Below are 72,089 nucleotides of genomic sequence, written 5' to 3'. Positions count from 1 at the left end.
AAATCAATGACAGTGAACCACTCAGCATCATATGCAATCTGAAACATTATCACAGCTGGATCTTGCACCACGGGCAACATTTGACAACAATCTCATTTATTTTTCTCAAATCCTGGACAATCCGAACTTTCCCACAGGGCTTTTGCAAACCCATTATCAGTGAATTACATGGGCTGCTTAATACTTTCTTCAAAACCCCTTCCTTTACAAAGTCTACAATTATCTGGGCGACCTTCATAAGGACATCTTGCGGCATGTGGTACTGCGGAAGTTGAGGAAAAACTGCATTCAGCTTTACATTAACTTTAACTGGCTCAACTCCCTTTATCAGACCTAATTATTTTCCTGTCAAATCCCACACTTTCTCCTTAAGCGTTCCCAGCATATCAGGATGAAGCTCCTTCACTGTGAACATCAGGAAAAATTAAATCAGAGGGTACTCCTCATTTGTAGTTCCATCTTCTATCACTGGGGCTTGGTCATCTTCATCACCACTATTCATCTGAATCTCAATTCCATCATTTGAGCAAGTAATCGAAAATTTTGTTTTACACAGCAAGTCTCTTTCCATTAGGGATACTGGACTTGAATCGCAGACTACGAATTTGTGCAATCCCTGAAAGTTGCCAACTTTAATCTGAACTGCTTCTGTAATGGGTTAGTCAAATACTGATTCGCTACTCCTACAATCTGAACTATTTTACGTAAACGGGGCAAGTTTGGAACTTCTCCACTTCTCACTGTAGAGTGTGTAGCTCCTGTGTCAACCAAGAATGAAACTCTGTGACCCATAACCTTTCCCTTCACATAGGGACCTCTCTGATCTACTTCTAAGGAAGTTGCAAGCACACATGGCTCCTCATCTGAACTGTCGCTCATCCAATCATTATTTATTCCATTCTCACTGTGTAATGGGAATTGGGGCACTGTGTTATTACTTTGGTTAAGCCTCTGACCCGTGACCTGTTGAGAAAGTATCATCTGTTGCTGTTCCATTGGGGCTTGACATATTTGAATTTGCTGTCTAGGTACCGTGGGAACCTACTGTTGCATTGGCTGCAACTGTGTCATCTGTACACGTGACATTTGCACCTGCTGCATGGGTTGAAAATTCTGCACTTGATCCACATTATTTTGAAAATTTGGATTAAGACCTCTCACTCTCAGCCCTCTCATGTTCTTGGATGAATTTACGTCATTACTTTTCTTAACGATACCTTCCTGCACCATCATCGGACATTCCCGTTTCCAATGTCAAATGGCTCGGCAAATGTGACACGGCAATAGTTTCTTCATTCCCTGCACATCATTCTGAACCAACACAGTACCTGGATCTGGACTGCGATTCACATTACCTCCACGACCTCTACCTCTCATATGGGGCTGAAACATCATAATTCTCTGCTGCTGCTGTGGCAACTGTTGTGGAAAATTCCCTTGCATTCCCATTTGACCAGCTTTAATCTGCATCACCATCGCCTTCTCTTTCAGCTTTCTCTGCTTCAACTCAATCTCGTCACTGCAGTACTTTGCGTACTGCAACACCTCATCAATTGGCTTTGCTTACCAGAAAATCAAATGACTCTTGATCATCTGGCTAGTTTCAGGTCTCAACCCTTCCATAAGTCTGAACACAAAATGAATCATGTCTTTCGCCTCAATTGTCTCTGTACCACTATAATATTTGAAAGCCTGCAACAATCTATCATAATACACATGTATTGAATCCTTTGCTTCCTGAGCTGTCCTGTCAATCCTCTGCCAATTAATATTCTTGGGCGAAATTCTTGTTTTCAAAAGCTCAATCACCTTATAGAAATATTTCATTACCTCAGGAGACGGTGCACCTGTATTTTTGTCTCTCTCTGGTTCACTTGTTGGCCAATCTACATTCCTCTTACACTCTATCCACAGATAAGCTGGAACCACTATCTCCAGTAATGTGCTCAAGTCCTCCCACAGGCACTTCACAAGTTTCACAAACCTGTCTGTCTGCTGATACCACTCTACTGGCTTCTCTTTCAATTTTGGATAATCATTTGTAAATGATAGAATGTCACCTCTGCTCCAAAGGACGTGAATAAAATTCCCCCCCTGGAATCTCTCTCATTGGTAAAATTGTGACTGGATCTTGGCCTTGCTGGACATTTGCAGTCAGCTCCATGGAATCCCTTTTTCTTTTGTCTCTTTTCTTTACCCATCTGCCTTCCCACTTGTCTAATGCTCCACCAGTCTGGGCACTTTGAAGCAATTCCTTAAGGTGTGCCTTCATTCCAGCAGATCTCATGTGTTCAAAATCTTTACTCTCAAAGTCTAATCTGTAACTCCTTTTCAAATGATTCATTTTCTCTATTTCTACACTGTACGTCTCTGCCAGGTCTGCTAGTTCCTGATGTACATTGCTCATTTCCCTCGTAATCTTCGGGCACAAATATCTCAACTCTGCCTCTGTGTTGAATTCTAACCTGCTCACACCCATAGTTCCCTCAATGAGTTCACCCGCTTCCATGCTTAGCCTAGCATAATTCAATCACTCCTCTCCCTTAGGAGCACTCTGCGGGGTATTCAACTTGTCTAACCATTCAGTCAACTGCAGAGCTGTCAAACCTTGCAACAAAATGTCACTCGCTTGGACTGGTGGCACCTGGTTTTGCAATTGCATTCGGGGTCTGCAGTGTCAACAATTTCAAACTCTGGCTAACATTTGACCCTCCAATAGTATCTGGAAGTGCTACAAATGGACTGAGGTCTAACAATAAACATGATCTGTCAAAAGTCTGTCCCAAAGGAGAGACTACCCGAGCAATTTTCATTATGTCCTCCCCTCATAATATTCTGGGACATGGCACCCTGCTCAACTACAGTGGCTTTCTTCTGTACAATAAGGGAACGGATGGACCAACAGTAGTAGGTAGCGATATAGCATCTGGGGTTGGTCGGGCACTTACGCTCTGTGGGACAGTAACTCCCATGTTCTGATTCATCATTGAAGACATATTTGACTGTGTCCCTGTTAATGGAGTAAATCTTGGCATTACCTGCTGCTGCACTATGGGGTAGTAAAAGTGGAGTTTGTTCAGTCTGAAACAATATCGGTCTCAGGTAAACCTGTTCCCTAGACACCATTACATTTGAAGTTGTGTCCATAATGGGCACATCAGGGTAAATTCTCTGAACCAGTGGTGGTCGCACCTGATTTTGCACTACAGGAGTAGTAGGTACCTTAAGACCACTCTGCATCGCATTCTGTGTGAGGCTAGCATTAACATGCATCAGGCTCATTGTCCTATTAACCTGTGTCAGGGCTCTCGGATCAGCACTGGTACTCGGAACACTCTCATGTGCTGCATATGGTGGTGGATGATTTCTCAATAACCTTAAAATAAACTCATCATCATCCGATTCTTCCTCCATTGTTGAAAACTTACTAGTCTCCTTACTCTCGGACGGATTTCTAGTAGCTTTCCTTCCTTCCTTCTCATTGTCCTGCGTAATTGCCAGAAACAGCTTAATTTTGAGCAAAGTTTCCATTCTCCAAACTCTCTGATCACCGTCCCACCTAGCCTCTGTTAGAGTCTTTTTTTCCTTTTTTATCCTCCTCTCAAATTTCTGTTGCTGTCTGGCTACTAGCTCCCAAATACCTAATGCCTCAAGCTGTGCTGGACTCGGAAGGGGCTTCGATTCATATTGCACCATCCTTAAATGCTCTAGAACCCTCAAATTGAACATCCAATTTGAAGGAAATGCTAAGTTTCCATCCTTTTCTGTCACTTTTCACCTCTACTTTAGCCAAAGACATGGCGCGAAACCCTTCTCTTCCATTACTGGAAGCTGGTGTACCTTCTTGCGGTGTAGCCTTGCCTATAACCATTGTAATATACGTATCTCCCCTTAAAGCACTATTTAAAGCTTTGAAAAATTTCATTTTTTGACCTTTTTGTTATTCAAAATCAAATCAGGAAGTGACTTTTAATCCCAGAATTCCCTTCACCTACTTTCTCAACCAATTGCCTCTTATGGATGGCTGCCAATCTGTGCACGACCCTTCTCACTAACCAACCTATCCCAGCGCGGTTCCAAAGACATCACACTCAGACATACTGTGACTGACAAAGTCTTGCAACTTGTCCTCCCAAACTTTGATTCACACAAAACTAATGCAAAAATTGCAAGCAATAATCAAAAACCCAAAAACCAAATCTGCTGATTTACTACAGGAAAGGTAACACAATCCCTTCAGTAACTTTGTGAATTTTCAATGATGGCTCTTCCTGCACTTACAGCTACTCCTTCTTTCTCAGTCTCCCAGATTTGCAAACAAAATTCAACCCAAAAATGTTACTCTCAACTGATCAGTGGGTGTGTCCTGGTGCACATAGGACTCACCAAATCTCAGCCAAATTTTCTTTTACTCCCTTTAACTCACACTCTGACTTGTTGATCACGCCCGCTCGACCTACTAAACCAGACAAATTACAACATAAACCCAAGTGTCTCATACACTTTTCAATATACCTCGGACACAATTGTTGAGCGCAAAGTGCCACACACATGTGAATTTTGACCACCTCCCTACTCTCACACTGTGGAGTATGCACACTCTTTCTACAACTTAATTTGGAGTACGCAAACTCCCTAAACCCTCACAAACCTCACAGTTCACCTTTGATTTGCATAAGCTGTGCAAGCGCAACCTACCTCATTCACACTGTCACTAGAATGCCGAGAACATCCTCAGACAAACATTAGCAAGATCCGAGATTCTGGGAAAGTCAATTCTGGACTTAGGGGGACATTTTCTCTCCAATTAGCATCATTGAAAAATAAAATCCAAATCTCAGTAATAATGAACTCTCAAAGGACCAAATCATCAAGCTATCAACATCTCTGGGTAAACTCTTAGGGAGACGAACCATCAGTCTCTGCTATCTTGTCTGTACCAGACGTCTATAGTGAGCTCCTTAGGAGACAAACCTTTACCTCTGTCACTATTTCTGGACATCTATGATGGGCTCTTAAGGAGACTAACCATTACCTCTGCTACCATCACTGTTAGTGCATCTGACAAGTTGGGCAGTCCTCCTAGTGATCCAGACGGGTGTGTTGCAACCTCACCCCCCTAATGGTCTGCATCCTTGCTGTAACTTACCCAGAGCTTGATGGGCAGTTGAGGGCCCAAAACCAGCATCAAGGTGGTAAGCTATTATCTGTAGCTATTGTTGTCTAACCTTTTTCATTTCCAGCAATGTTGTATGGCATCAACATTAAGGTTGACACATCCAAAGCCCACGAGGAGTTCTGGAGGTGTACGTTAGTCAGACAGTGTTTGATGCTGTGTGCTGTGTATTTGTTTGTGCATACGTTTGCCAATGGATTCCTCATCACAAGTCAAGTACTGTTGTGAGCAGACACATGGCTGTGTGCATAAAAATGAGGTACCTGCATTTTCTCAATGTCACAAGGGATAATTACACCAAACATGCCCCATGTCATGATTGGGTCAGGTGGGATACTCCATAAAAAGTGTGAATAGGTAATGTAGGTCCCATTACTAGTGACTATGTTAAACTGCACTATTATGATGCAGTTGATAGATCAGACTTTTTCATTGCTAAGTTTGTGCAATGACAATATGAGAATGTGCATCTGCAACCAAACGGACTGGAATTCTGTGTACAGTCACATCATTCGTCATCTGAAACATGTTTGAAACCAGTTTGTCCAGCAAACTTCTAGCCGGGCCATGTGGAGAGTAGCAAGCTGACCTGAGCCCTTCATCCTTTACAAATGTGCATGTAAACCAGTCTGTGTCAAACAATGTGAATTTGTATGCCGAACTGTATTAATTGCAACAGACAGGAATGTGTCCATATTGGTGAGAGAGTCACACGTCCCACACACAACATTTTTGTGGCCTTTGGTCTGTCCAGTGGAGAACTAAATGATAGAGAACAATGTGATAGTTAAAGGGGCATTTGCAGATGGAAGGTTTCATTACATAGATGTTGTAGTGTCCCATCTTGGGGACTCAATTTCCAGCCCAAAAACCTGACCCTTTGGGAAATGTAAATACAATTAGCTCTTTACTGCAGTGCTTCAGAGAAGCCTCAAGGCCTATGTGCTTACTCATTCTGTCAAAACCCTTTTCCATGAAGGGACCTACAAGTGTATAAGTGACAAATGCATACATGATATGTGATCTGGCACGGGGGATTACTTAACTTTACGCACACATTGTGTTGAACATGTATGTTGAATTGTATTTGCACAGATCCCCTCAAACTGTTGTATCTGTGTTTATGGCATCATCTGAACAAGGTGAAGGTACAGTGGCCATGTAGGCGGGGAGGAAGCAGGCCACTGGGAATTGGGTGTGGACACCACCGAGAGACCCAGTAGCATGGAGGGTGAGGGGAGTGCCAAAGAGGCCATGATTGACTCAAAATCTTCTACGGAGGCCTCCAACAAAGAGCAGTCTCTAGTGGTGGTGGGCCTTGGAGCAACTGTGACACCTGCGTCGTCGTCTGCCACCCACAATCCAAGCTCCACCCTCCCTTTTGTTACCCCATAGTGGGCTATAGCCACCCACTGAAAGGGGTGGTGTCACCTTTGCCACAGGCACCCCTGCCCTGGTGTCCCAGGCTGCGCTCAATCAGGAGGCTGTTGATCTATTAGGGACTATCCATGTAGGCCTGACCACACTTCTGAATACCATCCAGGGGCTGGCTGACCAGAGCACCCAGATTCTGGTTTATCTTGATGGAATTCACGGTGCTCTGTCTGGCCTACAGCGGTCATTCCAGGGTCTGATCTACACTTTGTGTGCAGCCTCCCACTCACCCCAACCTTGTGCCCAGACCTCCACCTCTTCCTCATCTGAAATCCCTCGACCCACCCAAATCCAAAGCACACTTAAACATTTGCGCGCACCCACTACAATAACTACAAGCAGCACATCCTCACACCAGCACAGCAAAAAACACAGATACACACATACAGATACCACACACCCAACAACCACCAACACAAACATACCCACAGGCATCACATCCACCACAACACAAACACACTCACCCACCACCAACACATTAACAAACACAACACCCACCACTACACCAACACCTACTCACACCACAAGCTCACCCCAGTCAGTGCACCCAACACCACACCAATACACACACAGACCACAAGCACATCCCCAGTCAGCACACCCACCACTACACCAACACCCACACACACCACAAGCACATCCCCACACAGGACACCTACCACCACACATACATGCACCAGCACACACACACAAAAACCACACCAACACACACCATGTCCACTACACACACATCCACATACTGAACCCAATTACCCACACTCATCCACCCAACAAAAATCTAAACATACAGCACATACACCAGACCCTCAGGCTGTCACACCTTAAACACACACATGCACAACCGACACAGCCACTCCCTCTACCTCCTAACCCAAACATTCAGAAGACCACCCTACTAATTTTCCTAAAGAGGAACTACTTTTTTGCCTGTCCCTGACCCTATCCAAATCCTAAAGCACCACTCTCAAATATTATTCCAGCCCATCAACCCACCTCCAAAACCACCTCTTCCACCTCCAAAACCACCTCATGAACCCCAAAACCACCTCTTCCACATCCCACCACACCCCTTCCAAACGTAAAATACCCCTCACAAACCCCAAACCACCTTTCCTAAACTCAAGGCCACCCACCCAGTGAGATCATTGAGGTACCTGCTCTCTGCTCCATCGATGCACCTTTCAGAGGAGGTTTATTTTGGCAATGAAATTGAGAGGCAAGTTGCTGGGGGCATGCACCCACACTCTGGACAACAGGCCTAATGCCTTTTTTTTTATTATGCACTGCTTTCTATTTTATTTTGAGAACATCATTGTCCTGGCCTTCTTTGATTAAAGTTACTAATTGTTTGCTGCAAATGTCATTTCTGCTAATGTGTTTGCCATGCACTTACTCTGATATGTGACCGTGACCTGCACAGTTTGTGGATTGTAGTAAATTTTAAAAAAATGCATACATGAGAGTTATACATTTGTGATCAACATATTCATTTTGGTGCAAGCATTCATGTTGTTACTGGATACTTGCACCAAATGTATATGTGTTTCTGTTTTTGTGAGTGGGGAATGCATGCATATGTGTTTGTTTTGACATGATGTATCTATGATATGCACATAAGCATTACACTGAGTACCTGGCACTTTACAGTTAAGAGAAATCTAATGGTTGTGATATATTGCACACACCAAGGCGACATGTGACCTTCACAATCCTCTACCATGTTTGCAGTTTAGTGGTAAGATTGGTAGTATATTCTGTGTATCCCCATCTGTAGCAAATTGTAATATAGTATCCACTGCCATGAAGGCAGTTCATACCTGATTGGGGTGTGCTACTCATATTTTGAGGCCTGTTGTGATCCATTTTCACACTGTGTTTTTCATTAGCTGCTTTAGCCTGTTTCAGTTTCTTCTCTTACTTTTGTGCCCATTTGATATCAAATCTGTCTAACATTCCATTTGCACACATTTTATTAAATCTAGAAGATGAATTACTGAAGGACAAATGTTCTCGATTGCCACATGAATTAATTGCACTTGAAAAGTTCTATGTAGTGGTATGCTTTTTGAAATATCAACCTCATATTTATTTGCTAATTCATTTAATCAGGCATGAACTGTTGCAGATTTCCTTGTAATGTATTTCCATACATAGATCAGTTATTTTTATTGGTTCTGCTCTATGTGATCCAAAGCCTAACAGCCTTTGATTGTTTCTTCCAATTCAACTTTCAATTGAGGCACAATTAAATATCTCTCCTTTAAAGGAGCAGAAGTAACATCCAGACTTAAACTAGTACTTGTCCTTTCTGCATCTTTGGCTTTAATACAATTTCTGGCAGCCTCTTCAAAGGAGGATATAGACCCCTTTCCCAATTACATTTGCCTAGTACTGTTTGAGTTGTGAAAACAAATTACCTTCCTCCTCCTAATGCTTGAACAGTCTGGGCTGATGTCCATATCACAATCACAATCTGTGAATTCTGTGAAGTCTGGATAATCCATTTACTGGAGATCCCCAGTTGGTTGCTGGACCACTGTCATCAGAGTAATCTGTGCAGGTACTGTTTGTGGAGTAACTAATCCAGTAACCTGTCCTTCTGTAACCACATTAATTGGGCTATTTGCTTGAGTTATCGTTTGAGCTACACTCATTTGTGCTGGAACCATGACAGCTGCTTGCTGTGATACAGACTGTGTAATAACAGGCTGGGCAACAATTGGCTGAGTTATCACTGGAAATTGTATAATTAGCTGAGTTAATACTGGTTGTATACTTACAGGATGTATAGTTTGAATTTGATTGGCAATTTGTGTAACACCTAAATCAACGGGACCTGTAGATATAGTCTCATTGTTTACCAACTGAGCTCCAGTATTAGACATAGGTCTCACATATGGTGTTGGAGGAGTAGCCAATAATTCTTCTAATAAAGCATTTGTCTCAGTATCTACTTTATGCTTTTTCCTTACAGGTTTTTCTATATCTTTAACCTTTGAATTTTCTTTTTTTCTGTAAGTACTGGACACAATCTAGGGCCAGATGTAGCAAAGTGTTTGCGAGTCGCAAACGGCGAAAAACGCCGTTTGCGAGTCGCAAAAGCCTCACCGGAATGCAGAAATGCATTTTGCGAGTCGGATCCGACTCGCAAAATGCATTTCCGACTCGCAAATAGGAAGGGGTGTTCCCTTCCTATTTGCGACTCGCAATGCTATGCAAATGGACTCGCAGTTACCATCCACTTGAAGTGGATGGTAACCCAGTCGCAAACGGGAAGTGGTCCCCATGGGACCCCTTCCCCTTTGTGACTGGACATGAAAATATTTTTCCGAGAAGGCAGTGGTCCAAGGGACCACTACCTGCCCTGAAAAAATCCAAAACAAAAGGTTTTGGTTTATTTTTCAAAGTGCAGCTCGTTTTCCTTTAAGGAAAATGGGCTACACTTTGAAAAAAAAAGACTGCTTTATTTAAAAGCAGTCACGGACATGGTGGTCTGCTGTCTCCCGCAGGCCACCATCCCCGTGAGTGCCCAGACTCGCTATGGGGTCGCAAATTGCGACCCACCTCATTATTAATATTAATGAGGTGGGTCTTTGCGACCCCATAGCGAGTCGCAGAAGGTGTCTGAGACACCTTTCTGCATTGCAAATTGCGAGTTGCAATTTGCGAGTCGCTCGGACTCGCAAATTGCAAGTCGCAATTTTCTGTGTTCCTACATCTGGCCCCTAGTACCTTCCATGGTATCCTTCCTCCAAACTTGTGCTCTTTGATCACATACCACATCTGCATAATTTCTCATTGCTCCTTTTGTTCGTCTTTGGAATCTTTCACTATCATTCTTTCATGCTACTTTTTTCCATGCACTAAGCACCTCAAACTGTGTAGGTATAGGCGGTGGCTTTATTTCATGTAATGCTTGCCATAATCTGTCTATTATCCCTAAATTAAATGTTCCCCATCTAGGAAAACTCTATGATCCATATTTTTCAGTGATCTTGCACGTTTGACAAAGCCAAACACATGTGTACAACCCTTCTTCAATCATCATTTGACAAGCAGATGTATCCTCAGGAAGTGCTTCTTCACCTTCCCTAAATTGGACTAATATATAACTTCTCATTAGACCCCGTAGAGTTTTGAAAAACCTCAGTACTTTTAACTTAATTCACTAGGATCAAAAAACTAAATCACAGCGATTTTTTGTTTTGAATCGGCTCTGTACATATCAGAACACAGAACCCCTTTGTCAAATCACACTACAGTTCAGAAACACATTTGCTTCTCTTGCTGAGATTCAATCAATCAAAACATGACATTACACCAACTGAGCAATACCAGCACAACACAATATAACGTCACAGCTTGCTCCTTGCAATGATCCACCCTCCTCTGCAATTTTTCCTTTCCAACGACAAATAAGACAAACCTAATATCTAAAATAGCACAAAAGACATCAAGCTTTGTCTGCTTCTGCTGAAGAAAATCAAAAGTATAATTTAACCACCGGAATAAGATTTTTATCCTGTCAGATTCACAACCAAAATTAAATTACCACTTACAATGATGAGTTCTCGACCTGCAGGAAAACATGTAATCTGACCTGTGTCATCTTTACGAATAAAGTTTCAGAACACCAATTAATATCACAACAATATAAATATGTCTCTATCTTCATGTAAAGTTGACGACGTCTCACAACTTGTACTTCTCATGGCATACAAGAATACTTTATTTTCTCTGTATCTATCCCTGGATCTTAGACTACTTCTTAGTCTGATACCTCTTTAACAAGGCACATACAACACAAATCATAACAATTTCAATTCAATTCAGCATAAGTAATTTCAATAAAATTCACAAATCACCATATATATTTCTCCAACTGCAATTGACAACTGTTTCAGAAGCTGAACCTCATCAGTCTTTGCATTAATGCACTTGATCTTTTTACCTAACTTTTAGAATCTTGTTAACTATTTGCAGCTTATTTCCCTAACTACTTGAACCTTAGCTCTCCCACCAAATGTTTGCGGGAGCGTGCAGAGGTCTAATTAAATTAAGATACTTCTCACTTCCTGGACCTCAAAGATTACCTTGGGTGTGGGTTTAGGTGTATGTAAGCAGCAATTTCTCAATGACATCAATTCAAGAATAAACATGCATAATTTACCTTAGTTCAGATTCAATAACGAGAGTTGACGTTAGATTAAAAATTGTATTCTTCTCATAGTTTTGGGCGGTCATTATGAACATGGCGGTAAAGACCGCCAACCGCAAACATTCCCACACCACCACTCCCTGCCAGGACCCTGTCGGCGGGAATCACGGCCCACCCCACCCCACCAGCGCCAAGCACACCCACATCCCGCCCTCCAAATAAAGATGCAAAAATCACCTCAGCGGACAGTGGAGGCTGGACGACCATTGGCGGCTGTGACCGCCACGGGCGGCAAGTGGGCCCAACAGCAACCACTCCACACATTGGCTAGGCTTAGCATCCACACACCTGACACACATCCAGAACACCATAAAACACCCCCAGACACACCCCACAATCCCTTGCAACGAAACCAGGACCAGAAGACGGAGAGCACCAGAGCCAGACAGCGAACACCAGCAGACAGGACACGAATAGCGTCCCACAGAGGAGCACCCAAACACCGTCCCTTGCCTCGACGCCATCCACCACCCTCACCATGTCCCCCCAAAAAAATCCACGCTTCACCGAAAGGGAGCTAAGGACAATGGTGGACGAGATCCTAAAAGTGGAGCCACAAATATTCGGCTCCGAGGTGCAGCACACACCCATCGCCCGGAAAATGGAGCTGTGGCAGACCATCGTCAACAGGGTGAATGCAGTGGGACACCATCCACGCACCAGGGATGACATCCGCAAGAGATGGAACGACCTGCGGGGGAAGGTCAGGGCCTTGGCATCCAGGCACCACATAGCAGTGCAGAAGACTGGGGGAGGGACGCCACCAACACCACCCGACTACACCAACTGGGAGCAGAAGGTACTCACCATCTTGCACCCAGAGGGACTCACTGGACTCACTGGAGAAATGGACTCGGGTAAGTCATCTATATTTACCCCATATACACCATACCTGTAATGCATGCACCACCCCAACCCACCCACACCCACCTAGACCCACACCCCTCCCAGACATTACCCACCACATCCACCACCCTGCATCACCCACAACTCACTACCAGGCCACATCACTCCCGCTGTGCACAGCCACCCACCCCTTCACGTTCCCACAATGGAATAATAACCCCCACCACAATATAACGCCACCACTGCCACTAGATGCTATGTCCACCTCACAAAGGCAGCCCTGAAGGCCACTGAAAGGCACACCAGCACTACATTGTACAGTACTGCCCACCTCAGACCCTCCTGCATATGGAACAAACAATTCTATGTCCCCCAACAGGCACCACCACCCATGCAACCCTAATGGAGGGGACAAGGAGTGCCACAGCATTCCAGGGGGACAGAGGCACATCACAGGACACTGGTGAAGGATCCCTGAACACTGATGGGCAGGCAGGCCCTTCACACAGCCCTGGATGCTCACCATGCAGCAGCGCCACCCAGGAAAACACTGTCACCCCTAACACCCAGTCAAGATCAGCAGGCCAGGGGAGGCGTGCCCACACCAGTGGACCCAGGGCACAAAACAGGTGGAACACAGCAACAGAGGCCACAGTCTCCCACCTACAACATGCAGGAAGACGAGGGCCCCAGTACTAGTGGCACGTCCAGACCTGCACAGGGGTCACAGGCACAGGGGGCCAGGGCAAGGTCAAGTGCCCCAGTGGGTCAGGGGGTAGGGCACCGGATAGATGCAGCAGCCCAGGACGTCATTGCAGAGGTATTGGGGGCATGCCAACATACCTAAGACAGGTTGGCACAGATTGTTACCACCCTGGAGCAAAGTCAGAGGATGCAGCTGGAACACCACCAACAGACCATGGAGCAGTGGAAAGAACACAATGCCACAATGGCCACCATTGCTGGAGCACTGCTGCAGTTGGTCAACAAACCCTCAGACACCCACACCGGACAAGAGGCCCCCACAACAGCCCTGGACAACCAGCAACAGTTGTCCCAAGCAGCTGAAACTGCACAGGAAAAACCCTCCCAGGAATCACAAGGGCCAACCATATCACCCCAAGTAGCTCCACAGCAGGCGCCCAAACGTAGCCTCAGGCCAAGATATGGCACTGGAAACCCAGCAAAGAACAAGCCCCCTACCAACAATTGACACTGCTGCTACTGCCAAGCAACCAACACACCCATTCACAAACTGCACTTAGCTGAGGGCTAAATGATGAACAGAACTACAAATAGGACCCACCTATGAAATGAAACAGGCCTGCCACCAAGTCGGTTTTGAGGACAACCAACCATAATGACTTCCATCACTGTACATAGCACATTTCACTGTATTCCACCAATAAACAACATATCTCACCTGTAACACTGTCCCCTGTCTTCAATGTTGAACAAAGTGGAGTAATGATGCAACAGGCAGGGATAAACTTTATTGTCAAATTGTGCATGCTGCTGGTACAGTGTGTTTCTAAAAAGTCAAGAAGAGAATGCTTATGTTGTCTGTCTGTACCATGCTGAAAAGGTCCACGACTCGCATATCATGACCAATTCCCCCTAGCTGACATGGCACACTTACAGTATCAGTCACTAACCACATATACAGGGTGAAGTCCCAGACAGTAATAGAAGTAGAGATGTATCAGTTGGTTTCTGGAATTTACATCTTCCCCTTCCTCATCCTCACCATCACTCTCCTCACCTCTCTGATGTAACAGATCAGGACCTATAGCACCCTCCACCTCCAAAAGGTGGATTGAATGTCTCACTGCCACGTTTGTGCAGCATGCCACCACTATCCTACACACCTTATCAGGCCCATAGGCCAGGGAACCCCCAGAGATATGTAGGCACCAAAATCTAGCCTTCAGGAGACCTATAGTATGCTCTATCACCCTCCTAGTACGTCCATGGGCCTCATTGTATTTCCTCTCTGCATCCATCCTGGGATTCCTCACTGGTGTCAGGAGCCAACACAAGTTTGGATAGCCAGAATCACGTAGAGAAATGGTCAATACAGAGTCGTCATTGGAATGTTCTTAGTCTGACAGGCTGTTTTTCAGCAATGTGTCAGTTAGTGACAGGCACACTTACCTATGATCCACCCTCTGTCCTCTTGGAGTTGTTCCATCTTTTGTGGCACACTACTGTTCCTAAAAACAAATGAATCATGGACTGAACCAGGAAACATGGCATTCCCATGGGATATGTACTGGTCTGCTGTACATACCAATTGGATGTTCATGGAGTGAAAGTTCTACCTGTTTCTGTACACCTGTTCACTCACTCTTGGGGGATGATTGGTATGTGGGTTCCATTGATGGCACCAATAACATGGGGAATGTTTGCAAAGACATAGAAGTCTGACTTGATGGCAGGGAGCTCAGCACTTTGGGGGAATCACACATAGGATTGCAGATGTTGTACAAATGCATTTAGAAATCTTGCAAGTACCTGGCTGAACATTGGCTGTGAGAAACCAGCACCCTTGCCCACTGTCACTTGAAAGGAGCCCGTGGCCAGGAAATGGAGTGCGGAGAGCACCTGCACCTCAGTTGGAATGGCATGCTGATTACGATTTCTGGGAGTCAGTGCAGGATCCAGTAATGCACATAGGTCCTGAATAGTTGCACGTGTGAGTCTGTAAGTGATAATGATCTGACGCTCCACCATGGTCCCCATAGCCACAAGTGGTCTGTACACAGAAGGTGCCCTTCCTCGCCACAAGGGTCTGTACCTGTGAGGGGTAAGAACAAGGAGTCATCTGCATACATACACAGGCATATTTGCTAAACACGTTCACTGCATTCTTCATAGTAGTGTCTGTACAATAACTGCAACCTGACAAATGTACATTGTCACCACTGAGAGGGAACGGAGTAAATCATGTGTGATAATGTACTCTATGGATAGAGACATATGTGAATCATATGGCTAGTAGGCCCAGCATTGTGACTAAATTGAATTCCAAGATGTGTAGGTGATGGCAAAAGTCTGCCCACTGCAGTTCTGCCCCTTCGTTGTGGAAGTGACCTAAGACCGCTAGCGGTTGACGTCACAGAGTTTGGCGGTGTTTACCGCTGTTCGCACACTCATTGGATAACATGGATGCCAATGGGGAATCTTGACGTAACATGAGCGCCGCCGGCGGTGACAGTGGATTCCGCTGCGGAACTTTCGCGCGTTTGTCATTGTGTGCTCACTTGACTCCCTGATCTTGTGCGGACAAGTACTCCACTCCGTGTACTGCTGTGGCCTGCCTCTGGCTATGGATGTTCCACGTGGTGCAGGGGAAAGGGCCCCGGCCTTCACCGAGGAAAAACTGGAGAAACTGGTGGGAGGGGTCCTGCCCCTGTACGGCAGAATTTACGGCCGGCCAGAGGTACAGGTGAGTCCAGGTTTGGGGGGGACTGTGTGTGTAATGGATGGAGATGATTGCTCTGATGTGTTTTCCTGTGAGCCAGGATGGGGCTCGGTGCATGGAATGCTGCGTGCCACTGTCCTGCAAGTCTGGGAGTACTGTCTGTCCTATGTCTAACAATCAGCCAGCTATTGCCATCGTGCAGGTGCCTGACCTCTGTGTTTCTTCTCTGTGTATCCCTACTAGGTCAGCGCCCACCAGAAGAGGGCACATTGGCATGCCATCGCCAAGGAGGTACAGACCCTGGGGGTCTACAACTGGCGGAGCACCCACTGTCAGAAGAGGTGGGAGGACCTGCGGCGCTGGGCGCGGAAGATCAGCGAGGCCCAGCTGGGGAAGTCCTCCCAACGTGGTAGGGGTGCCCATCGGGCACTGCCCCCTTAATGCGAAGGATCCTGGCGGTGGCGTACCCAGACCTGGATGGGCGCTTGAAGGCTGCACAGCAGTCACAAGAGGGTGAGTACTCACAGCCCATACTTCAGCCTGGAAGGATGAGTGTGTGTGCGATAGGGTCATGGGGCTTAGAGCAGGGTTTTGACTGGTGTTCAGCTACTGTCTGCTCCCCAAAGGGTGTAGGGGTGTCCCTGTCTGGTTTCACCTACCTCAGCTTCAATGCAATGACAGGATATGGGTGTAGGTCAATATACTACTCAGTAGTCAGGGCCATGGTCACGGGCCTAGTGCACGGTGCTGCCTGTTGGGTGTGTCTGCTGGGTAGGTGTATGTCTGGCCATTGTGTATCAGCATTCAGCTACTTACAAGTGTCTCTCCTGTTTTGTCTCCCCATCCCTGTTCTCTTTTGTGTGTTTGGTACAGCATCAATATCAGGCGAGGGAGCTGAGGCACCGGCTAGTGGGGAGACAGCGGCCCATGGATCCTCGGAGGCAGAGACAACAGACGCCCAGGGGACCAGTGGTTGGGAGGGCGAGGGGACTTCCACAGTGGAGGCTACTACCACCGGTGGTAATGATTCTGAAACCTCCTCCGATGGGGGTCCTCTGGCGGTGGCAGACACTAGTGGACAAATCACGACCGTGACATCTTCCACCAGCACCCATACCATCAGTGCCATCCCTTCTGCTCCCCACTGAGTTGGCTGTGCCCCCCCACCCAGAAAGGAGGGCGTCTCCTTCGCCCCAGGCACCTCCTCCTCTGCCCCAGTCAGCCCTGCTGCCCTCACAGAGGAGGCTATTCACCTCCTGAGAACCATATCTGTACTCTGTAGGGCAGACAACCATTGTCAATGCCATCCAGGGGCTAGCATCAGAGGTGCAGCAGACTAATGCCTATCTGGATGGCATTCACGGTGCTGTGTCTGCCCTACAGAGATCGTTTTAGGCTCTGGCCTCCTCTTGGACGGCAGCCAGTTTCCCTGGCCATTCCGTCCCCCCTGCAACCTCCTCTACTCCTTCCAGCACCCCACTCCCTTCACCCATCCAAGGCACACATTCAGACATGCAGTCAAGCACTTCAACACACAAAAAACACACTTCCAAACACAAGCACCACACCTCCCACCACAAGCATTCACACAGCCAACATACACCTGCACACACAACAACGTCCACTTCCCCCAGTGTGCCCGCCTCTTCCGCCTTCCTGTCTGTCCCCTCTACATGCACACTCTCATGCACTGCACCGTCACTCACTGTTACTGCTCCTCTTCCTGCACTCACCACGATAGCAGACAGCCATACATGCACCCCATACACCACACTTGCACTCACCACCTCCACTGTAGTTAACACATGCAGCACACTCACCCAACTTGCAGACACCCACCCAACATACATCCACACTAGCTGTCTGTCTTCTCCCACTGTGTCCACCCCCCTACCTCCCAAAACACTCAAACGCACCAAGACACCCACCCATCAGACATCCACCACACCACAGCATACTGAGCAGTCACTGGCACCCACTACACGCACACCTACACCCCATACATCAACTCCCTCTGCCTCCATTCCCACGCCCTCATCCACACCCACCCCAATTGCTCCCAAGAAACTTTTCCTCTCCTGTGTAGACCTGTTCAAACCCACTGGCCCACCCTGTCTTGTACCGAAACGTGCCCACCTCCATGCCCTTTCCGCTCCTTCCACATCGCATCCCACCCCGGTCCAGCCTTCCCATTCCTGTGCCCCTTCTCCACTTAAGAAGAAGGCCTGCTCTGAGCCTAGGGCATCCAGCTCCGCCCGTGCCAAACAGCCCCCACCTCCTTCTAAGGAGAAGCCCACCCCCTCCAACCTCCTCACGCAAGTCAAAATCCCACCCCGTCATAAATCCCCACCCCGCCCCTATTCCGTGAGGTGCCTGGATCACCCTATGGTGCCCTGTAGAGTGGAGCACCCAGCACTTGTGGGAGTCAGGTGTGGCCAGTTGTGGCCAAGGAAAATTGACTTTTTATGGACTGGCCATTGGCCCTGTTTTCATCATTTCGCTCAGTGAGCTTCATAATAAAGTTTCGGTGTGGCCTGTGTTTGGGCTGCACACATTTCCACCCTGGTGTTTGTTTATGTAATTTATGGCTGTGGTGCTATTGTATGTCCTATGGCCAAGTTGCAGTGGCCTTCGGTCAGGTACGTCCCTCTTGGTGTGGGGTGTCTGTCTATTGCTGCTGGGTAGGGTTGGGGGGGCTTTGTGGGGTGGGTGGAGTGGGTGGGTATGTAACTTTGCCCTTTCCTCCCTTGTTTTGTAGGTTGCGGTACTTACCGTTGTTGTCTTCGTCGGCGGTCTCGGTTGTGTAGATATATGGCAAGGAGCAAGGCTGGCATGATCTGCAGCTCTCTGTCCATAGCTGCCGCTGCACGTTTTGTTGAGCTCCAGTGAGTGTTTCCTTCTATTTGTTTCATTTCCGTCTGGCTTTGTGTGGCGGTGGTTCCCGCCCCGGAACTGGCGGCAGAATTGTGGTTCATAATTTGATGGGCGGGTTGGGCCTTTCCAACGGCCTGTGGGCGGCCTCTGCCATCGTCAGCGGGAATCCTTTCTTGGCAGTGGGTGGTGCGCGGGATGCGTGAGTTTCGTTTGGTTCATTATTTGGCAGTACGGACTGCTCCTCTGTTGGCAGTGTCTGCCGTCACAGCCGGCGGTGCGGAACGGACCGCCATGTTCATAATGAGGGCCTTAGTCTTTATTAAACAGTCAATATTACAGAACATTGCATGAAGCAGGTCCCAAAATCTATCCCCATTCTAATATTTTAAACCCATACATTTTTTCTCAGTAATATAGCAAAAAAAGTTATCAACACTCATAAAGAATACTGTAGCAGAAATTGTCTAGGCAGAAAGCAATTGGATATATCTAGAGCTCAATTTGTCTACGCCTGAAAGTGAGAGAAAGAGAGTTCTGTCTCGGGTCTCATCTAGTATTTGCATGAGCCATTCATCAAATCCAAATCAATCCTGTACTTTCCCTGGGATCGCTTTTATACATGGAAATGAGCATGTACAGGCTTTCAATTCATTGTCTCAAACTTTAGCTCATGACGAATCAGTTTTTGAGCACGCTTGTGAATAATTTTTCTTCAGCTTGAGATAACAGACAAATAATGCTTCATGTTCGAAGTTTATCTTATTGTTTCTTCTCATGTCTGCTAAGGATACATCCTAATACTTTCCTGATCACTTGACTTTCTAGACAACAAGACGCTTGAATGAATTTATAATGCATTCCAAGTTCATCACTTCCCTTCCCATACATTTCCACACTATAAGCTTATTCATAAAGAAGCATGTTTTGTTAATTTAGGAAAGTTCAACATTCCAATAGCAGATCCATTCAATAGAAAAGAAGCAAAATATGTAGCTTTCATTATTTTAGCAAGAAATAAATGCCATGCAGTGGCCTCGTTTTGGTTACAACAGAAACATTTCTTTTCAGTTGAAGCAAGCTGGAATTTGTTAACGTTAGTGGTTCAAGTGAGTCAAGCCATACATGGGTCATGCAAAGTTAAGAATTAAATAGTGTTTAGTTTTAAATGCAACTTCTTGTTCGTCCTAGTTGTCACTCAATAATTTATTGATCAGTTATATCTAACTATAATAACTCACTCTATCAGACCAAGGATGAAAATCATGCAAGCATTAACCAATAATTACATACTTTGCAAATAGATTACACAAAAATAATAGTACTTAAAAACACATCAAATTAAGTTATGCCAGTAGTCTCCTGATAAATAAACCACCTAAATAAAATGTGACTCTACACTAAAATCTATTGAGGTAAGAAATTTGATCCCCAACATGAGGACAATAACCTACATAGTTTAAAGCAAAACATCACAACTCAGCGGGGGCAAAGGTAATAGGTAATACTATGAAACAACAGAATATGTTTGGCTAGGTTTTTTATGCTACTTATTATCTAATGCTAAAATCTAGGACAATGAATGAAACCATGTAGGCCTAAAATTGAACTGAGAATATTTTTAAAGTGGTATTATCATTAAGATGTCTACTTGGCGGCATCCCTCGCTTTACCAGGAATCACCGCCCCCACAGGTGAGACACTTACGCACCTGCAAGAAATAGTCAATTAATTTGTATCCTTCTACCGACATCTATATACCCTGGAGTTGACAAACAGCCCGCCCAAATTGAGACCATTCTTGCCAACATTGATTTACCTTCCCTCTCTGACGAGGGCCGCAGCCTTTTGGACGGAGAAATCAGCAGGTTGGAAATTGCAAAAGTCATCTCTGACCTCCCCTCCCATAAATCACCCAGGAAACATGGATTCCCCGTGGAATTTTACAAGTGGGTGAGAGAGGAGATGATTGATGTCCTACATGAGGCACTGGACGAGGCCTGCCGGACGGGCTCTCTGGGTGCGATATCCAACAGTGCTACAATAGCGGTCATACCAAAATCAGGACGGGATCCCCTACTCTGCATCAGCTACCAGCCAATATCTCTCCTGATCGGTGACATTAAGATATTAGCCAGAATCCTAGCGAACCGCTTGCGAAAAGTCATACCATCCCTAATACACCATACTCAGGTGGGGTTTGTACCAGGCCCACCTCCAGGAATCACCTATGCACCATCTGCCATACTCTATGGGAATCTAGGACCACGCCGGAGGCTGCACTAGCCCTATCTCTAGGCGCTGAGAAGGCATTTGATCGCATAAAATGGCCATACCTATTTACGACTCTGGAAAAATTCAGTTTAGGAGATGAGTTAATCTCCAAAGTCCGCCTGCTCTATGACCACCCCGCGACGCAGGTTAACTTTTCGGACCCCTTTCCCATCTGGAGAGGGACCCGGCAGGAATGTCCCCTTTCGCCCCTCTTATTCCTATTGGTGATGGTGCCACTAGCAGCCGCCATCCGTCACTCTCCTTTGATAGCAGGTCCCCCTCTGCCGGGAGAAATCTCCAAAACGTACGTATACGCTGATGACGTCCTCCTAACCATAACTGACCTGGAGCGCTCCCTACCAGCTCTATTGGAGATTATTGAGGGATTTGCACCCCTTTCTGGTTCCCGGGTAAACTGGGACAAAAGTGAAGCTCTCCCCCTCTCACATGTGACAACGAAATCTGCACTTCTTGGCTTCACCATTCCGATGGACCCCGAATGGACCCCGAAACGTCTCAAATATCTGGGAGTACTAGTCAATCGAGGTCTGGACTGTATGATGGCGGACAATCTCGGCCCCCTCATTGCACGAATTAAGCTTGACTTCGAGAAATGGGCCCACCTGGGCCTTTCCATGTGGGCATGTACAGGAGGTGAGAATGGTCTCGGTACCACGCTTCACCTACGTTCTGGGTCTGCTACCCCTTCAAGTACCTCTCTCAACACTACGGCCAAATGACACAGCAATCAGAGACTTCTTGTGGGCCTCTACACGCCCACGACTGGCGTCAGCTAAACTAATAGCGTGCCGCTCTCACTGGGAAATGGGACTTCCCTCGGTGGAGCACTACGGCCTAGCCCTACACTTGTCACAACTTGCCAGCATGCTGTCTGGATCCCCGGAGCCGCCGCAATGGGTGTCTGTAGAGAAAACGCTGCTTTCCCATTGCGGAGGACTTGGCGGGCTCTACTGTAATGGTCTCCCGTCTTCCAGCAAAGCAAATCTGATTTCAAAGGCGCCGCATGCACCTTGGCGTGGGGCCCATCACCTACTTGGGATACAACCTTTCTTGCACGCCCAGGCCCCCTTATGGAACAATGACAGTTTGCGGATAGGGAGAGCGGGTCTCAACTGGCCACAATGGAGCAGAGCTGGTGATGACAACCTAGCTCAAGTCCTGGAGAACGGAGCACCCAAACCATTCGCTAAGCCGCAGGAGGAATTCAACCTCCTCCTACAGCAAGAATGGAGATACCTGCAACTCAAACACTGTCTACAACAGAATGCTGACACTGCCCACTGGTGCCTTCAGACTTTGCGCATGGTAGCTTATCTAAAGACATGGGGGAGACACAAAGGTGTCATGGCAGGCCTATACAAGGTCATTACGCGTCACCTATAGTTGCAACCTCTCCTGGAAAAGCTACGCCTACAATGGCAAGCCCTCCTGCAGCGGACCTTTGACACAGAAGACTGGATAGACATCTTGGATGCTCTGTACGGGGCCCCCGCGAAGCTTGATTAAAATTCTGTCTCTTCAAGAAAATCCATGCCTGGTATTGGACCCTTCTGAAATTACACAGAACTGGGCTTCTTCCACACGTGAACTGCTGGCACTGCCCAGAGACCCACTGCGACTTACTTCATATACTAAGTGGCTGCCTGTCGGTGCAGCCCTTATGGAACGCTGTGGGACTCACCCTAGCTGAATCCGTACCGCTTCAAACACCGCTCTCCCCCTCTCTTATCATAATGCATGATATGGATTCCCTCCCGGCTCTGTCAAGACCGCAACGAAGACTGATGCACACGCCACTAGTAACTGCAAAAATCGGTATCCTCCGCCACTGGAGATCAGTAGTTTCTCCAACCCCGGAGGAATAGATTGTTGCAATGAGCTGCACAGGAAAGAGTCATCTATTACCTACAGGATCAGGCTGCCCTATTTAATCAGGTGTGGACTCCCTTGCTTGCAGAAACACCATCATAACTGGCCCGTCATTACCCACTCTTGTTTCATGCCCATCCCCGTCCTTGTTTTCACTATCTCCTTAGTAAAAACCCAAGCCATCTTCCCCCCTTCTCCCCGCACACCTTTCATACACATGCTACCACCCCACATCTCCCGCACTCTGCCCTCACCCTGTCCTCCCCTATCCCCTCGCCTTACCCCCTCCCCTTACTCCACCCTCCAGACGGTAGAACTAACTATAGCTGTCACCCTAGGGACCCCGCTAACAGTTACGTAACATCTCCACCATGTCCTCACCATCCCTCCCCACCCTAAGTGACTTCTTCTGTTTTTCCTACACTAGCTCCTCTCTCCTCTTTCACCTTTCCTCCTCCCTCTCTTCTCTCAACACAAAGGGCTGCTCTGCTTTGTAGCCCGTAAAGACCTTAGTATCTATTGCCCAGGTAGTGATGCAGAGTGAACATATTATCACGTTGTCCTTCATGATATTTCATAGTACAGTACCTGACCTAAGGACTGCTCCTCCCAAACGCGTCTCCCCTATTAATCGCTTCACGTCTTACCCTCCCTCTCACCAGATGGACCGATCGATTACTGCTCCCCACCTTCCTCTTTGGCAATGCCAGCCATACGGTATAATCAAATGCAGACTCTGCAGAAATCCTCTGATGACAACGGTCAACCCTCGCTCTTCACTCCCTCCCGTACACGGTACCCTTAACCCTGGACCTCAACAAGCCACAGCTGCAATGCAGATGGTAGCTCCTACCTACATATTGACAACAGACTTGTTGAAGTGACTCCAGACATCCCGACCTTAGGCGCGAGGTGAAGAAACCCGCAGGGGCATAATAGGCACATGCAACACGATTACTCCAGGTCTCTGCCAATAACAGAGCGACACGTCACATCAAGCATCACAACACTATGCAGCCTACGTCTCAGCTTTAACTTCCTCCCACCCTTACGGCTGCCCCTCCCTCCCCATTTCTTACCCGCCATGGCCCTTTTACAATGTTTAGACTTGTCGTTGACCGTACTTAGCCTACTCTACTACCCATGCAATACAGTTTGTGTTATTTCCAAAATGCACAGGGACTTGATTCCCTTTCTTCTCTGTATCATTACATACTGTTAATAAAAAAATTCAAAGGAAAAAAGATGTCTGCTTGGAAACTCATTTCTGATTATTATACCAAATATAGCATATGTTACAAGATACTCCAACTTTAAGGGTGTGTAAATTAAGGAAGTCATCTGCAAAGTTTGGAAACTCCACTCTTCATGAAAGTGGGTAAAGCTTCTCTACTTTGACGTGAAGAAAATAATCCTTTTGTCCCTGAAGCGAGAAAGAATGTATTAGCTGCAATAAGTTATTTCCTAACTTTCTTTGCTAGAACCCAAGGCTACCCTTAGCACTGAGCGATAGTGAGGAAGTGATGTAGCACCCTACATTTCCCACCCACTAGAAGTGTCACCAGAATAAGTGTGATTTCTAATGGGTGGGGAAAGCTGCTGCCCAGCGTCACATTGTGTGAAAGAAATTGGTTAATGGTGGCCCTGGGGGTTAGCAGCATTGAGGGACATTAGAATATTATCCCCCTTGTTGAAAAGGGATTCCTTGAGCTGCCTTTTTTCTTCAAACTAGACTAGCTTTGGAGAACTGGAGACGTTTTATAACTGTTTAGGCAAAGTTGAGAGGTGCTGCACTAAAACATTCAAAACACTCAAACTCTACATTTCAAAAAATGAAAAGAAAATTAATGATAGTGTGATTAACCTAACAACCAGGCCGTTTAAACTTTATATGGTCGAGTGAAGTTGATTTACAGAATGTCAGTGCCAATGTCTGCCCTTTGTTTAAAAAGGAGAGAAAACTATGAAAACGAATAACTAGCAATTCCTAAAATCCAAGCAAAGACTGAAGGTAATTAAATGGTAGATGCCTGCAAGTCGATAAGATGGATGTTCCTATATCAGGAGGCAAGTCTTACCAGGCAGGTTATGAAGGAATTTTACAGAACAAAGGGCCAGATATATTAGTACAATGTTTGCAAAAACTAGTCACAATTTGCAACCAGGAGTTTTGCAACCAGTGTGGAATTTTGTGAACCGGCCAATATTGTATTGTATTGTATTGTAATCGTATTTATATAGCGCTTACAACCCCTGACGAGGCGTCGAAGCGCTTAATATGCTAATAGGTCAGTCGCTACAATTCCAAATTGGAGGGGGTGGCAATCAGACCGCCTTCATTAACATTCATGGGGTTAGTCACGAATTGTGACTCACTACAATTAGCAGAATCAGAAAAATGGTGTCCGGAAAGGCTCAGCAGACAGCCATATCTGTGATGGTCTTTAGATACCCAACACATTTTTTTTTCAATGTAGCCCATTTTCAATAAAGGAAACATCCCTCCTTTTAAACAAAAACAGATTTCTTATTTGAAAAATTTCACTGAGAGCTGACAGTGATCGCAATCCCAATTTAGTAAAAATTTGCGGACTCCTAAAATGTGATTCGTACATGGTGATAGAGCGTTCCGTACTAGTAATTTACCTGTACTTGGACGCTCTTTTGGCCGATGAATCTTTTGGCTAAGTGGGACCCTCTTCACCCGAGATCAGTCAATTTAATCAAATCAATAATCAATAACGAACGTAAGCAATGCCCTGATCAACATAACACTTAACAATTAATCCAGAATACATTTCGGCGAACCATTACCTTTCGGTCATGAATAACCACACCAGTTTATTCTGAGTTAATGAATTTATTTCCCTATATTAAGAAAGCTAGCACAATATATATGTGTCTCAACACCAAATGATAAACATAAATGAACATTAATAGCTGTCCATAACGACGAAACAGGTGCAATCTATGCAGCATTTGAATAACAAGGCATTCGATGATAGCAATGCAAATCACTAAAACTATAATCTGTAATGAGCTAATTGCATACATTTAGTCAGCATAACAAGGTCTCAAATTGCATCGTGCAACAAAAGGAATCCTCATCTAACCTCAAATCAGCATTGGCATGTGGGACTTCATGCAAAAACAATTTAGCAACATTAATTTGGAAAACTCCTAACTAGGGCTCTTATCAAAAACCAGCAGTTGGTTACCTAAGAGAAACACAATGCAATTTTACAATGTCCTTTCATATTTACCAATTTCAATCAGCATTCAAGGAAGTCTTCGTCTCACAGGTACCGTTTCTTGATCAGCATGGGACGGGGCAAAGGGGCAAGGGTGGACGGGGCAGTTGCCTCACGGCGGCAAGATAAACTACTACTTCATGCAAAGGGACAAATCAAAGTTAAAGTCTCTAGGGTAAGAATCATTTAAATCTCTTTCTCTCGATTAGAGAAAGCATCAAAGTCTCTCAAAATGGCGTCGCAGCAAGGTGGGCCATTTTAGCTGTAAAATGGCGGGTAACGGCAATAATAGCTGTAATGGCTATAATGGCTATAATGGCGGGTAATCGCTGGTAATGGCCCCTTTCTTCTCGTGCACCTGGTTTAAATAGACAACAGTTCAAATCCAGTAGGGTCTTCCATTGGAGGGTTCATAGGTTGGCTTCAAATTGTCCAATCAAAAACAACAGTTCTCAAGCTTTTACTTAAGCATACATTATCCTTGGAGACGGGTACGCAAGTTGCAACATTTTATACCAATTAACTCATTTTCAGAGCTTCCATTGTCCGCACCTGCAGATTGACCTTGGAGTAAAGAGAGAAATGCCAGGCTGGCACGAAACCTTAAGATAAGCATGTGAACGATCTCAGTGGAAAAGTACAGCTTCAAGCAGAAATACACGTTTATTAGCACATTGGAAAAATACGAGCATCTAAACTGTGAGACAAGGCAACTAGGCCGAAGCCTGCACTAAAGTAATGCTAAGCTAAAACATTTCAAACAAGCAAATCATAGCACACGTTTATGATTATGTCGGATTAGTGCAATTCTAATACATCACGTTATATAAAGCACGCTTATAAATGTTGGCAAACTACTCTGAGGGCACATTTTGTCCCCGTACAATCTTTATTAGTTCGGTTAAAGTCACACATGATTATTTCACACTACGTTTATGCGTCAATAAATGAAAACCTTCATTTTCTGCGTCATCAATCCCTCCTCTGATGACTACTTGTCATCACACAAACTATTCCCACAAATTTTATTCCATTAAAATTCTGTCAGTTCTCTTTTCCTTTTAATTCCCCTAGTTTTCGCTTTATATTCTTCTGCCATTCTTTTCATCATTTTCTCTTCCTTCCTTCTTTTAATTCTTTCCATAATCATTATTATTCCCCTTTTTATTCCCCAAATTCCAAATATGCAAATCAGTACTATTAATATTCCCTGTATTATTTTGAGTAATATTCCATTACAAATTCCCCCAATCCAATTTCCCACTGAAGCAAGTCCTTTTCCAACCTTCTCCCACACTCCTGGTTCGTTCAATTCCTTCAAGTCTGCACTCTCTTTTGTTAGATTAGCAAGCATAGTTTTAATTTTCACACTGTTGTCAGGAATATACGTGCAACAGTGGCGTGCACCAAGCATTTTGCAAACGCCGCCATCCTTTGCTAAAAGAATGTCTAAGGCAAGCCTATTTTGAAGAGTCATAGCTCTTTCCGCTGCAAGTTCAGCATCTATCAGGATTATAGCACCTGAAAACTTTGTCAACATATTATCCACTATAGTAGACAACTTTCTTATTTTGATGGAATTCAGCACAACTCCCAACGAAGGAATCATGGCTCCAAATATATCTCCTACCACAGCAGCTGCGGTCTCTCTTTTCTGGATACGATGGGATCCAGATGTCTTTGGAATCATCGATAGGTCATCCAGTTGATAAACCTTTGGGAACACTATACCCAAATAACATCTTCCCCACCATCCCTTTGGAAGACGATAATAGGCATTATACCCACAAATGTAATATACACCTGGTATGACAGGGTCAAGTCCGTTCATCATGAATGTCCATTTGGCCTTAAAGATAAACGTATGTTTACACTCACTCGCTCCTAAGAAAATGTTATCATAATAAGATTCACCTCGATATATACAAAATTTCCCTACATGCCAAGCATCTAAAGCTATTCTCCCTTGTGTCTTTATTGCGGCAAAATTATAGTGGTCTACTGAAGTCCTCTTACTTAGCTCTTTTTCTAATTTCGCATTCATTTGTGCCCTTCTATCATCCGTGCGATCTAAAAAGCTTATTTCTACTGCAGAGAGCGAGCAGGTAAGGTTTTCCCTATGAGCATGAGCCGTTTCAAAAGGTTGCATTGGCTCGAAAAATTCCCTCATTATTTTAGCATCCCAATCTTTAGCAATCTGGCTTAGCTGCGCTATTATAGGAACATATGCAAAGGTAACATCATAATTTGAGTAAAAATACTGTATGTTAGTCTGACCATAAAATCTAGACATTACTATACTACATGTAATCCCGTATGTAAGAGGCATGTGGTGATAAGTCACCCCTTCCTTTACTGATGTCGGTATCTGTGTACACACATAACAATCTTTCGCATCCATAGTCTCAACATATTCTGTTAGCAAGCGATAGAAAACATTATACGAAAGTTCTTTCTTATCATGCAAGTGTCTCTCATCTAATTCTAGTCTTTTCAATGCTGTTAGTTCAGTGACAGTAACAGGAGCAAAAGTAGAAGCATCAATTTTCTCATTCTCACCCTTACCATGCATTGCAAGCACTATTGCCATTATTATTAGTACACATGCAATTATCAAGCCTATACACGCATATTTACAATATTTCTTTCTACTGTTTTGCGTCATGATCTGTATAGAATCAGAGAGCTAGAAGCACCTATAAAGAAAGTATTTAGCAATTCAGTTACAAAGCTGAACGAGCGCAATGTTCACACAATTTTCTTCAAGAGGCCAGTCACTTATCGGTTAGCAGCATTTGTCTCAATTCGGCAAAAACTCAGGCCCTCATTCTGACCTTGGCGGTCGGCGGAGAGGCGGCGGTCGGACCGCGAACAGACCGGCGGTATTAAAAATGGCATTCTGACCGCGGCGGTCACCGCCGCGACCGACCGCCACTTCCCCACTCCGACAGCCACGGCGGTCATGACCGACGGGCTGGAGTCTGCGCACTCCGGTCCGGCGGTCGACCCAAGACCGCCAACGGTATCATGACCCTGCTTACCGCCGCGGTTTCTGGCGTTCGGGAACCGCCATGCGAACCATGGCGGTAGGCACTATCGGGGCCAGGGAATTCCTTCCCTGGCACTGATAGGGGTCTCCCCCACCCCCCACTGCCACCCCGAGTCCTCCCCCCACACCCTCCACCCCCCTGCCACCCCCCAGAGGTGGTACGAACCCCCTCCCCACCCCCACCCCGACATGCACATACACGCACCCCGACATGCACACACCCCCAACATGCACATATACACACCCCCTACACACACACATACACAACGGGGACACATACCCGCACACATACATGCCGACATGCGCACCCGCCGAACTACACACATTGCCCATAGGCACAGCAGCACTCCCCGCCCGCATGCACGCACTCACACACCCCCTCTACACACTCACACGCACACCCCCATGCACGCACACATCACACAACACCCCCCCACCCCCTCCCCTCACGGACGATCAACTTACCTTGTGCGTTGGTCCTCCGGGAGGTGACAGGACGCATGGGGAGGTGACCGCCAACAGAAGACCGCCAACAGAAGACCGCCACACAGAAATGTGGGTCGTAATTCTGTGGGCGGTGTTCTGCTGGCGTGGCGGTGGAGGTTGACCAGTCTCCACTTTCCCGCCGACCGCCAGTGTGGCTGCTGGCGGTTTTCCGGCGGAACGCTCCCAGCGGTCAGAATGCGCACAGCGGCATACCGCCGCGGTCGGCGGTCTTCACCGCGGCGGTAACTCGGCGGTCTTGCGAAAAGACCGCCAAGGTCAGAATGACCCCCTCAGTCTTTTATCAGTTCAGCAAGTGTCTTATCCCGTTTAGCAATGTCTCAGCTGGTTGTATCACGTTAGATTGTAGCAAGCAATGTCATTTATTACCCTTTCAATCGACAGAGTCCATAAAACTTTTCTTTTCTATTGGTATCTCTTCTTCTTCGTTCTCGAGGCTAAGAGATACAAATTCGTCAGTCCAATCGTCATTGACTACATATGCCCATTCTGGACCGGAATATCTCCTGTTTGGTATCCTTTTCCTTTTCAATTTTGCTTCTCTTTTCGATTCTGCCTCACTGGTACTTTCCTCTTTGGCCAAGTCTTTTCCTTCACTTGAGGATGGTACCACAACAGTTACTTCCTTTCTTTTCTCTTTCACTTTTGGCCTTTCTCCGTCGTTCAAGTTTTCTTTAGTCCTTTGTTTTATTGGCGATATACTTAGTCTCCTCTTTGCACCGTGTCCATTCGATGGACCTGCGATCTTTTCTGTGGAAGCTTGAACTGTTTCGTTCTGTTCTGCCTTGTCCCCTCCTTCTGGGGAACCAATCATGTTCTCCTTTTCTTTTTCTCTATCATCTGCTTCTGGGAAAGCCCTCCTCTGATCAGGCTCTCCTGCCTTTTCACCTCTTTCGAGCCCTTCGTCACCGTTACTTTCTTCAGACTCTTTATCACTTTCAGCTGCTTCAGGCTCTTTATCACCTTCAGCTGCTTCAGGCTCTTTGCTACCCTCAGCTGCTTCAGGCCTTTTGTCACCTTCAGCTGCTTCGTCGCTGTCTGAGGTTTCTCCTTGGTCTTCCCCAAGTGAGTCGGTCGTTTCGTCCTCAGAGAATATTTCTCTCTCTTCTGATCCTGCCTGTTCGCTTTCAGTTCGGTTTTGCTCTGTCTCAGCGCTCAGCACTGTTTTATCAGGCACTGGTAGTTTCAGCGCTTCAACTTCCTCATCTGTGGGACACAACACTTTCTTTGTGTGACTGGCGTGAATCCAGTTGGGAACTCCCGCACACTTCACAGCGGTAGTGGTCGTCAGGATCACTTGGAAAGGGCCTTTCCAACGGGGTTCCAGACACGACTTTCTCACGTGCTTCTTTACCACGACCCAGTCACCTGCTTTCAGTGTGTGTCCTGGACCTTGGATCGGTGGCAAGGTGGTTACTTCCACCTGGTGAGAGAAAGAGCGAACCACGTCAGCCAGACCTTTGCAGTAGTCTAACACCATATCATCTGTAATATTCAAAAGCGCGTTTGCGGGAACTGCAGGAAGTCTCATAGCCCTGCCCATGAGAATTTCGTGCGGAGACAATCCAGTCTTTCTATCAGGGGTGTTTCTCATTGACATTAGCACCAAGGGCAATGCGTCAGGCCATTTCAAATTTGTCGATCCACATATTTTCGCCATTCTTGATTTCAATGTACCATTCATTTGTTCCACCAGTCCTGAGGCTTCAGGGCGATAGCTACAATGCAGTTTTTGCTCAATGTTCAGCGCTGCGCAAAGTAACTTTATCACCTCGTTATTGAAGTGACTTCCCCTATCTGATTCTAAAGAGATCGGGAATCCGAAACGTGGTATTAACTCCCTCAACAATAGTTTTGCAACTGTAAGGCTGTCATTTCTACGTGTGGGGTATGCTTCAATCCAGTAACTAAAAATGCACACAATCACCAACACATACTTCAAACCTCCATGCACAGGCATCTCAATGAAGTCCATCTGCATTCTACTAAACGGGCCACTGGCCCTGCCAATGTGGCTCGCGTTCACAACTGTTCCCTTTCCTGGGTTCATCTGCTGACAAATGACACATCGATGGCAAACTGCTTCTGCAGCTTGACGAAATCTGGGGTTAAACCAATCAGTTTTGAACAATCTTATCATGGCATCTCTCCCTAGGTGAGCCTGCCCATGATAGAACCGCGCTAGCTGCGATAAGAGACTATTTGGCAAAACAAATTTTCCCTCATTTGAAACCCATAACTCATCTGGTCTCTTTATACATTGTGACTTAATCCAGGAATCTCTTTCATCCTCCCTGACGTTATTTTGTAACGCTTTTAGTTCATCTATTGTATCTACGACCTTCAAGGCAAATGCTTCAGCTGGTTCGAGTTCTGGTTCACTTATCAAATTCCATTCATCTCTGAGTAATATACAGTTCAAGGCACAAAATCTTGTGACTTGATCCGCATATGCATTTCCCAGAGAAACATAGTCCTGTCCTTTTGTATGAGCACTACACTTTACCACTGCAACTTCGGCTGGCATTTGAATGGCGTAACCATCAACGAAAACAATTTGGTCATTTTCATCAAGCTTAGTATCCTTAATGTCAGGTCGAGGTTTTGTGCAAAATTCAGTCACCTGAAGGCAGTCATGCTCGACGTCTTCAGCGTTCTCAACTTCAGCATTTTCACCGGGAAGCAAGGTTGCTGGATTCAACGTTGTGCACCTTTTCAGCTGCACATTCGGTGAGCCCAGAATTATCGTTTCATACCTTGTGAGTCTTGCTCCAGTCATGTGTTGCGTTCGGGAGCGGGTCAAAAGTATCTCAACTGAGTGAGGGACCATGACTGTTACTGGGTGTCCCATCACTATTCCTTCACTCTGAGTGAGGCTGATACCAACTGCTGCTACGGCGCGCAAACACCCTGGAAGCGCTGCTGCGACCGGATCCAAAGTAGCTGAAAAATACGCTACTGGTCTGTTTATGCCACCATGGGCTTGAGTCAAGACAGACAAAGAACATGCATCACGTTCATGACAAAACAATGTGAAAGGCTTTGTGTAATCAGGCATACCTAAAGCTGGAGCCCTGCACATGCATTCTTTCAATTCGATAAAAGCATCCATCTCATCTCCTTTCAGCTCAATTTGATCCAAGGCATCCTTCTGGGTCAGTTGAGAAGTTGGGAATCCACTGACGACAGTAGCCCACCATTCCCCAAAACTTCCTCACCTCCCTCCTTGTCTTTGGTGGACTCATTTGAAGTACACTCGTTATTCTTTCCTTCATTATTCTCCGTGACCCTTTCTCTATCTGGTGACCCAAGTATTTCACTTTCTTCTGACAGAACTGCAATTTGGAAGGAGACACCTTGTGTCCATTCCTTCCCAAATGGTTCAACAGAGCAATGGTATCGGCTGTGCAGCCACTTTCTGTCTTTGATGCAATCAGTAAGTCATCGATGTACTGTACTAGGGTTGACTCGAATGGCAATTCTAATGCTTCCAAGTCTTTCTTTAGAATCTGATTGAATATTGACGGTGACTCAGAAAACCCTTGAGGAATTCGACACCAACTGTACACTCTGTCTAAGAATTTGAAACAAAAGAGAAATTGGCTGTCCTCATGAAGAGGCACCGAAAAGAATGCTTGTGACAAGTCGATGACTGAGAACCACTCGGCATCGCAAGTGACTTGAAACATTATCACAGCTGGATTTGGTACGACAGGGCAACATTTAATTATGATGTCATTTATTTTCCTCAAGTCCTGTACAATTCGGACCTTTCCACTTGGCTTTATTAGTCCCATGATTGGTGAATTACATGGACTGCTTAACACTTCTTTCAGTACTCCCTGTTTTACAAATTCGTCAATGAGTTGGGCAACTTTCATGAGGGTGTCTTGTGCCATGTGGTATTGTGGGGTCTGGGGAAAGGTTGCATTGGGCTTTACAGTCACTTTCACTGGTTCCACTCCTTTCATCAATCCCACCTCTTTCCCTGTCATATCCCACACTTCCTTTCCGACTGTTTCCCGTAATTCAGCTGGAATATCTTCTTCAGTTATCATCGGGAAAAGACAAATCAGAGGATACTCTTCATCGACAGTTTCCATCTCATCCCCCTCTACACTGTCCTCTTCTTCCCCATCACTGCTCGTCTGAATTTTTATTCCATCGTTCGAACACATAATCGAACAACCCAATTTGCACAATAGGTCTCTCCCTAACAGTGCTATCGGGCTTGAGTCACATACCACAAACTTATGTAACCCTTGATAGTTACCGATGCTGACTGGTACCGGATCTGTAATTGGGTTTGTCAGGTGTTTGTTTGCTACTCCCACCACTTGAACTGTTCCCCCTGAGAGTGGCAAATTTGGTACTTCAATGCTCTTAACAGTTGAACGTGTGGCTCCTGTGTCAACCAAGAATGAGACACGATGACCCATTACTCTTCCCTCCACGTACGGACCCTTTTGATCAACTTCCAAGGATGCTGCAAGCACACAATCTCCTTCCTCTCCTGAACTTTCACTCTCCCATACATTGTTTATTCCACTCTCACTGTGTAATGGGAACTGTTGTACGGTGCCATTTGTATTCATTACCTGACCTGAGACCTGTGGAGGAACCATCACTTGCTGCTGACTCATTGGTGCCAAAGGTATTTGCATTTGCTGATTAGGTACCATGGGAAACTGCTGTTGCATTGGCTGCATTTGCGTCATCTGCATACGGGGCATCTGCATCTGCTGCGGCTGCATGGGCTGTAATCCCTGTAGCTGATTTATGGTCTGAAAATTTGGGTTTGGACCTCTCATTTTCGGTCCCCTCATTGTCTGCAATGCATTGACATCATTGTTTTGCTGACCAACACCTGCACCTTCCTGCACCACCATTGGGCACTCGCGTTTCCAATGACCGACAATTCCGCAAACGTGACACGGCATCACCTTTTTCAATGCCTGCACACCATTCGGAGTCACAACAGTGTTCAAATCCGGACCATTATTCACAAAACCTCCTCTGCCTCTGCCTCTCGCCTGTGGCTGAAACGTCATATTTCCCTGCAACTGCGGCTGCGGTTGCGGTACCTGTTGTTGGAACCCTTGCAACCCTTGCAAACCTTGCAGACCTGTCTGAGCTGCTTTAAGCTGCATCATCATCACTTTCTCTTTCAACCTTTTCTGTTTCACTTCAATTTCGTCGCTACAGTATTTCGCATAATTCAACACCTCATCAATAGGTTTCGACTGCCAACAAATCAAATGCGACTTTATCATCTGACTTATCTCTGGTCTCAGCCCTTCCACAAATCTAAACACAAAATGAAGCATGTCCTTCGCCTCTATTGTTTCCGTGCCACTGTAGTTCTTGAACGCCTTCAACAACCTCTCATAGTAACTATGAATCGACTCTTTAGCCTCTTGGGCAGTTCGATCGATCTTCTGCCAATCCACATTTTTCGCGGCAACCTTCGTCTTCAAATGCTCAATCACCTTATAGTACAAGCTCATCACCATAGGTGATGGTGCACCCGTATCCCTGTCTCTCTCTGGTTCACTTGTCGGCCAACCTACAGCTCTTTTGCAATCCTCCCACAAATCTGCCGGAACCACAATCTCAAAGAGAGTGTTCAGGTCTTCCCAGAGACATTTTGCAAGCTTCACAAACCTATCAGTCTGTTGATACCATTCAATCGGTTTCTCTCTCAGTTTGGGAAAATCATCCGTAAAAGACTGAATGTCGCTTCTGTGCCATGGTACATGTATTAATTTTCCCCCGGCTGTCTCCCTCATTGGTAACATTGTTACTGCATCACTACTCTGTGGTCTTTTCTCGTTGAGCTGTGGGACACTGTCTTTCCTCTTTTCCTTTCTCTTTACCCATCTGCTTTCCCATTTGTCTAAGCACCTCCACACTTGTGCACTCTGCAACAATTCTCTAAGGTGCGCCTTCATGCCTGCTGACCTCATGTGTTCAAAATCTGTGGTCCCGAAATCCAACCTGTAGCTCCTGCTCAAGTGTTTCGTCTTGTCTATATCAACCCCATTTTTGTCAGCTATTTCTTGCAAGCTTCTATGTACCTTGTTCACTTCTCTCGTAATCCTGGGACATAGATACCTCAGCTCTTCTTCCGAGTAGGACTCTAACCTATTCACACCCATAGTCCCTTCCACCAATTCTTGTGCTTCCATGTTCAACCTGACCCTATTCAGATAGTCTTCTCCCTTCCCACTGGCTGAGCTTTGTGTGGAATTCAGACTGTTGAACCACTGTGTCAGCTGTTGCGCATTCAACCCCATCAGTGTAGCATTCACATCGACTGCCATTGATGGTTGCGGCAACTTTTCAGTGTTCGATGTTAGAGGTATTATCAGTGGGGGGCTCGACCTCACCACCGTCGACTGCGCACATATGGGACTAAACTCCATCAAGGACCCAGATCCAGTTAGCTGAGCCGCTATCGGAGTTATCCCTGAAGTGTTTTCTATGCACCTCCTTTCTGTCCCACTCTGCAGCATTGATCCCTGACCGCTCATACCTAAGTTAGGCTGACTGTACAAAGGTACCGGTGGACCTACAGTAATGGGTAGTGATATTGCATCTGGGTTCTGTCCATTTCCCATGTTCTGAGACATGTTCATTCCCACACTATGGGTCATCATTGCCGGCATGCCCATCTGACTCCCCGTCATCTGAGCATGTGCTGTTCCCCCCTGCATCTGCTTTTGAGGCATCAAAAACTGGGTTGATTCAGCTTGTGCCAATGTCGGGTTGTGACCATTCTGTACTCCCATTACGGTCGGATCTAGAATCATTCCTGCACTGTTGTCACTGCTGTAGTACCTTGGGATCTGCGGCTGGTAATTTTCTGCTGGTTTCAATATAGGTACATCTGGATATATTCTCCTAACCTGCGGTATCTGCGGGGTGAACAGTAATCTCGGGTCCTTAGACCCCGATGATGCTCCTGAACTCTGAGTTTCACTGTTCTGTACCGGTGCCGGAGGGGCAGAACTGGTACTTGGACCTTGTCCACTCTCTGCATAAGGTGGTGGACGGTCGTTCAGCAATTGCATGATTAACTCCTCATCCTCTAACTCCTCTTCTCTTCTCAACTTTTCCTCGTCCTCTCTATCCTTGGAACACCTCCTTTTTGTCTTACAGGTAGCTTTCTTACCTGTCTCCTCTTCTTCCTTAGTAATTGCGGGAAACAATTTTATCCCCTGCAATACATCTGACCTCCACACCTTCTGTGCATTATCCCACCTAGCGTCCGCTAGTGTCTTTTCTACCTTCCTTATCCTAGTCTCGAACTTATTTTGCTGCTGCTGTCTAGCCATTAGTTCCCAAATCGCTAGAGCCTCAAACTGTGCTGGCCTTGGAGGTACCTTCATGTCGTACATCGCGAATCTCAAATTCTCTAGGATCCTTATATTGAATATTCCATGGATCGGGAACGCTACGCTCCCATGTTTCTCTGTCAGCTTGTGCCATTGCTTTAGCCAAAGGCACGGAGCTACCCCCTTTTCCTCCATTACAATGTAAGCTGGTGTACCTTCGGGCGGCGTCTCCTCTCCTACGCTCGCTTTAATGTAAGACTCCCCCTTCATCGCACTCTTTAATGCTTTAAAAAATTTCATTTTCTCGTTTTTTTTTTTTTTTGTTTCACAAAATATGTAATCAATAGGTGACTTTAATTCCCGGAATACTCTTCGCTTGCCTTTCCCCTTCCAATCGATCCCCACGGACTGCGTCCAATCCGTGCGCGACCCTTCTCTACAACCAACCTATCCCAGCGCGGCTCCTAGTGACGTCACACTCACACACACTGCGGCTGACAAAGCCTGGCGGCTAGTCCTCCTTCACTCAGCTCCTCTCGTAACAACTTCTAGCATGTATCGCGAGCAACCAAAAAATTTAATAAAACAGATCTGTCGGTTTACTACAGGAAGGGTAACACAATCGCTTCAGGACCTTAGGGATTTTTCACTAGCCTCAGCAGTTATTCCATCTTTCTCGGTCCCCACTTTCGCAAGCAAATCTGACCCGCAGACTCTGCTCTCAACTTCTCAGTGATCTATTCTAGTGCACTTAGAATTTGTCAAAGCCCGAAGTCGAAGTTTCTTTCATTCCCTTAACACACGTACCGACTCGTTGACCACGCCCGATCAACCTACTAAACCGACCAGACCACAACATAAAACAAGTGTCTCATACACTTTTCAACATACTCCGGAGTCTCTTGACCTCGCAGGGCCCGTCTCAACAACAACAACCACGTGGACCTTTTTCTGCACAAAGCGCCACACGCACATGAAGTTCGACGACTTCCCTACTCTCACACTCGGAGTCGCACCTCCGCTATTTTCTATGAAGTTCGACGACTTCTCTACTTCTACACTCGGAGTCGCACCTCCGCTATTCTCTAAAATCCTCACAACCTTTTCACACAATCTGCAGCAATAAGCTGTGCAAGCGCAAAACCCTAACTTCACTCATACCGTCACTAGTACCACCAACGCCGATTCCACACCTCCATTCTCTCCATTCGCAAGCTCCGAGATCCCGGGAAAGTCGCGGGGGACTTAGCCCATCATCATTCTCTCAATCTGTTTTATCCAAGAAATATCTAATTCAACTTCTCGAGTGGGGTCTCAAAGGGCGTAACCGTTAATTCAACACCATGTACTTTAAGAGTACGGGGTCCCAAAAGGCGTAACCGTCCTCTGCTACCATCTACTGATAGAGCGTTCCGTACTAGTAATTTACCTGTACTTGGACGCTCTTTTGGCCGATGAATCTTTTGGCTAAGTGGGACCCTCTTCACCCGAGATCAGTCAATTTAATCAAATCAATAATCAATAACGAACGTAAGCAATGCCCTGATCAACATAACACTTAACAATTAATCCAGAATACATTTCGGCGAACCATGACCTTTCGGTCATGAATAACCACACCAGTTTATTCAGAGTTAATGAATTTATTTCCCTATACTAACAAAGCTAGCACAATATATATGTGTCTCAACACCAAATGATAAACATAAATGAACATTAATAGCTGTCCATAACGACGAAACAGGTGCAATGTATGCAGCATTTGAATAACAAGGCATTTGATGATAGCAATGCAAATCACTAAAACTATAATCTGTAATGAGCTAATTGCATACATTTAGTCAGCATAACAAGGTCTCAAATTGCATCGTGCAACAAAAGGAATCCTCATCTAACCTCAAATCAGCATTGGCATGTGGGACTTCATGCAAAAACAATTTAGCAACATTAATTTGGAAAACTCCTAACTAGGGCTCTTATCAAAAATCAGCAGTTGGTTACCTAAGAGAAACACAATGCAATTTTACAATGTCCTTTCATATTTACCAATTTCAATCAGCATTCAAGGAAGTCTTCGTCTCACAGGTACCGTTTCTTGATCAGCATGGGACGGGGCAAAGGGGCAGGGGTGGACGGGGCAGTTGCCTCACGGCGGCAAGATAAACTACTACTTCATGCAAAGGGACAAATCAAAGTTAAAGTCTCTAGGGTAAGAATCATTTAAATCTCTTTCTCTCGATTAGAGAAAGCATCAAAGTCTCTCAAAATGGCGTCGCAGCAAGGTGGGCCATATTAGCTGTAAAATGGCGGGTAACGGCAATAATAGCTGTAATGGCTATAATGGCTATAATGGCGGGTAATCGCTGGTAATGGCCCCTTTCTTCTCGTGCACCTGGTTTAAATAGACAACAGTTCAAATCCAGTAGGGTCTTCCATTGGAGGGTTCATAGGTTGGCTTCAAATTGTCCAATCAAAAACAACAGTTCTCAAGCTTTTACTTAAGCATACATTATCCTTGGAGACGGGTACGCAAGTTGCAACATTTTATACCAATTAACTCATTTTCAGAGCTTCCATTGTCCGCACCTGCAGATTGACCTTGGAGTAAAGAGAGAAATGCCAGGCTGGCACGAAACCTTAAGATAAGCATGTGAACGATCTCAGTGGAAAAGTACAGCTTCAAGCAGAAATACACGTTTATTAGCACATTGGAAAAATACGAGCATCTAAACCGTGAGACAAGGCAACTAGGCCGAAGCCTGCACTAAAGTAATGCTAAGCTAAAACATTTCAAACAAGCAAATCATAGCACACGTTTATGATTATGTCGGATTAGTGCAATTCTAATACATCACGTTATATAAAGCACGCTTATAAATGTTGGCAAACTACTCTGAGGGCACATTTTGTCCCCGTACAATCTTTATTAGTTCGGTTAAAGTCACACATGATTATTTCACACTACGTTTATGCGTCAATAAATGAAAACCTTCATTTTCTGCGTCATCAATGGAAAATCCGTTTTGGTGGTAGTATACTCCGATTGAAAATGTTTGCGATTGAAAATGTTATAATCCTTCTGCTTTTACAACTTTGGTGCTTACTTCCTTGCTAGTATGTGTTGTAAATGACATCCCTTATGCCCTTCTTTCTGAATAAATTATCTCTCTAGCCCTTCGGCTTGTTATTCCCTGTTGTATCAAAATGATGAATGAAGTTTGGAAAGCAATGTAATATGTACAAAGACTTTGCAGATTTTTTGTTTAAAAAAGCCTTTCTTTGCAAGAAACCGACATGGCTATTACTGGCAAAAGAAATGTACTCCTGTGTGGAGTTCGCATTCCCTATCATCTGAGGTATGTTGGTGGAAAATAAGTGGGATAAATTACCATTTTCTGTCAAAGCATATTGTAAGTCAGCCAGGAGTTACTTAATAAGATCATGGAAGGCCAAGGAGACTTGCACTATCCTTTCAATGTATGACACAGTGTATTTGATTTCCAATTAAACCCTCCAAGTAGGATTATGGGCACACCAATGCCCTTAATCCAAAAAAGTGAATTCTTTTTCGCCTGTTTTTTCATATAAACGACTATGGGTGAAAATTTGCCTAATAAATATAGTGAGAAATTAAACTCATGCCTACACAAAACTAGTAGTTTGTTGCAAAAACGTTAAGTACAGTTTTAATCAAGAATAGCTAAATTTTATAATGTGTTACGGCAAGCGGAAAACTCCCCTGCTTTAGTGTAATGAACTAAAATTGTGCAAAGAATAAAGTTGTTGAAGCAAGAAGAGCTGGGCATCGCTGGGGCTTTGATTAGGTGTGCATTGCTGTAGTGCACAATGCCGATCTCGCATTGCCAGTTATCTCAGTTGGTTGTTGTTGATACGAAGAGCAGATCTCAGCTGTGCTTCATATTGGTGATCATCATGGGCAGCAGAACTTTGGTGCAAATGGGCTGGTTCATGGTTGCAAGGAGACCGGACTTCAGGATTTTCACCTTTTCTACTTGGAGGAGCTTCCACTGATCCCATCCTAAGTTACAGGACCTGGGGGGCACTTCTTGGAGATCGACTACAGCAGAGACCAGCATCAGGGCTCAGGCAGGTCCAGTCACAGTTAGCCAATTGCAGGGAGGCCTCTCAAGCTTGTTGTGTCCCTGTAGCTCGCACAGAAGGTCAGCAAACTTACTCTTGCAGTCACTCTAGGTAGCCCGCCATGAAGGCAAGCAGGTCTAGTCTTCCTTCTTCAGAAGCAAGGTAGTCCTTCAAGCATCAGTGCAGTCCTTCTGAATCTTCCACAGGGTCAGGAGTGTTCTGATGAGTGGCTCTGGAGGTCCAATAGTTCTACTGGATGCCAGCCTCTTTGGGGTTGGGAGGACTCCCTGTCCCACCCCAAACACTTGTTCTGGAAAGTTTTTCTCCTTCCCCTGGTCAAGGCTGCAAGCTGGTTGAGCTGACAAAAGGTAGGGCAGGTCTGGTGTCAGGTTCCTTTGTGGGTGCTGCAGGCAAAGCCTTTTGAAGTGCAAGAGGGTGTGGGTACCTCCCCAGCCATCCTGCCAGGATGGCCCATCCTGCCAACTCCTAAGTCCTCCTTCTGCCCCTGTCTGGAAGTAATATACAAACCCCAACAACAGAGCCATTCACAGTAATATGACCCTGGACACTGGCAAAAGGCACAGTTGGTTGAAAAAAGAAAATAACAACTTTTTAAAAAGTAGCATTTTCAGATTTGTGACTTTAAATCTGACTTCACCGTTAAAGAGGATTTTAAATGATAACTAATTTGAGTTAAAACAGTATATTTCTGTCTGCTCCCAATCTGAAGTTGGCTCTTATCAGATGTAATAAGGTAAGCTATTGTTTACAAGTGGGAAAGATAGGCCTTAAAACCCTGGAAAGCGAATTTAGGAGTTGGTGCCATTTCCTCTGACGACATTCATTGAAGACTTCAAATACAGACCTTATGAACTCTACATTACATTAATAAACCATGTGATTCTTGTTCTATTGATACACATACTGGTCACTATTTATTACTTGTGTGTATCAATTATAAGAGAGCACCAACCACTTTTCTGCACTAAGCACCTTCTATATTTCTGCGTTTAATGCTTTTCATTTTTTTTTACTTTGATTAAAATACCATTTGAATATCATTTTAGGGATTATTTATTAGGCACAATTGTTTTCCAGAATATAATACATAATACCTTTTACAGGTACACATACCCACAGCACACACATGCAACCACATGTATGCTGCACGGCACTGCATACTAACTTGATGTAGATCATGGGTGAATTAAGCACACATCAGCAGAACTTTACATAAGTGAACAGGTGGGTCTCACTCCAGTGATAAAGGTAAAGAAGACCTCTTCACTCCTACTGATCACCATACAGAATGCTGCCACCACTGCGTTCATGCTACTTGACTCCTGGCAAAGGCAGGAGCCACTCACCACTGTAAGGGTAGTGCTTTGAATGCCACTCCCAGTCCAACAAGACTGCAATCCATTAGACAGGCCTATGTCATGCCGCTGCTAGCACGCCTCGTCCTTAGTAAGTAAACTTACAAGGGGACACGTATAGGCCGATGAACCTTTTGGATCGCATGGAGTATCCTAGCCATGTAATGACCAATGTTATCAATATGCAATATACCCAATCAATAACCACTAAGAGAGTTATTAATCATTAATCAATTATATCAACATTTCATAAATAACCACAACTCAATATACGCTTTAGCAATTTTATTTCCCTATTAGTTACAATTCTAATCCATATGGTTAATTCAAACTTTATTCAATCAGCTCAGAATTAGTTCATTAATGACCACCAATAACATAATCTAATCAGAACTTGAGAAAACATATGCTTGAATACTTCAGCATAAGCCAACAAAGATGAATATAACAGCTTTAATAGCAGAGTTCAGCAAACAGTTCGTCAATCATTTGTCACTGTCAGCGTCACCCAAAGGAACTTTACCTAACCCAGATTAGCACTAGCATGTGGGACTTCATGCGAAAACAATTTAGAACGTGAATTTAGAAAACATCTAGCTAAAAGAAAAAACATTTAAACAGCGCAGATGGTACCTAGAAAGAAAGGCACAAAAGTTAACAGTCACATTGTCATAGCTACCTATCCACAGAATGGATCAGCAACAAAGTCAGTCTTCGTCTTCACGTCATCAATCGATCAGCAACGCATCAGGCTCTCAAGAGCATGAGCCCAATGACAGAATCTTGCATCAGTTCGGCATGTCTACACCGATCATCTGCCTCTAACGTCTCCCCAACAGTTCTGAAGTTTTTGTCCCTTGTCATGACATTTTATTAAGGTTACCCAGTCCATCCCCCTAATTCCTAATTGGTCAGTCAGTCACCAGTTATTACCCTAACTAATAATGCTTATTTTACAAATCTATAAGTTCTAAGATGATGCCATTCCCAAGGTGTTGATTGGTTCACTGTACGATGTCCTCATCATCTGGCTCATCAGGTATCGAAAATGTTGCATCTTCTTCTCCAGTCAGTGTCTCCATTGTTCGAGTCCTGGGAAAGTACATCTTGTCTGCTCTACACAACATAGGTTGTGATTTGATTCACTCATCTCCTGTCCGTCGGTACATTGCAGACAATTCTAGCTAAGCAGACTTTATTAACCTGAGAAGTTCAGGGACAGTTCAATACATTAGCTTCTCTACAGTGCTAGTAATTCAGCTTCTGCATGAGGCCTGCAAAACTAGGCCACAACTTCGGCTAAGTTAGCTCTACAATAAAATGCAAAACATACATTATACATCGTAATGTGACATATTACTACATTATTATTGCACATTATCAATATTTTACGCATTTTTTGTCATTTTTGTATAATTTGTGAATTCTGGTAATCACTCTTCGTGGGCACATTTTTCAAAGGTGCACATTATTTCTCTATATTATTTTTCTAACATTTTCTTGTTAATTAAAATGCATAAATGTTAATTAATAATCTCTAATTAACATATCTGCTTCAACACCACCCATGCGTGATCAGTGTTTGCCCACTGCAACAAACGTCAGCACAAGAGATCTCGACATCGTTTCAGCGTAGGCACTCAGGGCAGGTGTACACAGCTGTCACTATGTGAAGGACTTTACCACCCCAGCACAAACACTCATAACCTGTCGCTTAACTCAGAAACTCAATTGCACCTCAGTGCTTTTGATTTTTTTAACTTCTCAAACCGTTTACTTCTCAATTTTATTCTTGTCTTTCCTTTCGTTTTTTTATTACTTTTTGAGTTTTTCCACCCTGTCACTTTCTCTTTTTTAATGTCCTTTTCCTCAAGGAGGTCATGACTCAAACACCATTTTTTCGCTTTCACTCTTTTTTATTACCTTTCACCCTGTTCTGCCAACTCCTTTGAGATTTTTTTCTCTTCTTTGCTGATGCTGCTTTCAAACCATAACACCTATTTCTCTTCCACCGATTCTTACTTGTCCCTGTTTGTCTTAGTTTTACTGATCACAAAAATAACTATTGCTAATTTTCAAATTTTATCTAATTTTGGTTTGATAAGCAAAGCTTCTCAAGCTTTTAAATGATGAATTATAATTTCGAAGTGTGAAAATAATACTCAAAACTCAGAGTGCAAAAGAAACAATTTATATTGAAAAACATTATGAACAGTTCCTGATGAGCACCCACTCAGTAATAGGTCAAATATTTTCCCAGTTACACTTCTCTTAGTCCCCTTCAATCCTTTTTTATGACACATTCCCTCTCGCCAAATCTTTTACAATTCACCTCAACATATTCTGTGCAGCTGGATGATAGACCGAGAACAATTTCTCACAAACAATCTTTGACCTGACAATTTAAGGTTGAAATGAGCTTTTCTTTAGCATTCCGAACAAACAAAAATAGCTTTGGCAGTGCTAATAGTTATGACCTAATAATGAAATTGCCTTTTGGCACTCAATAGGTCATCATATGTGTACTCTGTCACTCATCTTTGCACGTATGCAGATCTTTGCACTTAGGCATCCATTCATCCATTCACTGACTCCTTCTTGCATTCACCTTCTGACACAACCACTATAAACACATACATTCAACAACATATGCATGGCAACTTAAAGTAATATAAGTAAAAAAAAGAAAACATGCAATTGTCTTAACATGGCAGGCACATAGTTGCAATAACAAAGCTCAACATAGCAGCGAATGTCCACAGAATGGATCAGCAACAAAGTCAGTCTTTCGTCTTCGGGTCATCAATCGATCATCAGATGTATTGTAAAGATAGACTATTGGTATTTTAATGATCCAGCATTGCCATCACATTTAGGAACAACCTGTTGACCACCTTGGGATAGTAAATCAATGACACTGTTTCCTGCAACATTCCATAATGGTCTCCTGGTTTAGAGGAAGTGGCCACATGGAATGTGGTGCACTGCAGATGAAAAAAGTGGCAAGCAGTAGTATCCTCTTAAGAAACATTCTAATAAAAGGGAACCAAAGAAATTATAGGGACACTTTATAAAGAGAAAATTAAAAACTAAAGAACTGACAAACCAGCTCTGACACTGAAGCACACTCATTTTCTGGTGAATGTATGCATGTGATCATAAATTCCAGTGATTCACAGGACAAGAATGCTGATAACGGATGTAGACTGAGCCATGGATGGAAGCAAAGTGCTAATGACGCTAAGATAAACCATTGACAGAAAACAGCTGAGCCAGATACTATGTATCTAGATGGATATACATTTATATGTATGCATGTGTGTATTGTGTAATGTTTTTTTATTGCAGGGTCCTGGCAGACAGCTCAGAAGAGAATGCACATCTTCTATACCTATGGATTGTGAGAGGCTTTAGCGTACACCAAATTCTTTCCCTACAAAAGTAATCTGTGGCATTTCATTTAACAAAATACCTATCTGCAGGTTTTAATACAGAGAAATACCAATCCACACTTCAATGCAAATTGACTTTAGCATGTGCTTTTCACAATCAATATGCCAGGCCTATGGTGTTTATTATAACATTTCATAATAAACAAATCATCTCTATGACATGGGAAACATTTGTCATTGTTTTCCATTTTTTCCTAATGAGCTAATCAGTTATCATTGGTTGCTCACCATAACCAATGGAGGCCTCCTGTTCTGAGCTACAACTTACCCACAAGACAACCATCAGGTGCACAGTCACACAATTACATAGTATACAATGTTAAAGTTGGCAAAGTAAATTGTTCTCTTCTCCTATGGGGGCCTAACAAGGACTCTGACAGCTCAAATCTTCTATACCCATGGTTTGTCAGAAGCGTTAATCAACACTAAAACCCTTGCCTACTATGATTACCTGTGAGATTCCATGTAACAAAATACCTACCTGTAGGCTTTAGTATATAGTAATAACAATACACGCTTACATGCCCATTAACATTAACATGCGCTTTTCACAATAAATATGTCAGGCCTATAACAGGTTAGACCTATAGACACAATATTTGCATTGTCAACATAACAAACTCAGTCCTGCTGCGCTGGGTATAAGCTTTGACTCAAGCCAAAAATGTAAGACAAGCAGTACTTTTAGTGGAAGCACAGAAAGTTGGCCCAATCAAAATCTGTACTTAGTGGAACCAACGCGGGAGGAGCCTAAGTCACTCTCTCAGTGGTACTCCAAAACCTCCTTTGTTGTTCATCTAATAATCCAGGTAGATAGGGCTAGTCCTGTGCATCCCATATTGTTGTCAAGCACAGAACTGCACTCTGAAGTCTGAAGGTAATGTTGGAATGGGAGGGTGCTAGAACTGAAATACATTTCACATGACAGCTCTGCACCCATCTGTGCTGCCACCAGAAAACAAAACACAGTGAAATTACTTAGTTATCTAAAACACTTTAACATTATTTAATCGCCAAGTGTCCCCCCAAACGATCATGCTCATGCAGCTGTTCCGTTGCTAGCTGAGACAGCTGAACAAACAAAAAAGATCATCACAGCTGTACGGAGGGGAAAGCCCCTCTCTTTAGTCCTCCTAAAAACTATTCTTTTAGGTTGATCACATTGTCTGGTGATAGTTGCTCTGTCATGACTGATCTAATGCCCTTTCACTTCCTCCTTTGTTCTGCACAATTCTGTCCTGCCCTCCTCTTGACATACCTTCAATGTATCAATATACTCTGACCCAGGTTATTCGTTTGGTACTTTTGGTGTAAACAGAAAGATTCTCTTCAGCCATCTTAAAGTTATTTACTCTTCCATCTTCTAAAGATCTGCTTACATGGGTTCCATTTTGCATCTACTCCTGCAGCAACTCTACCCTATCTCTTGCATTGAGACTAGGAGAGGGTGCCTAGACCCTAAATGTGTCTGCTTTAAAAAATGTTTGACAGCCACACTATACCAACACCATCAACAAGTGTAACACTTTCTTACTTATGGCAGCCTAATTAAGGATCCAGTTGTGTGGCTATCCAGTTTCTTTTTTCTGGATGACTTTGGAGGTCCACACTTTCAACAGCAGCAGGAACAAATTGGAAGGACAACTTTCCTACGTGATCTTTTTTCTTTCTCTGTGCCCTCTTTTGCACACCTAAAATCACTAGGGTTGGGTGGAATTTGTAATTCCACCAGAGGAATTGGAGGAATTTAGTGATTCCACGTTAGTCGCGTAGCACAGAATTACCAGTAAATTCCACTGCTCCGCCGGCAGAGTGAATCTGCAGTGTTTGATTTTTAAACAAGGCTAAAAGAGGGACCTGTCCCTCTATGTTTACAAACTTCTGCATATTAAGCTCTAAACCTCAGTGATAAAAAAAAAATCTTTTTAGTTTACAGTTGCTCAGTGCACAGCAAGTGCAATTGATGAATCAGTTCCACAATAGGCATTGCAGAGAAACAGGTCACAATACAATCATAATAAGTACCAAGAACAAGTGGAAAGTCTCCAGTGCGTACATGTGTAAACATCACATTTAGGCAAAATTGAATCAGTGGCCCGAGCCTGATCCCCAAAATGTGATTCAACATGTTTTTCCAGTCACTATCCTCTATAGTTATGCCATTTATCCCAGACCTTCTCCCATTTCCTGGGGCAGCTCCAACTCTGATATATCACATGTTCAGCAGGTAGAGACCAATCCAGGTCAGTTTCTCAATCATCAATATGTGGTGCCACCTGCCTCCCTGACCCATGCTATGTTATGCTTAGCAACCCCTGCAGCAAATGTTAACCATAGCTTCTGATATCTAGGCCACACCTCCTCACCTATTATATTCAGGAGATGCCATCTAGCCTCCAGCGGCACATTAAGTCCAGTAACTTGGGCCATAAGTTGCACCACTGCCCTCCACTAATGCTGTGCAGTCCCACAATATGCAGAAGAAAGCACCCACTAGACCACAACCCTGAAAACATAGGGCAGTATCACGCTTCCCTAACTGGTGTAGGAGTGTTCTAGAGATGTACGATTTGAGGAGTATCTCTAGTTGGACTAAGCGGAAACAGGCATGAATGGCCACCTAACTGGGGCTCTGCACTGCCTCCACCCAGTCATCATCCTCAATGAGTCCAATGTGCCCCTGCCATATTTCCCTCAACACCTTCAGGAGGTCAGGGGAATTATTCATTACTTTCCTGTAGATCAGGGAAATGGCTATGTCCGTCATGGGATCTAAATAGGCGTCAGTCCCTCATTGGGGCTGACTCTGGCAAGTGTTCTCCTTCCAGTATGTGTTGCCTCAATGGGTGCCCAGATTGTAAGGGCCATATTTATACTCCGTTTGCGCCGGATTAGCGTCGTTTTTTTTTACACAAATTCGACGCAAAACGAACTCCATATTTATACTCTGGCGTTAGACGCGTCTAGCGCCAAAGTCCATGGAGTTTGCGTCATTTTTTTGCGTGGACACCTACTTTGCGTTAATGATATGCAAGGTAGGCGTTCCCGTCTAAAAAACTGACTCCGAGGCATGTGTGCCGTATTTACACTCCCGGGCAAAAATGCCGCCCGGGAGTGGGCGGGCCAAAAAAAATTACGTCCAGCCGATTTTGCATAGTTTTTTAGCGCCTGGTCAGGGCAGGCGTTAAGGGACCTGTGGGCTCGGAAGGAGCACAGAGGTGCCCTCCCATGCCCCCAGGGACCCCCCCTGTCACCCTTGCCCACCCCAGGAGGACGCCTAAGGATGGAGGGACCCATCCCAGGGAACATAAGGTAAGTTCAGGTAAGTAATTTTTTTTTTTTTTGTGGCATAGGGGGGCCTGATTTGTGCCCCCCGGCATGCCACTATGCCCAATGACCATGCCCAGGGGACAGAAGTCCCCTGGGCATGGCCATTGGGCAAGGGGGCATGACTCCTGTCTTTGCTAAGACAGGAGTCATTTCAATGGGGGTTGGGAGTCAAAAAAAATGTCGCAAATCGGGTTGAGGCGAAAATTTTGCCTCAGCCTGACTTGCCCCATTTTTTGGTGCCCAAGCTCCATATTCCCCTACGCCGGCGCTGCATAGTGTACGTCATTTTTTTTCACGCACACCAGGCAACTCCGCCGGCTAACGCCGGCTAACGTCATTGAATAAATACAGCGCCCGCATGGCGCTTCAGAATGGCGTTAGCCGGCGTTAGATTTTTTGACGCACAACTGCGTTGGCGCAGTTGTGCGTCGAAAAGTATAAATATGGCCCTAAATATCTAAAGAACTCTGACCCCACCATCTCATATTTTTGCTTCACAGCCTCAAATGTTAACAGTGTTTGTCCTCTCCAGACATTCCACAAGCATTGAAGGCCAAGCAGCTTCTATCTGGGAAACCCCTCCAAGTCCCCTACTTCCCATAGGAAGTCACTGTCCCATAGTGGGGTCCTATCTGTCAACTTGGCCTCCCATCCGAGGAATCTTGTAGCTTCTATCCAAGCCCTCATCACACTTTGAGTGTGGGTCAGTAGGGCACCCTCACGTCCATTTCTATAAAGCAACAGTGGATAGCCTCAACATACCATCGTATCCCCATCCATATGGTACGTCACTTCAGTGCAATATGCAAACACCCAGTCATTGACTGTTATCAACTCTGCCACCCAGTAATACTTGCATATGTCTAGGACCACCAGCCCCCTCATATACCCCTCTTTGAAGCTTGCAAAGTGCTATTCTTGAGCTACCCCTGTCCCACAGGAGTCAACACAACTCACAATCAACCTTCTTGAAGATATCAGGGGATATTTTGTTTGACTGTTCTGTAGAACATAGAATAGGCATGGGCAAGTCATCATCTAGAAGGCAGTGCTGCCCATCAGGGACACCAGGAGCATTCGCCAATGGGCGATATCTATCTGGAGGCGATGTAAGTGTGGGAGCAAGTTTCTCTTCAAGAATTCCATCGCACTATGTGGGACATAGATGTCTAGATATCGAAATCCATCTTGGACTATTGGAACTACGCATCTCGATGGCACGTGAGGGACACCTCCTGTGAGGGGACGGATAAGGGACTTATTCAGGTGATCCGGTATCCGGAGTAATCTCTGAACAGCTGAAAGATATGCAATATTTTGTCCACCTTGTGATGAGACTCCGTGGCGTAAAGCAGAATATCATCAGCATGTAGGGAAGTTTGTTCACCCCAGTCTCTCCACCTCCCCAAAGCCAGTATAAGGGGACCTTGGCTGACCCAGGCCACCAGTGGCTCGAGAGCAAGCGAAAAGATCATTCAGGATGGGGTAATTTCTCATTTGTGCCCTTGTGCAGGGTGAACGATTGGGACATTTTTGACAGGCACTCTTGCCTGCGTGTCCTGATAGAGAAGTCTAACCCACCTGCAGAACCGGGGGCCGAAAGCCCAGTATGGCGAGAGCTGCAAACAGGTAATTCCATTCAAATCTGTTGAATGCCATCTTGGCATCCAGAACTCTGCAGTGATTTTTAAACATAGACTGTTTGAAAGCCACAAACTGCACAGCTGTGCATACCCTTTGGCACACTCTCATACTCAGAGTATAAAAGGTTTATATATTTGACTATGTAAGTGCACCAAGGGTTAGGCACAGTACTGCCTATCCTTCGGTGCCCTTACATATTCTGCATTAATCACTGCAGAGAATGTAAGGGCACTGAGGGGTATCCACTACATGACAATGCAACAATATTATATTACAACAGTATTATAACAATAGTGCATATCCTTTGGTGCCTTTACATACTGTGCAGTAATCACTGTGCAGTAATCACTGCAGACTATGTAATTGTGCTGAGGGGTATGCGCTGAAAGTGCATTTGGTATTTGGCAGCACAATTTCTTAATGCACATTGTATCCTCACATCTATTTTTGGATGACCCTATCTACACCTCACTAATAGGGGATACCTGGTATAAGGCGATAACACCATAGGTGCTCACCACACATGAGGCCAGCTTCCTACAGTATTTTGTCACCACCATGGTATTCTTTTGGTCCTGGGGTCTCTTCTATGTAAACTTTTGAAAGCTGACACTTCAGCAGTTGAATGAAGAGTGGTTAAATCTTGCATCATAAACAATTTTTTTCCATTAGCACTCACAAGTTTATATAAGAACTCCCTTTCCTCAATGGTGGAGTCTCAGCACTCTCTCATCTCCTGACCACATTACAGTGCACCACCATGAGTTCCAAATCACTAAACAGATTACTATGTTTTGAGGGAGTGGTCAGTTCATTACATATACCTAGAGCATGTAAATGCTCCATCGAACAGCAATATCTCTGGGATTTGAGCTAGAGTGCAGCCAACCCCATTCTAGAATGGGTGTAGTCAAGGGTACATCAAAATTTTGTGCCAAAAGCTTTCCAAATACCCTCCCACTAAATGCACTGTCCATCAAACTGAATGTGAACAGTTGTGTTCAGGTTTAATATTCCCTGTGTAATGTTGTAGGCTGTGCCAACTGAATCTAGCCCCTATGTTCACCTGTCGAGGATGCATCAAGGCCTCCCTCCACTTTGAGTCCACAGTCAATCCAGCCCCAAACACAGAGTAATTAATCAGTTTTCTATAACTTGCAGAGAATAGCCTTTTTTTAAATCATAAGTGTCTAAGGCAATAGTCTGTGTTCCAGGGAAGAATGGTCGGGTATAACAATATCATCTTTCATGCGCACCCTGTATAGCGTATTTAAATTATAAAAACCTGAACTAGCCAGGTCCAACTAGCTTACATTCTTGTGAAGAGGGATTCAGCAATGAACGTTCCCATACATCAGCCACCGTAGATATTCAATTCAGGTCCCATTTAATGACGCTGGAGGCTGTTTTGAATAACTTAACCTTCTCCAGGACCACAGTGGAGTATATTCTGTGAGCATGCTTTCCAATTCCAACTATTTTGTGGCAACTATTTTGTGGCAAATCTGCCACACATTAATGACATTGTTTGTCTGGAGATCCCTTTCAAATAGCGCTTCCAATAATGTTTACATAAATCTATGAGTGGTATTTCCCTGTCATATACCCTCTTCATCTCGGTAAAATGTGGTTAAAGCAATCTTGGAAGTGCCTCCATCCCACAGCACCGGTAATCAGTATGATATCAATCCTCTTAAAAATGACCTGTGATTGCAAGATTAGATAATTTGTGGATGGTCTCTGTGGCTCTTTAATTTCGATGCAATCTTGAAACTTCCCTAGCTCCACCCAGGGGGATCTTTGTCTTGAACTGAAGCTGCAATTACAACATTCATTAACATTTAATTGACAAGTGACACAGATTTTGTCCCATGGTAATAACAAAGAGGATTAGATTGGAAACCACAAAGGTTTCATTAATCAGATTAATAAAATTACTTCTCAGATCAATTCAATTAGGTAAAATTGTTATTCTCTTGGATACAGCATGCATGAATATAATCCAAGCAGTACAATTAATAATTTAGTAGTGTAGTATATCCAAACGCCATGAGCAAAGCGACGTCAGGGCTAGTTTCCATAAAGGAAATTCCCAAATGCTAAACTAAGGTTGGGGGTAGGTTGGAGAGTTTCAAAGGCAGTTGGTATCAGCATATATAGAATTGAAAGAAGAACCAGAAAATGTTCCAATATCTTGGCAAGCACGGAGATAAGGAACATTGAGGAGATGATAAAAGGTGTCTGAGTTCAAAGTTAGACAGGGGCACGTGATCTAACATTCTAACCAGCTTCTCACAGTTAAAAGCACAACATTTCATTCAAATGCTACAAACTTCCCACCAAGTGATGATCAGTCAAAATTCAATGTTCTCTGTGCCTGGCAACTTTCTCCTAATGAAATAATACCACCATAACTTTCACACTATCAAAAATAGAGTATCAACTCCTCAGCTATTTAATCCACTGCAGGTGATGACTTTTCAGTCCAAACCAATTAATCACTATGATATGACCTTCAAATGTTAGCTGGTAAAGAGTAACATTTTAAAAGAGCTCACATTACTTTACTATCTGAAACCAAAAATTATTATTCACAACAAGCATGAATACAATGTCCATTTTGAAATGATGTGGAACATCTTGGCCCACTTAAGCTAAATTTAAATTTGCACAGCTCCTATAGTCAGTCAAATAAATAAATCTAGGTGTAATTTTTTTGAGTACATAATGAATAAATCATGTGTAAATCATATATGCTAGAGTTAATATGCAGTACAGATTTGCATGGTATTTAAGCACAAATAATGAAAAACAATTTTGCATTATCACCTTCCACACCCATTCAGCATGTCTTGTAGCACATAACTCAGTTTGGAGAGCACAAACATTTTATATAGTAATGCACAGCCCAGATGAAAGAGGGAGTGAAAACCAATGTCTTACATTATCCTTAAATGTATTCAGTATCTGTATCAGATTACATTCTAGTAAGGTTTCCCTAACAATTGTAAAACACATTCCAATATATGTAAAACACTTCATGTGCCTCAAAAAGGGAATCCGCAAGTTGGACTCAAGGTAAACCAATGCTGAAACTAGACTATTGCCTGAATGCCCAGAAAACAAAGCACTGTGGAGGATTGCTTTGAATCTCAAAGCATAAAGGACATCAAACCCAGATGTGAAACTGCATGCATTAGGAATTTAGAACAGCCCCTTACTAGCAGACAACAACAAACAACTAAGGTGTATTTCCTATTATGCAAGGACCATGCCTATGCAACATACTTTGCATTGATTTATAAATTGCATCATAAAGCATGCCCTGAGTGACGTAATATGCAAGGTCATAAGCAGTGCATGGCAGGGCCGCACATTATTGTTAACCATAGGGCCTTCTATTTTTTAAAGGGGGGAGCACATGGCTACTGCTCCTCAAGCCTCATTACACCCATTAGGCCATAGGTACCTCAGGGCCTTCTCCTTTTTTTAAAGGGGGGGACCATATGGACCACATCCCCAGGGCCATTTTTTTAAAGGCAAGACAGGTCACGTGGCCCCTCTTGCCATGCCTCATTAGGTCATAGGGACCCGCACACCCAGAGTTGTATGTTTTTTACAAGGGAGGGGGTACCAATTGGTATCTCCCTCCCTAAGCCTTACAGAGCCTGGGACCCTATCCCCAAGGGCTGTGTGTTTTATTAAAGGGGAAGGGGACCAAGTGCCCCCTCTGTAAGCCTTATTAGCCCTGGGGACCCTATTCCCCAGGGCCCTTTTTTTTTAAAGGAAAGGGGTTGCCAGCTCCACTTCACCAAGCAATTGTAGGCCCCAGAGAGCTCACACTTGGAACCAAAATGTACAAAAAATGAGAGGGGACCATGTGCCCCCCCCTCCCTGAGTCTCTTTAGGCCCTGGGGACTCCATTCCCCCAGACTCTTTTTTAAATTTAAGCAGAGGGTGGCTGCATGCCTCCCCCTCCCTAAGCCTTAATCGACCCTGGGGACCCCATCCTTCAGGGTCTTTTTTTATTAAAAGGGAGGGGGCCATGTGCCCCCCACTTACCTCGAGCCTGATTCGGCCCTGGAGACCCAAAGCCTCAGGGCCATTTTTAATTGAAGGGGAGGGTGGCGTGTGACCCCCGATCTCATAAGGCCATTCTTTTTTAGTTAAAGGATTGGGGGACTGAGTGCCCCCCCCCGGTCTTGGATAGAGGGATTGGGCATTGGTTGCAGCGATATGTTTAAAAAAGGGGTCTTTGAGATCTATGAAATGAGATGGGGGCAATTTTCAGCAGTACAAAATAGGTGTGTGACACAGACTAGGGTCTACTCAGGGGGAGGAGGCAGGCCAAGGAATGCAGTAACAAGAGAGTCATTCAAGATAAAGAAAGTAGGGTGAAAAATAGAAAGTTTTCAGTTACTGTCAGCTTTTCAAGCAAGGCTTTAAAGATATAGGGCCGTATTTATACTTTTTGGCGCACAACTGCGTCAACGCAGTTGTGCGTCAAAAAATGTAACGCCGGCTAACGCCATTCCAAAGCACCATGCGGGCGCCTTATTTATGGAATGACGTTAGCCGGCAGAGCTGACTGGTGTGCGTCAAAAGAAATGACCCACACCAGGCAGCGCCGGTATAGGGGAAAATGGAGCTTGGGCGTCAAAGAATGAGGCAAGTCGGTCTGAGGCAAAAAATCTGCCTCAACCGGATTAGCGCCATTTTGTTTGACTCCCACCCTCCATTGACATGACTCCTGTCTTAGCAAAGACAGGAGTCATGCCCCCTTGCCCAATGGCCATGCCCAGGGGACTTCTGTCCCCTGGGCATGGTCATTGGGCATAGTGGCATGTAGGGGGGCACAAATTAGGCCCCCCTATGCCACAAAAAAAAAAATATATACTTACCTGAACTTACCTTTACTTCCCTGGGATGGGTCCCTCCATCCTTGGGCGTTCTCCTGGGGTGGGCAAGGGTGGCAGGGGGTGTCCCTGGGGGCATGGGAGGGCACCTCTGGGCTCCTTCCGAGCCCACAGGTCCCTTAACGCCTGCCCTGACCAGGCGTTAAGAAATGACGCAAAAGCAGCTGGACGTCATTTTTTTTGACCCGTCCACTCCCGGGCGTCATTTTGACGCCCGGGAGTATAAATACGGCGCACATGCCTCAGAGTCATTTTTTAGAAGGGAACGCCTACCTTGCATATCATTAATGCAAGGAAGGTGTCCACGCTAAAAAATGAGGCAAACTCCAAGATCTTTGGCGCTAGACGGGTCTAACGGCAAAGTATAAATATGGAGTTAGTTTTGCGTCGGATTTGCGTAAAAAAAAACAACGCAAATCTGGCGCAAACAGAGTATAAATATGCCCCTTAGTGCACATGTAATTCATGGTGTTTCCATTCACAGATGTAAAGCGCTCTTTTGGCTCAGTGATTCAAAGTGATTCAGTTCACAGAGATAACGTGCCTAGTGCACATGGAATTCATGGTGCTTCCGTTCATAGGTGTAAAGCGCTTTTTTTGGCTCAGTGATTCAAAGCGTTTCAGTTCACAGAGATAACACGCTTAGTGCCCATTAGTCCCCTGGGCATGGCCATTGGGCAAGGGGGCATGACTCCTGTCTTTGCTAAGACAGGAGTCATGTCAATGGAGGGTGGGAGTAAAAAAAAAATGGCGCAACTCGGGTTGAGGCAGATTTTTTGCCTCAGACCGACTTGCCCCATTTTTTGACGCCCAAGCTCCATTTTCCCCTACGCCGGCGCTGCCTGGTGTAAGTCATTTTTTTTTACGCACACCAGGCATCTCCGCCGGCTAACGTCATTCCATAAATAAGGCGCCCGCATGGCGCTTTGGAATGGCGTTAGCCGGCGTTAAATTTTTTGACGCACAACTGCGTTGGCGCAGTTGTGCGCCAAAAAGTATAAATACGGCCCTAAGTGCATTATCTCTGTGAACTGAATCGCTTTGAATCACTGAGCCAAAAGAGCACTTTACATCTGTGAATGGAAACACCATGAATTACATGTGCACTAAGCGCGTTATCTCTGTGAACTGAATTGCTTTGTATCACTGAGCCAAAAGAGCGTTTTACATCTGTGAACGGAAACACCGTGAATTACATGTGCACTAAGCGCGTTATCTCTGTGAACTGAATCGCTTTAACTCACTGAGCCAAAAGAGCGCTTTACATCTGTGAACGGAAACACCATGAATTACATGTGCACTAAGCGTGTTATCTCTGTGAACCGAATCGCCCTGAATCACTGAGCCAAAAGAGCGCTTTAGATCTGTGAACGGAAACACCATGAATTACATGTGCACTAAGTGCATTATCTCTGTGAACTGAATCGCCCTGAATCACTGAGCCAAAAGAGCGCTTTACATCTGTGAACGGAAAAACCTTGAATCACGTATGCAGAAAGCACATTCCCTCTTGGAAGTATTAACTTCCTCCAAACTTGGATTCAGCAAGGCCTTACTGCTACAAGTACAACCTTCTCATTTTTAGAAGCACCATGGACTCTGGTTAGACGATACTATGCTATTCAGAAACTCTGACATTACACCCCTTTCCCAAGCGTGTTCCAAGGCCTGGTTTGGTAGGATGGAGGAGCTGAAATCGTCACACCAAATGTGGAACATGGACATGTCTTGTAGGTTCCCAAGAGTCATTTTCCGGTCCGTATCCTTTCCAGGACACCAAGGCGGTCAATCTGACCGCGGCGGTCGCCGCCCACCAAGCGGTTCCCGCCGAAAGACCGCGGCGGCCATTCTGGCTTTCCCGCGGGGCCGGCGGGTGACTGCCAGAAGACCGCCGGCCGGCCCAGCGGGAAAGCCCCTTCAACAATGAAGCCGGCTCGGAATGGAGCCGGCGGAGTTGCAGGGGTGCGACGGGTGCAGTGGCACCCGTCGCGATTTTCACTGTCTACAAAGCAGACAGTGAAAATCTTTGTGGGGCCCTGTTAGGGGGCCCCACAGCACCCGTTCCTGCCATCCTGGTTCTGGCGGTGGACACCGCCAGAAACAGGCTGGCGGGAAGGCGGTCGGAATCCCCATGGCGGTGCTGCAAGCAGCGCCGCCATGGCGGATACCCTGGGCCAGCGGGAAACCGGCGGGAAACCGGCGGGAAACCGCCGGCTCCCCTTTTCTGACCGCGGCTTTACCGCCGCGGTCAGAATCGCCCAGGAAGCACCGCCAGCCTGTTGGCGGTGCTTCCGCCGCCCTCCGCCATGGCGGTCATGGACCGCCAGGGTCAGAATGACCCCCCAAGTCCCAAAGGGAAGAACCCTTAAATTTAGAGTCTAGAATAGCTCACACCTCATACTCCCAATGACCCTGAACTAAAAGAGGAGCAGGTTGCGTGACACTTGAGGGCGAAGCTGGTTTAAGAAGCGAAGTGTGAAACACTGGATGAATTTTCAAAGACGACGGTAATTTTAGCTTATATATTACTGGGTTCACTTGTCGTATTACTTCATAGGGCCCTATGAATTTTGGATGAAACATATTTTTGTTTTTGAATACAAAGTTTTTTGTGGACAACCAAACTCTATCTTTGGTTGTATACTGAAGACCAGGCTGGTGTTTTTTTTCATATTGCATTTTATATTTTTTCTTTGCTTGACAAAGATTTTTTTGTAGTTGTGCATGTACCTTTTGCATGTGAGTTAGCATGTCCTTGACTGCTGGAGTGGTTTCATTAGATGTAGGTAACATAACTAGCAAAATATGTGAATAACGTCCATATAGACCATAGCAAGGAGTTGAATTTATTGACGAGTGGTGAAAGTTATTGTAGGCCAGTTCTGCAAGCCATAAAAGATCCAACCAGGTTGTCAGAGACTTTGCTGCATAACATTGTAAATATTGTTTCAGAGTTTGGTTTAGTCTCTCTGTTTGACCATCCATTTGTGGATGATAGCTAGTAGATAAAGCTGAATCAATTTTTAGAGCCTTGCACCATTGTTGCCAAAAAACGTGCAGAAAATTGTGTTCCTCTATCTGAGAGGATAAATCTTGGAAGTCTGTGACCCCAAACTATATTTTTTAAGATGATAGTCGCTAAGGCATCGGAAGTTGGGAGTCCTTTACAGGCAATGAAATGTGTATATTTGGTAAGACTGTCTATTTCCACTAGAATAGTTGTAAATTGTTTTATCTGCGGACGATCAGTGATAAAATCCATAGAGATATGTTCCCATGGATGATTGGGAACAGGTATCAATAGACCTTTGGGCTTACTATGTTCGCTTTTGCATCTTGCACATACTTCACATGATTGTAGCATTTGCTTAAGGTCATAAACGAAGGTAGGCCACCAAAATAACCTTTTCATGAATTCTATTGTTTTTTGAGGACCTGGGTGACCTGCCAGAGGATGCTTGTGCAACCAATGAAAAGCTGTCTCTCTTAACTCTTCAGTAGGCAAAAATACTCGAGATTCATGGAGAGGTAAGCCTTGTTGAATAGACCTCTAGGTGTCTTGTTGTAACCACTCTTGCCACTTAGTGATGTGAAAATTATTACGAATGAGATCAAAAAATTTCTCGGCAACTATTAAACACAACACTTTTGAGGGTGTTATAATAGGCATGGGTTTTTGTTCAGTAGGTGTGATTGAAGAATCTTGTCTAGATATTGCATCAGCCTTACAATTATCTATTCCTGGTCTGAAAGTCACTATGAAATCAAGTTCTTCGAAGAAGAGCATCCATCTTAGTTGTCTTGGAGTTAATAGCCTTGCAGCACTCATAAATTGTAAATTTCTATTATCAGAATAGACAGTTATAGTGTGTTTTGCTCCCAACAGATAATGGGGGTCATTCCGACCCTGACGGTCATACAGGGCCGGGGACCGCGGATGCACCGCCAACAGGCTGGCGGTGCATCCAGGCCAATTCTGACCGCGGCGGTAAAGCCGTGGTCAGAAAAGGGAAACCGGCGGTTTCCCGCTGGTTTTCCCCTGGCCTGAAGAATCCTCCATGGCGGCGCTGCAGGCAGCGCCGCCATGGGGATTCCGACCCCCTTCCCGCCAGCCTGGTTCTGACGGTTTTGACCGCCAGAACCTGGCTGGCGGGAACGGGTGTCGTAGGGCCCCTGGGGGCCCCTGCAGTGCCCATGCCAATGGCATGGGCACTGCAGGGGCCCCCTAACAGGGCCCCACAAAGATTTTCAGTGTCTGCATAGCAGACACTGAAAGTCGCGACGGGTGCAACTGCACCCGTCGCACCCTTTCCACTCCGCCGGCTCCATTCGGAGCCGGCATTCTCGTGGAAGGGGGTTTCCCGCTGGGCGCGCGGGCGGCCTTCTGTCGGTCGCCCGCCAGCCCAGCGGGAAACTCAGAATGACCGCTGCGGTCTTTTGATTAGAATGACCCCCAATGTCTCCATTCTTTAAAAGCATTACGAATTGCTAGTAATTCTTTTTCTGCTATGGTGTAATTTTGTTCTGCTTCATTCAATTTTCTTGATGCATATGCTACTGGGTGCAATTGTCCAGTTTCTCGATGACGTTGAGACAGGATGGCCCCAACGGCAACATCAGATGCATCAGCTTCCACGATGAATGGTTCTTCCACATTAGGGTGATCTAAAATGAGAGCGGTAGTAAAGGCCTTTTTTAAATCTTGAAATGCTTTTTCTGTCTCTTGGGACCAGTTGAAGACGGCCTTTTTTCTGAACAACTTGGTGATTGAGGCCACCTTTTGAGAGAAGTGATGGATGAAATGTTGATAAAAAGTCGCAAAACCCAAAAAACATTGAATATCACAAACTGATTTTAGTGTGGCCATTCGGATACAGCTTGAATTTTATTTTCAGTCATTTGCATGCCATCAGGTGTTAGAATGACTCCTGGAAATTCAACTGCTTTGGTATGGAATTCACATTTACTTAGTTTACAAAACAAATTATGTTTTTGTAGAGTTTTTAACACTTTTTTAACATGTTCTTCATGTATATTTTCAGAGTTTGAATAAATTAGAATATCATCAATGTAAATGATGACAAAGGTGTCTAGATATTCTCTTAGAACATCATTTAAGAAATATTGAAAGGCTGCTGGGGCCTTGCACAGGCCAAACGGCATCACTAAATACTCAAAAAGGCCATATCGAGTCTTAAAAGCCATTTTCCACTCATCCCCCTCTCGAATTCGAACTAGGTGATAAGCACCTTGTAAGTTAAGTTTAGTATAGATGACAGTGGATTTTACCTTGTCTAACAAGACCGGTATGAGAGCTAGTGGATATTTATTCTTAACTGTGATCTTATTAATTGCTCTAAAGTCAATACAAGGTCTCAAATCGCCATTTGCTTTTGGTATGAAAAATAGTGGATAAGCCGCTGGGGATCGTGATGGCCAGATTAGCTTGTTGGCTAAACATTGATCAAGGTATTCTCGTAGGACTTGATTTTCTTTCTCTGATAGAGCATAGATCCTACGATTTGGTATATTGGCACCAGGTACAAGATCGATCTGACAATCGTACGGCCTGTGAGGTAGTAAAGAGCTTGCTTTCTTTTCATTGAAAACATTGGTGTGTTCCGCATACTGGGATGGTAACTCGATTTCCTTCTCAACTGCAGTAGCTATGGAGTGATGAATATTTCCTTCTTTGTTTTTTTTGATTGAAAACATTTCTTTACACAAGAAAAGGAAAAACGCAAAACCTGGTTGCGCCAGTCTATGCATGGACTATGTAACATTAACAATGGCATTCCTAGGATGAAACCATATTGAGGTGCTTGGATTATATTAAAATGAATTATTTCATAGTGCCTCTGATTCTTCTCATCTTTACAAATCATTTGTATTTGAGAGGTTTGTTTATTAAGGGGCCTCCTGCCAACTCACTTCATCAACTGCATACACGACTTCTGGAACCTTTTTCTTGACACTGGGTATATGCAGGTCTAGAGAAATCTGTTGGTCCACAAAATTTCCTGTTGCCCCTGAATCAATTAGAACTTGAACATTATGTATTTTTCCCCGCACAGTCATCTGTACTAAGATTCGGAAATGTTTGACATAACGTTTTGTGCAAGAGCACACTGAAGGGATTGTCAATTTGCCCAAGAGGTCCCCTTCATTTTTTAATGGCCATTCTTGGAACAAGCGGGGATGACCAGTGGTGCCATGAAGCACTGCAGAGTTGCGCAGTGGAATTGTGGGCGAGACCTGTACCGCGCCTGGCCTTATTCCTCACACCTCCCTTACCCATTTAGTGGGCTATAGTATGCTTCATTTGTTTTGTCTCTGGTGGTTTTGGCCACTGCTGCTCTGAGTAGTGGTCTTCTCTCCCCTGTTCTGTGTTTCCCTGCCCTAGCATTCCCCTTTCCTTCTACATTTTTTTAAAGCAGTGTTTTAACTCCTCCATCTTCCAGGTATTTGGGTTTCTCTCAGCAACTGCCTCCACTATGCTTCTGTATTCCCTTATTTTGGTTTTGCTTATCCAGAATTTCTGCCTTTGGAATTTGTCAAGTTGACACTTTTACAGTGGAAAACAGATTGATTCGAGCACAGGGCTATAGATGTACGGTTGAAGTTAGCTTTGCATCCTAGGTTGTATCTTATTTAGCAAGGCTCCTTTCTCCTCTCCTTACCCTCTTGCTCCCCGACAGACTACTGCAATAACCACATCTTGGAGTCCTAGTTGAACATTTTTACCTACCAGTGTACCTCCCGTTTTACATGCTTAAGCCCCAAAATAGAAATGCCATGAGTCTCCTGCCCCAAACTCTGACATTTCATAATACTAGTTTCAGAATCGTTTGGTGGGCTGAGCGTTAATGAGTCTAGGTTATGAAGTCAGACTGCACATTTCTGGTTGTTAGCTGGTGGAGGAAGGATACTCCTGTCCCAGTATAGAATCTCAGCCAGTGGAGATTCCTCTTGCATAAAGTATTGCCTTAATAGTAGGTGTATGATGTTAGTTGCTTTGTACTGTGAAATATTGGTGTATGTCCAAATATGAGGTGGGATGTCTTGTTTAGGGTGTGCTGTGGTGGTGTTTAATCTGGTGCTGGTTGTGGTTAAGGTGTCTTGATGTGTGCAGAGAAAGTCTAACGTAGTATGTAAGATAATTGAAAAGTATACTGTTCCCTGGTCTCTGGTCCAGATATCCAATTAGGAGTCCAGATATTGTATAGTCACCTAAAGCATTTGCCTAGTAGAAGCAAGTGCCCTCACCCACCCAAAGGTGGCATGCTTCATAATCAGGACTTCTCTTCGTTGGGCTGGTGCCCAGTAGACCCTTCAAGAGTGCTCTTTGCCAGAGATCTTCTCAAAGTTCCAGGATAATACCAAGGGTATGAAGTATATCTCTGTTTTTTATGCGGACCATTAGAAAAAGGTGCTCTAAAATTGACTACAGACATTGCTAGCACAATTTTAATATGATTGCCAATATCTATGTAAAAGTTAAAAACAAGGAGGAAGTTACTGTAAATAATGTTCCTTACTTCTCCTAGATGGGTGATCAGTGTAGGGAAAGATGCGGAAGACATTATGACACGAAGAGTTAATTAGTTTGAACAGTGTAGATGAGCGTGATGCCTGCAGAAACCTGAAACAACGTGGAAAAGTCCACGATGTCGTTTTCAAGCTTGTTTTCCAACATTCCAACATTCCATAAATAAAATTATCCGCAGCTGCATGTGTAAGAAGCAGGAAGTGTTCTAACCCTGAGAAAGGGAGTGCAGGGAAAGGACGGAAAAAACAATGGCTAGTGAACAGCAGAGCAGCCAATGGACATGTGCAGATAACATAGCTAGAAAATGCGAGAAAGGGATAGAATCCAAGCTTCAGGTTATTTAAGCACTGAAGCGCGGGTGAGGTGATTGAAGCTCGCAGATGGAGTTGTGCAAGCTGCCTTCGCCCAGCCCACATCACTGCCTCCCTGGTTGTGCTGTTCTTAGACCGTGACGCTCGAGGGGGAGAGAGGTCCGAGCAGGCGGTAGAGGGCTTCCCAGCATTTGTGGATAAAGTTAAGTTCCACCCATGGATGAAAGGCCTTTGTTTCTCTGCTTTATTCTGATTGATTATCATACTTGCACTATGTTTATAATCTGAAGTATTCTGCTCCCCTATATTTTGTTTTTTTCCTGAACGTCTTAATGTGAACATGCTGCAGTAATTGAGATATGCGTTTCGTATACAGTTAACCAATGCATATATTTCTGTTGATGAACTCTTTGCTCATATATAAATAGATGCTCTTCATCGTGTGTTCATATTTAGATAGATGCTCTTTATTGCTGGTTTTCATTCTACTTCGTTAATGTGCCAAATGCATATATTTTACTGAAATTGTATTAAAGCTAAGTAGTGTTCATTATTGGCGTGTGGTCCTTCATTGAGCGTCCCTATTGACTTATATCGAACAGATCAGGTGTCAATCAATCACCTGGATAAGACAATTTGGTACCAGGAGTGGGGTATAAGTCAATAATGCCTCTTTGGGGACATAAGAAGAGTGGGGCAGAGAGCGGAAGGCAGCATGAGGCAGAAGCCAGGTCTGTTCCCGGGTGGTTAGCAACTGACCCGTTCTCTGGTGTGGCAGGACTCCTGAACCGGTGGGCAGCGCCGGTTTTATGGGAAGCACTAGATGAGAAAGTGACTCCTCTCTTAGTGGAGGATGCGGTTGAGAGTGTGAAACTAAGAGGGGCGAAGCTGGAGCTGAAAGCAGCAGGGCAAGTGGGATAGCTTTTCCTGTCTGTGCTCCGTACGGTGTACAGGAAAACATTAACCCAGGATGCAGAAATAAGGAAGCTGCGGGATGAGGTTGCAGCCTTGCAGGAAAGGCAGTTACTCATGAAAGAGACTATAGAAAGTGCAGTGACTCGGGGTGATCAAATGGAGGCAAGATGCACTGCATTAGCAGTACGATTAGCAAAACAGAAGAGTAAGCAGAAGCCTAAAATACCCTCAGCTGTGCAAGTGAGGGCATTGGTACGCAAAGAAGAACTGGGTTCCTTATACTTGGGATGGAACAGTCTCGGATAATGATGATGATTGGAATTGGGAGGATGAGGTGGAAGTACGTGTAGCAGAACTAGGTGAAGTTGAAAGTGGAAAGGAAAATGTAGGTGAAGTTGAAGGTGGAAAGGGAAGTGTAGTGGAGGTTCACCCACTCATGCAAAACAAATCAAAGGGAGTGAATGGTGCGCAAATACAGAATTCTCGTTTAGTAAGAGATTATACACAGAGTGAGTTGTTGGAGATAACCCGTATGTTTAAGCAAATGCCTGCAGAGCCTTTGTTTTAATGGTTGGTGAGATTGTGGGACACTGGAGCAGATGGTACATTTTTATCACCAACTGAACTTTTGAAAATGGGATCAGTAACTACACATGCCATGGTAGGGCAATGGTTTGGAGGTGCACAGGGGCAACAAGCTTTCTCTTTGATGGGTTGGTAGATGGAAGAAGTGAAGCAATTATATCCAACTGCTATAGATGTGGAAGAGAGTTGGGGCCCTTGGCATACAATTTCAGAGGCAAATGAACAACTACGAGAAATGGGGATGCAGAACGCAGTGTATTCCCAACAATTTTTAGGGCCTGATGTTGAGCCTGTGACAGCAGGGATCAGAGCACGACTGATCAGGAATGCCCCTCCGCATATGAAAGGTGCCCTGTTGGCTCTTCTAGGACCTGCTCAGTGAAGACCAGTGGGGGATGTGGTATTATTAATGGCACAATTGGAAGGGCTTGACAGGCAAAAATCAGCAAGAGCTGTGGGGCAAGACAATAAATACAAGGGAGGAGAGTCTACAATAAAAGTGACCAGATGACAGATGTGGACAGATTTATTGAATGCTGGGGTGAAGAAGGAGGAGATAGACGGGAAGCCTACCCCTTATCTGCTTAATAAATGGAAAGCATTACAGCGTAGACAGAACGAAAAGGAGGCATTCGATGAAAAGCAGCCCTGAGCACCACCAATGGAAGAGTCTGAGAAAGAAAAAGCAGAGTCAGGGAAAAATAGGAAGGTGCCTGTCTCAACTCTATATCCCGACTTGTCCAGCGACGGTTAAGAAGTCCCAGACCCCTTATTATGAAGGCCAGGCCAAACCCAGGGAGTCAGAGCAGTGCAAGAGGTAAGCCCCGGGGACAGGCAGCCATATGTACCTCTCATTATTTATTGGCAAAAAGGAACACAGCATGTTATGGCACTGCTCGATACAGGTGCGGAAGTAACTCTGATAAATGGGAACCGTAAGAGGCTGCCAGGAAAAAGTGTGATCATTAATGGTTATGGGGGTGCTGAGACAGAGGCTAAACCCGTTAAACTCAAATTGTCAATTGGTAAAGGACCCCAGTTCTCGGCAGAGGTATTAATAGCTGAAGTACCAGAATACATTATTGACATGGATCTGTTACTGGGCAAAACTATTGACACGTAATGGGGAACATTTACTTTTGGTGTGAGAAGAGTACATATAAAGAGATCTATGACAGTTCTGATTGGGCATGCAAAGTGGAGCTCATTACATATGCCTCCTCCAAAAGAGCCAGTGTGCATTAAGCAGTCCTTCATACCTGGAGGTCACAAAGAGATTTCAGAAACCATTCAAGGGCTACTAGATCCAGGTGTGCTCAGGCCAGCCGTGAGCCCATTTAACTCTCCTATATGGCCCGTAAAGAAACCAGATGATACATATCGAATGACTGTTGATTATCAACAACTGAATAAAGTGGCTCCACCCTTGGCAGCCACAGTCCCAAACATCATCACATTAGTGGAACAGTTGAGCAAAGGTGTGGGGAAACGGCATGCTGTAATTGATTTAGCGAATGCCTTTTTCTCGATTGACATTGATGAGGCAAGTAAAGACCAATTTGCAATAAGCTGGCAGAACAGACAATTCACATTCAGAAAGTTGCCCCAGGGATATGTACATAGCCTCACCTTGTGCCATGGACTAATAGCCAGAGATTTAGCCAACTTCTCGGCAGGGAACACCCGACTTGCACATTACATTGATGACATCATGATTACTGGGGAAACCAAAGAGAAGGTCTCAGACACACTGGAAAGGTTAATTGAGTACTTACAGCAAAGGGTATGGGCTATTAACCCGAAAAAGGTCCAAGGCCCTGCACAAGAGGTGAGATTCCTGGGCGCTATTTGGTCAGGGGTAGTGAAAAGAATACCACAGAAAGTGAATGATATGGTACAGCAGCTAAAGATTCCTACAACTAAGGCAGAAGCACAACGATTTATTGGTTTGGTGGGATTCTGGAGACAACATATCCCTCATTTAGGATTAATACTGAGACCATTATATCAAGTCACACGGAAAAAGCACGCTTTCCAATGGGGACCTGAACAGCAAGAGGCCTTTATGGGGGCAAATGATGCATTACAGAACTATTTTGCGTTAGGTCCCATCACAGAAGGAGACCCGTTTGAGCTGGAAATGATAGTGCATGATGATGTAGTGATGTGGAGCCTATGGATGAGGCAAGGGAAAAAGAGGGTGCCACAAGGATTCTGCTCAAAGAGATTAACACCATCCATGAGCAATTATACTCCGTTAGAGAAAGAACTAGCAGGGGCATATTGGGCATTAGTGGAAACGGAACGAATAACTGGTGACTGGCCGGTTACCTTAAGACGCATTCCAGCCTGCTACAGAAACGCTGTTGCTGCGAGGAGGAGATAATGGATCAAGCCAGCTTGCAGAACGGCAGGGGGTAGCAGCAGTAATTGAACAGGCCCCCATTGGAGAGAAAACATTTGTGTACACTGACAGCTGGGCCACTTACCAAGGACTAGTAAGCTGGGCCCGACTTGGCGCAAAGATGGATGGAAAATTAAAGGCACCCCCATCTGGGGAGGCGAGCAGCTATGGGAAGAGATGTGGGAGAAAGGACAAAGATGTCAAATCTATGTGGGACATGTGGATGCCCACTGCCCTTCGGACACCTCGCTTGCATCTCTGTTCAACAATACTGCAGATCAGATGGCCAAAACACGAACAGCGGTCATCAATGAGGAAGCTGAAGCTGCTTTAGCAAACTGGGCCCATGCAACATCCCGACATCTAGGAGAAAATGACACTTATTCATGGGCACAGCAACAACAAATCCCAGTTACTAAAGAACAAGTGCAACAAGCAGTAAAGGAGTGCACCACATGCAACCAGATTAGACAAATGCCCCTGCAAAAGAAGCCTAGCGGCCATATCAGAAGAGCAACTGCAGCTGCTACGGTGTGGAAATTGGACTATATCGGGCCGCTACCAAAAGAAGGAGGAAAAAGCTACGTATTGACCATGGTGGACACCTACTCTGGCCTTATGTTGGGTATGCCCTGTAAGTCTGCAGATCAAAAGTCCACTTTGCGAGGGCTAAACTACCTGATAAAACATTATGGGTACCTGATGAGATCCAAACAGATAGGGGCACACACTTTTCAGGGAAAGCAGTGCAGGACTGGGCCCAGGAACAGGAAGTTCGGTGGATATTACACCTTAGTTATTATCCACAAGCTGCAGGCATGATTGAGAGATATAACAGATTGTTGAAAGAACAGCTAAAAAAGTTATCAGCACATCAGACCCTAAAAGGGTGGAGTAGTAATTTAGACAAAGCCTTATTTGAATTGAAAACAGACCAGTTGGGGAGCAGACTCCTTTCATTCGGATGACAGGGCATGATAGAGAAACCACCCATACAATGATTGTCTGGAAAATGAACCCTCGAGCTCGATTACCTTTGCAGGCTACTTCTGGCAGTATAGGACTGGACCTGTTTGCTCCAGAAGATTGAGAAGTACCGGTAGGACAGGTGAAAACCAATTCCCTAAGAATAGGAGTAAGAGTACCACCCGGAACATATGGTAGAATTGCCTCTCGATCCAGCCTAGCCATCAAGGGAGTGTCGGTACTTGGGGGAGTCATGGACCCAGATTATAGAGGAGAAGTTAAAGTAGTATTGTTGAACCAAGGAAATGCTGCTGTATCATATCAAGCACATGACAGACTTGCATAATTGATTTGTGAACAAGCGTACACCCCCCATATTGAAGAGAGATCTGCCCCCCCGATAACACCCAGAGAGGTGAGGGAGGATTTGGAAGCACAGGAAGAAAAGTATGGGTGCATCATCCAGGGAAAAAGCCAGAATCAGGAGAGATATTGAGTTAAGGGGTGGGGAGTACGTATATTGTACTTTTAAAGAACTCTAATGTACCTGTGTTTGTACCTGCAGTGAGACTTACCGCACAGTTGTAAATGATGACATCTGAGTCGATGATGTGGTTCCTGTTTGCGGTCATAATTGCAACTGGAAGAGGTGTTTGGGTTCGACCGAATATAGCAGAGAATGTTGTTACGGACCTTCATGTCACTTGTGCACCTCAAGCTGCTAACGTAACTGATGACCACGGAAAGATTTCACTTTGCAACGTAAAAGTACCTGGAAGCAGGTGGATGGCTGCCAAAGCTGTGACCTGGAAGGTAACCGGACAGCAAATCCGACATGCTAACGGACTAAACGAGTTGCAAGGGATGCCAGCAATAGTACAAGCTTTGAATTATACCCTGAACATGATATGCAAATATTGCAATACCATTGTACCTTTTACACCAGCACAGGTATATCCGTGCAAACCCTATGATTGTTCTAATAAACAAAGTATTTTACAAGGACATATGGTGGTTGTTACAATGAACAATGGAACCAAAGGAGCTCGATATTCCATACCACCAGCCTTCATGTTTTATGTAACTGAAAGACACATGGTTAGCAATTTAGGCAACGTTTTCATAGTTTGATATAGGATAGGATGCAAGCAAGCTTTGCATGCAAGCATAATTAACCGTATTGTGTTACAGATAAATATTGCTAAAAGGAATGTCTCAAAGTCTGATCCATTATGTGCACCATGGACACCACAGTTATGGCCCTTGCCAAAGCTACGCATTAGAAGAGATCTAGGATCCTTGATAGCCGGAGCCACCGGAATAGGGGTAGGGGCCCTGAATTCTTTTGATATTGAAGCCATTAGGAACAAGTTATCATCTACAGGATATAGTACAGGAGAGGCCATAAAAGTAATTTCTCAATGGGGGCCCATACACTCACAAGAAGTATGAAAGATCCTACAAGGGTTGTATCGTGACTGGCAATGGCATAACTTCACTTATGAGCAATTTGGAAAAAGCTTTCAAAACACGCAAACAGTGTCCAAGGGCATCCAATGTATACTATGGCAAAGTATTGTTAATCAACAATATGCAGACTTTAAAGCGGAATGGGAACAGCTCCAGGGTGAACATTGGAGACAACAATTGCATTTGCCCGAGGAGATATGGGTAAAGCCCATACAGTTTCATTGTGAAGGAGAAATGTGTTATGCTCATTTTGATATAGCAAGAAGTGATCTTCCTCCTGAAATATGGTTCCCCTTTATATTGCTCCCCATAGTGATAGGTAGAGTGGTGGACACCTCATACTGACAAAAAGTGGATTGATCAGATAAACCACACTGTAGATCCCACTAGATGTGCAGATTGGTCTAAGGGGTGGGTATGTACCCACACTGGACGAGTGCTAGATCCATGCCTTCACCCGATACCAGGAGAATGTGAATGGTTACCTTATCCTATCAATGGCACAGACTTATATTAGATAGGGACAGAGAGTATATGTTATGTTACTAATCATCCCTTACTCATTAACAGATTTGTACAAACCACTGGAGAGCAAGTAATGTGTATGTGCAATATTACCAGCATTATTGACATAAGTACTCACATCCTATACCGACCGACTAAGTTCACCACAACCACATTACAGACGCAAATGCGAGCACAGTTTGAATGGAACTGTGACATGCTGGAACCTGCTCACCCGCACTCAGCTCCTGCATGTGCTGACACTGCCCCTGGTGCTCCGAGGCTCCCTGCCCGGGATTGGCGGAAGGGTCGGCAGTGGCGGTGCACGGGAAGTTCAAAAGTGCCGCGGCCTCCTTGTACGGCGTTCAAAGCTTTGGAGGAGAAACACAGAGACCAGGGAAGAGTTGTGAAACCTTTCGCGGAGGAGGAAACACTCAGCAGCAGAGAAGTGAACGTGATAAACAAGGAGGGGATATCGCCAAAGAGTCGGAGACGGCGGTCTCATCCAAGCACCGGAGCCGAAGACAGTAGACTTGCGTCGGGAGATCCTGCTCCAGGCAACCGGGAAGACGAGTGGCTGCATCCCGCCACGCTTCAGGAGAAGCGTGGCCCTTCAGGTGCATGGGACTACGTCCCTGAATGAGAGTGCGAGTGAGAGACAGAGAGCAGAAGGGAGAGGGGGGGTCGGAAAGCACAGAAAGGCGGGAGGGGAGAGACAAACAAACGAGGAACCATAACAAGCACGAGCACGGGGAAAAGGGAAGGGGGTTGGAGCAGAGAAACGGATAAGCACAGGAGGGAGGGAGGGGAACGAATAAAGTACTTACCACAAGTCACTATAGAACCTAGTCCGCAATACGAAGACCAGCAAAACGCACAGGTCCTTTTAAACACTAAAAGAAAGACAGAAAGAACAGGAGTGAAAAGACTGAGAGACAGAAGGGAAACAACACCTACTAATCTATAACAATCAGAAATAATAATAAGACCAGTGAGTCAGGGAAGGGGAAAGAATATAGAGACTACACAGAGATCGGTGCCCTGTACACTTACCGCTATCTTCTCTTTTCTCCACATGTACTTCCTGGGGACGGCCTGTGAACCAGGGAGACAGAAACGAAGAGTGAAGATCAAACCTCAAGAACATCCCCACCCTCAAGTCCCATAACAAAATACTCACCTGTTTTCTACTACATCTTCTACTCTCAATAAAAGACCTTTTTGGTCAGACTACCGCGGTCTAGAGTGCTTTATCCACGACCTCCCGCTCACAGGAACATCCCGCTTGTTGT

Source organism: Pleurodeles waltl, chromosome 3_1 (genome assembly GCF_031143425.1).
Source record: "Pleurodeles waltl isolate 20211129_DDA chromosome 3_1, aPleWal1.hap1.20221129, whole genome shotgun sequence".
Lineage (NCBI taxonomy): Eukaryota > Metazoa > Chordata > Amphibia > Caudata > Salamandridae > Pleurodeles > Pleurodeles waltl.
This window is presented reverse-complemented; position numbering follows the sequence as displayed.